Source organism: Primulina tabacum, chromosome 10, assembly GCF_025594145.1.
Source record: "Primulina tabacum isolate GXHZ01 chromosome 10, ASM2559414v2, whole genome shotgun sequence".
NCBI lineage: Eukaryota > Viridiplantae > Streptophyta > Magnoliopsida > Lamiales > Gesneriaceae > Primulina > Primulina tabacum.
Window position 1 is genome coordinate 34,130,118 of NC_134559.1, and position 72,089 is coordinate 34,202,206.

General features: G+C 36.9%; 1 protein-coding gene across 3 annotated transcripts; it reads left to right on the plus strand.

Annotated features, from left to right (window-relative positions):
* The first annotated feature begins 32,214 nt into the window (after nucleotides 1-32,214).
* Nucleotides 32,215-38,986, plus strand: LOC142505537 (phosphatidate phosphatase PAH1-like). 3 transcript variants are annotated; one of them, XM_075618564.1, is made up of 11 exons: nucleotides 32,215-32,399; nucleotides 32,608-34,219; nucleotides 34,625-35,217; nucleotides 35,318-35,391; nucleotides 35,752-35,836; nucleotides 36,593-36,679; nucleotides 37,681-37,753; nucleotides 38,192-38,235; nucleotides 38,311-38,439; nucleotides 38,538-38,636; nucleotides 38,713-38,986. In XM_075618564.1, exons 2-11 carry the CDS (start codon nucleotides 32,767-32,769, stop codon nucleotides 38,770-38,772), a joined length of 2,697 nt encoding a protein of 898 aa, XP_075474679.1. In that variant the 5' UTR covers nucleotides 32,215-32,399; nucleotides 32,608-32,766; the 3' UTR covers nucleotides 38,773-38,986. The 3 variants fall into 3 exon arrangements, with proteins under 3 accessions (XP_075474679.1, XP_075474680.1, XP_075474681.1); XM_075618565.1 differs by having other exon boundaries at nucleotides 32,649-34,219; XM_075618566.1 differs by having other exon boundaries at nucleotides 32,751-34,219.
* The last annotated feature ends 33,103 nt before the right edge of the window (nucleotides 38,987-72,089 follow it).

Genomic DNA, 72,089 nt, shown 5'->3' on the forward strand with positions numbered 1-72,089 from the left:
CATTGTTGTATTATTCGATCTTGTAGAGATCATTTGTGCTAAGAAGTTACACATCAATTGAGTACTGATAAATTGTATTGAAACTAAGAGTTTCAGTTTTGGCATTATTAAGTCCAAACTGAAGTGGGTTTGTACAAATCTTTGTATAGATCAAAGTCTTTTAGTAAATATGTTATCTTCGAGATAGAAGGGGTGACATAGGAGTGTTTGAAATATCCGAACATCCACAAATCTTGAGTCCCTTAATTTCAGTTTTATGATATATGTCATTCAGTTTATTTCCGCACTTTTATTAGTTAACTAACTGACATCGACAACAAGATTCCTGAATTCAGTTTATCACTAAACTGACTCATTATTCGAAAAGGTTGTGAAAACTGTCAAGTGTTTATTCAACCCCCCTTTTAAACATTTTTTTCACTCCAAACCGATACTAGCAAGTGGTATCAGAGCAGTTGAGTCTTGTTCCTGAATATTCCTATCTACAAAACTGATTACCATGTCTCCCTTTAACAAAATTCCAATGTTTTCCATAGAAGAATTTTACGATTGGAAGATTAGAATGCATGCTCATCTAGCTGCACAAGATGATGATATATGTTACGTTATCACTGATGGACCCATGAAAATACTGAAAGCAAACACTGCTGTTGCCATAACTGATGGTGCACCACACCGCATTGAAAAGCCTAGAGAAAAATGGACAGCAGAAGACAAAAGAAAAGCCAATTTGGACAACGTGGCTAAAGACATCTTGTACAAAACAGGGCTTTTGTTGACCTTGAGCTTTTGGGGGTCCCGTAAATTGCCTCTTGACTAGCTGAGAGCTCTGCTGGCGCTGCTGCCTCTTGAGCTGCATCTAAAAGTCAATGTCTTTCAAGGCTTGCTCAACTTGGACTGCACAAGCTGTAGCGTCCCGAAAATTCAAAGGTTCACGTGAACCTCATGCATGCAAGATATTAAATTCCTTATATATTTTAGTTAAATGTTTTAATTTCATAATTGACTATGGTAGACATGTTTACACATTTAAAATGTAATCTACTACATGAAAGCATAAAACTGTATTCTTAAAAGGTTATTCAAGATGCGATGGAGAAACGGGGACTGAGGGCTGAAAAATAGAAAATATTTTTATTAAATAAATGTTTTTAATTATTAAAATAAGGTTGATGCTTTTTATTTTTTTTGAAAATAAGGAGTTTTGGGTTGATATTATATGCCAAGATGTAGATTTTTATCGTTATTCGATTTTCAACAAAAATACGAACATTTTGACAATTAGGCTAATAATTTCACAAACTTTTCTAAATGAAATATTTTATTAAAGCACTAATGGGCTTATTGGGCCTAACTAACCTTGTTAATGGGCCTAAGCTATTACTAGTATTTTAATTAAATATAAATTACTAAACCCACCCCATAATGGAATCATTATTCACGCCCCCCTCACCCCTAAACAATTACAAAGACTTTTTTCTCTCAACACAATAACACGGCACACACACAAATTCGTCAAGAGGTAAGCTTCAAAAATTTCAAGGAAAATTCATCCAACGTTGCTCGTCGTCGTTCTTTGCTTCGTCAACGGATTTCGTGTGTTAAATACGCAAAGGCGCGCCATAATTCTTCTCTTTCTCATCTATCACACCCTAAATATGTATTTGATATGAATTAAATGAAAAACAAGTCACCCTTTTATTTATTTTCGTGGGTATGAAAAATATGGGTTTTAAAGCATGTTATTTGATCCAAAACTTGATGTATACATACATGAAGGGGCTGCCATTATTAAGGAATATTTAAGGGTTGTTTTTACACGAGTTAAGGAGTCCTAGAACACACTAGATAGGTCGCACACGAATTGGAATAAGATGGAACCTTGGAAACACGTTTTTGTGTCAAGCTACGTTTTAAGGGGGACCATGGTATATGGCTTGGCTTGGGTGCGACCAGGGCTGGATTGAGACATGGTTGGGTCAGGAGAGGGGTCCTAGCCATGCTTGCGCACAGCGGCTGAGGAGGAGTCCATGTGAGCTAGGACTCTCCCCGAAGCCTCACGAGTTCAGCTGCAGCGCATGGAGGGTTGGCTTGGCCAAGGGGCTTAGGGAAGGGCTGGGCTAGGCTAGGTCTCTAGGGTCCTGAGAGGGGGCACGAGGGTCTGGGTTAGGGTCTGGCTCGATGGTTAGAGTCCTAGCAAGTATTTGAAGTGTCCTAGTGCCATAAGGAGTCTCGGTCGCAGGTTTCTTCTTTAAGGGTTGTTTCGGCTTGGGCTATGCTCGATTAATAGGTTCTAGTGGGTTCATGAGTGTCCTGGGGAGATTCGGGCATGACTCGTGGAAAATGTGACATGGCTCGAGGGTTTAGTGCTTGGTGCAAAAATTTGAGTTTAATGGTTAAGGGTTGGGCCGTGGTTCAACGGGGGTCGAATAATGGTTCATGAGAGCTAACTAAATATAAAAAGTCTATGTTTTTAATTCGAAAACTTTATATTAAAGTTTGAATTTAATTCGAGATTAAAACGCATTAATAATTCATAATTAAATAATAAATGAAAAGTCATTGATTTAAGCTAAATAAAAATGTGAGAAATTTAATTTAAGCTTATATAGTTATTTGAGATGGTCTAGAGTCAATAGAAATAAGAAAAAATCAAAATTGTGAAATTATACTTCTAGGGCTAAAACGCTAATTTTACACCTAAGAAATAGTAAACGTCATGGCAGTGCTCTGAATGTTGTTTTATATGTTAAAATGGTTATTTTAAATGTTTATGGATTTTTATGATAAAATGTTGACGCTAAAAGATATGTTTCGAATCGTATTCAATATTACCGTTGGATGCAAAGCCTATAATAACAGAGAAAAGCAGCTGAGAAACTCTCTGAATCAATCCAATCGATATACTATTCTATCAACTTAGCTGTTATTCTGCTGAAATCTTTGCCAATTTCAAAGCTCGTGCTTATTGTATACATTCATAGCATTCAAGGCTGTACTTCGAGCTTACAAGCACAAACTGTTATTAGTATAATACTTGATCTTGAAGAGATCAGTTGTGCTAAATTATTTCTGTCCAATTGAGTACTGTAAACTGGTTCGTAACTAAGAATTTCAGTTTGACATTGTTAAGTCCAAAACTGAAGTGAGTTTGTACAACTCTTTGTATCGATCAAAGTTTTTAAGTGAATATCATATCTTTGTGATAGAAGGGGTGGCGTAGGAGTGTTTGAAATCTCCGAACATCCATAATATCTTGTGTCTTCTTATTTCAGTTTTATTCTATCTATCAGTCAGTTTATTTTCGCACTTTTATTTTTAACTGATTGATATCGACTTACAAGATTCTCGAGTATCAGTTTATCACTAAACTGACTCATAAAAAGAGAAAAGGTTGTGAAAGTTATAAGTGTTTATACAACCTCCCCCCCGTCACTCTTTCACCTTTACCCGATCCTATCAAGTGGTATCAGAGCCGTTGAATCTTGTTCCCGAATATTCCAATATACAAACTGATTCTCATGTCTTCATTTAACGAAATTTCAATGTTCTCCAGAGAGAATTTTTATGATTGGAAAATCAGAATGCAGTCTCATCTAGCTGCACAAGACGATGACATGTGGTACGTTATTACAGACAGACCAATGAAAATATTAAAGGCAAACAATACTGTTGTCATAACTGATGGAGCACCACATCGCATTGAAAAACCCTGAGATGAATGGACAGCTGAAAACAAGAGAAAAGCCAACTTGGACAACATGGATAAAGATATTTTGTACAAAACGCTGGATAAATTCACTTTCAGCAAAATAAAAATGTGCAAAACTGCTAAGAAAATATGGGAGAAACTGATTCAACTCTGCGAATGCAATGAGCAAACCAAGGAGAATAAAGTATCTGTTGTTGTTCAAAAATTCTACAATATCAAGATGAAGATTGAAGAATCCATGCACAAATATGATGAAAGAATCAGTAGCATAGTAAACGAATTGAATGCACTTGGAAAGGTGTATTCAAATAAAGAGGTAGCACTGAAAGTAGTCAAAGGTCTTCCCAAGGAATGGGATGTTAAGACCATGGCAATGGGAGAATCAAAGGACCTGAATAAGGTCGAACTTCATGATTTATTTGCTGATTTAAAAGCCTACGAGTTTGAGTTGCAAACAGAGAAGGGGAACCTTCTACACCAGCTGCTACAATTGCCCTAACTGCTGTCAAACTGGAACCAACTGGTTCAATTGACCAATCTGCTGATCAGTTAAGTAATGACGCTATGTCATTATTTTCCAAAAAGTTTGGAAGATTTATGAGAAGAAATCAAGGAAACTTTCAAAGACAATATCATAGAAATAACTCCAAGGAAGAACCTAATGCTTGCTACAACTGTGGCAAGAGCTGGTCACTTTATTGCTGATTTTCCTAAGCCAAAGAAGGATAGTCGAGGCTCAACTGAAAAGGGAAAGAAATCTTACGAGCACAAGAGAAGAACTAAGGATGATAAGAAATCATACATAAAGAAACATGAGGTGCTTCTAGCAGAGGAAAGCAAATCCAAATGGGCAGAATCTGAAAGTAATGATTCAGAACCTGAGAGCTTGAGCTGCTCCACTGATGATGATGAGGAGGTCAAGTTCCTGATGGCTGATGACACAGAAATGGAGTTAACCAGTCAACAGGTATCCTACTTTAGTTCAATTGACTTCACATGAGATGAACTTATTTATACACTTCATAACATGGTCAATGAGTATCACAAGCTTGCCCTATCTTTTGAGAAGGCCAGAGCAAAGAAAACAGATCCTAAAGACGATAAAAATGAAACTGATGAATCAGTTGATCTGTTGAGTCTTAAACGGGAGATTGCTAAGCTGAATGTTGAAAGAAGAAAGAATCAATCTATGATTCAGCAGTTAATGCTTGAGAATTCAAAGCAAACTGAGCTTATTAAGGCATGGAATAAATCATCTGTTGCACTAGTTGAAATACAAGATAAGAAAAAATCAGTTACTGATAAAACTGGTTTAGGGTTTAGCAACCAAGATAAAAATTTCACCAGTGATACTCAGCCAAAACTGAACATGGGCAAAGGGAAATATATTCATTTGTAAAATCAGTTGTGGTACAAGAACAACCTGAGCCAAGTAAACTAGTTGTACAGCCTATTGAAAATAAGAACGAGGCTAGAAGGTATGGTATTGGTTATAGCCCAAAAATTTCAACTGACACACAAAGTCAGTCACCAAAAAGGTTCACCAATAAATACCTGAACTATTCAAATGGCTACTCCAATTACTATAATATTAAGATAGTACAGAAAAGGTATCGGCTGAACAACCAGTTGAACAAGGCTAAAGCTCATATTGCTTCATCTGCACAGTACACATCAAGCACACACAAGCCGAGAAAAACTATTTGGAACGCAACAACTGGAAAGTCAGTTAGATTGGTCCAAGTCTGGGTTCCTAAAGGACTAATCAGTTTAAGATCCAAATAGATATGGGTACCAAGATTGTATATTGTGTGTGATTGCAGGTGACAGGTACAAACAAAGAATCAACCTAGTATCTGGACAGTATATGCTCACGTCATATAACAGGTGATGCAAATTTGCTATCCCAACTGATCAAATACACTGGTCCAAATATCAGTTTTGGAGACAACTCCAAAGGTAAAATTGTGGGTAGGGGTAAGCTTATCCGTGGAAATTTTACTATCAAAGATATTTTACTAGTTGAGAATTTGAAATATAATTTGATTAGCATCAGTCAATTATGCGAGAAAAAATTCTCAGTTCAGTTCGACAAACACAGTTGCTCAGTTAGAGACTCAACTTATGAGGTCATCCTAACTGGCAATCGTTGTGGGAACACCTACAAAGTCAGTTGGACTAATCAACCTTATGCACCAATTTGTTTTATAGCTTCCAAACTTTCTAAAAACTGGTTGTGGCATAAAAGGTTGAACTACCTAACCTTTAAATCTATTTCTTATCTGAGTAATCATGATCTTGTAACTGGTTTGCCCAAAATAGATTTTCAAAAGATAAAATATGTTCAGCATGTCAGTTTGGTAAGCAAGTAAGATCTTCATTTAAAAACAAGGGTTGTAAATCATCTTCCCGATGCTTAGAACTGCTACATATGGATCTTTTTGGTCCTATACCAGTCATGAGCTTAAGGGGAATGAAATACACCTTAGTAGTTGTGGATGCTTTTTCAAGATTTACTTGGGTTATCTTTCTTAAATCCAAAGATCAGACTGTTGAACAACTGATTAAGCTTTTCAAAAGACTATTAAATGAAAAATCAGTTGGGATTGATCGAATAAGGTCTAATCGAGGGACTGAATTCATCAATCAAAATTTTCACAATTTTTAGAAAATACTGGGATCAAGCATGAGCTCTCAGCAGCAAGAACTCCTCAGTAACGGTGTAGCTGACAGAAGAAATCGAACCCTTAAAGAAGCTGCTAGAACAATGCTTGCTGATTCCTGTATTTCTCAGAGGTTTTGGGCAGAAGCAGTAAACATTGCATGTTACATTCAGAACATATCAATGATTAATAAGAATCATTTGAAAACATCGTATGAGATCTGGAATGGATGCAAAAGCATGGTTTCTTATTTCAAAATATTCGACTGCAGATGTTTTATTCTTGATAATGGCAAAAATCATTTAAAAGCTTTTGTTGCTAAATCTGCAGAGGGGATATTTTTTGGGTATTCATCAGTTAGTAAAGCTTACAGAGTTTTTAACAAATGCACTTTGAATGTAGAAGAGTCTATTCATGTTGTATTTGATGATCTTTACTAACTGATAAGCCAACTGATCCAGTTGAGCTATTTGCTCGCTTTACAGATATTAGTTTGGAGGATGATAATGAAGAAGAGAATCACATTAATTGAAATATCCATCAAACACCAGAACCATAAGTGCTGCATCAATCAGTTGAACATGAAATTGTTACTAATAATCAGTTGGTGGAGCAAAATGATAATACTCAGTTACCAACTGATACAACAGCAACTGAAACTGAAGAAAATATTCAGTTGCAAACTGAAGCAGTTGCTGAGATGGATGCAACAAATGCTGAGTACAGATGGAAGAAATAACATCCACCAGAATTGGTAATATATAATCCATCTGATCCGGTGAGAACTCGGAGTCAAATGTTTAAGTTATTTATTCATTCAGATTTCGTATCCCAAGTGGAACCTAAGAAAACTGATGAAGCTCTTGCTGATCCTAACTGGATAAATGCCATGCAAGAAGAGCTAAATCAGTTTACCCATAACAGTGTCTGGAACTTAGTTCCAAGACAAGTTTCTAAAACAATTATAGGTACAAACTAGGTATACAGAAACAAACTGAACAAAGATGGTTCAGTTGTGCGCAACAAAGCGAGGCTTGTAGCACAAGGATATATGCAAGAAGAATGAATAGATTACGATGGAACTTATGCACCAGTTGCAAGACTGAAAGCAATCAGAATGTTCTTTGCTTATGCCTCATTAAAGAAATTTAAAGTCTATTAGATGGACGTGAAGAGTGCATTTCTGAACGGTCAGTTGCGGGAAGAAGTATATGTTGAACAACCACCAGGTTTTTTTAATCAATCTCTTCCTGATCATGTTTATCATTTGAACAAAGTCTTATATGGTCTTAAACAAGCTCCAAGAGCTTGGTATGAAACTCTTTCAAAATTCCTAACTGGTCATGATTTTACTGTTGGATCAGTTGATAAGACTCTGTTCAAATTTTCAATGATTCATCACAATTTACTTGTGCAAATATATGTTGATGATATTATTTTTGGGTCAACTAACCCCAAATTTATGTGAGAAATTCGCCAAGTTAATGCAGGAAAAATTCAAGATGAGTATGATGGGTGAACTAACATTTTTCCTCGATCTGCAAGTGAAGCAACTAGAAACTGGTACTTTTATCAGTCAGACAAAATATACGAAGGAATTTCTTAAGAAATTTGGCATGGAAACATGTTCAGCTGCAAGTACTCCCATGAGTTCATCAATCAAACTAGAAAATGATTAAGGGGGAATATCAGTTGAGACGACACTTTACAGAGGTTTAATAGGTTCATTATTGTACCTAACTGCTAGTCGTCCTGATATTGCATTTGATGTTTGTATGTGAGCTAGATTTCAGGCAGATCCTAGCAATCCCATTTTTCTGCTGCCAAACGCATCTAAAAATATCTTAAAGGCACACAAAATGTGGGCTTATGGTATGCTAAGGACTCTTCTTCCAATTTAGTTGGATATTCAGATGAAGATTATGCAGGATGTAAGCTAGATCGTAAAAGCACCAGTGGATCATGTCAGTTTCTAGGAGATAGGCTGATTTTATGGTTCAGCAAGAAGCAAACATCCATTGCAACTTCCACAACTGAAGCAGACTATCTTGCTGCTGGAAGCTGCTGTGCACAACTTATCTGAATTCAACAACAACTGAAAGACTATGGAGTCCTTGCAAAATAATCACCAATATTTTGTGATAATACAAGCAAGATTGCAATTACATACAATCCAGTTCTTCACTCTAGGACCAAGCATATCGATGACAGACATCACTTCATCAGAGATCATGCTCTGAAGAAAGCAATAAGGCTGGAATACATACCAACTGAACAACAAGAAGCTGACATCTTCACCAAACCGTTATCAGAGACTATGTTTTCTCACTTTCACAATATTCTTGGTTTAATTGATCTGTCTTAATTATATCAATGATAATGTTGTTATGTTAGTTGTTGTTAATTTTTTTTCAGTTAGTCAAATATCTGTTAATAACTTCAGTTAGCCATTATCAGTTAGTTAACTGTTTGTCAACTGATATCAGTTTATATGCAGATAAGGAAAGAGCAGTGAATCGAAGCAACAATTTTATTGCTATAATCTCATCCCGTTTACACGATTCAGTTCTCTTTCAGTGGGATCTTGCGAAAGGGACAACCAATTAGACAATTCATGACAAGTGATATTGAAGAAATAGAAGAAGACGAAGAGACCCTGGTCAACTGAAAGCCTTTGACTTATTCAGACTAAGCTTCTCTTACCCTTTCTTTTATTAATATGCATTTATTGATGGGGAATATTGAATATAAACCGTTAACTGAGAAGACAATAGTCAGTTGGTCTTCAACTAAAATGACTCAGCTTTCAACTGGTTACTCAGTTGCTGACCTAATTGATCTTCTCCAATAAGTTAACTAATTAATCGATAAATATTCCATAATAAGTGATGTGACTGATAATTACGCATTTAATTGATGTCTTTCAATGAATAGTATTTTAAAATGTGGCCCAACGTAGCCCATTTAAATTCTACACACGTTTTCATCACACGTACACACGATTTTATTCAATTTATCTTGAACTGATACATGTCCAAAAATTTGAACAGTCACATACATATGTACTTGTCCCCGCCTCATTTCAGTTTTTATTTACGCACATTTAAGTCTATAGAGCAAATCAATACACAGAACTTTCTCACTCGCAGATAATCAATCTTTCAGCAATGGCAAATCAAGTTCCGGCATACATGCTGAAAGCAATGGCAATTGATTTTGATTTAGTCATGTCTATCCAGGACAAGGATATCAAAAATGTGTTTCTCAAACTGGAGGCTGCTGGACTGAAGACATTTCTGGGACTATCTTCCAAAGAAATTTATCCAAAAGAGATTCAGGATCTCTATGCCAATGGATTTATCTCTGTTGACGGCAATATCACTATCACCGTCAACAATCAGTTGCTGATAATCGACGAAGAATCCTTCAACAACATTTTTCAGCTGCCTACTGATGTACTGGCAAATATCTCTGAGGTTAAAACATCTAATGTCAAGGAGATGCAGACTCTCCTATCTACTGATGGACGAAAAATCAAGGTTACCGGTCCCAAGAAAGAACTCAAGCCAGAAATCCAGTCACTGTCTGACATCGTGGCCTAAGGGCTACTCGCCAAAGCGGGATCTTTTGCTGCTCTCACACTGGAAAAATTTCAAGTCATGACTGCTATCATGGCTGGAAAAAGACTGCAATGGAAAGGTATCATATTCAACCTTCTCAAAAACATGTTTCAGTCATCGAAATAATCGAAGGGATTTGCAGTGCCGCTCAGTTATTTGCTGAAAAGCAAGGGTTTGGTGGGTGACTCCTCTTAGAGGTCATCCAAGTTCAAGATTTTCAATATCAAGAGTGTTCAGCTGCCGAAGCTCAAGCTAGACATCTCTCCTGAACAGTTCATTAAGGTGAAAAAGGAGATTGGGACATAGGAAGCTCCCAAATCAGTCAAGAAAGCCAAGAAGACAATTCAGAAGAAGACAATCAAACGCAAACTGATTGTCAGTGAACCTGATTCTGAAAAGACTCGCTCTCCTAAAATCTCCAAGAAGCCCAGAACTCTCAAGACGAAACCAGCAATTGTTCTGAGCAACATCTCAACTGACAGGCTGATACAATCTGGAGCTGAACAATCGATCAAGTCTACTCCTTTGAGAGCAATACCAGTTGAATCTTCAACAGAATATCAGTTATTTCCTCCTACTGCTCAACAAAAGAAGACTATCACCGAATATGGTGGTAAGAAGAAACTTGCTGGAGTTAAAGCTCCACTGATCACTATCTCTGACCCAACTACTTTGCCTTTTGTCATACCCAAAGGGGTAGTGATTAGAGAAATGATTGATGCGACTGAATCAGGATTGAGTATTCCTCATGTTCTGATTGACTCAAAGGGAAAGGACAAGATGACAGAAGAGCCTAGACCTACAAACACAATTCAAACTCATATTGACCTAATCTAGAAAGAGGTCAATCAGTTTTCTGAGACTAAGCTAAAGGATTATGATGAATGGGTCAGGTTTAGGACTGAAGTGTTTGCCAGACAACTACAGAAGAAATCAGTTTTGAAGAAATTTAATGCCTTGGAAACTATAGTTCTGCAAATGGTCAAAGCGGCCTCAGTTGTTCGAGCTTTGCAGAGGAAGAATTACTTTTTTGATCAAGTACGTGGAAAGAAGTTAAGACAAATGATTGCTCAGCTACGCCAAAATTATTATCCCACAAGTCCAACTTCCTTTAATGACAAAATAGTTCATGATCAACTGGACTCGGATCTTATATCATTGCAGATGGAGATTAAAAATTGGGAACTGGATCAAGAACTGAATATTCCAGCAGATTCCCACAATCTTTCATCAGAAGAGCAAGCTGAACAATCAATCAACCGCAAGAGCCATCCCGGGAACCAGTTGCTGAATCTTCTGAGCAAGTAACTGCTTCTTCTTCAAAGGATGGGCAACCGTCAACTTCTGCTCCTCAATCCTTAACTGCAGAACTTCAACTATATAATGATGCTGAATTAACATTGGTGAACATCGACGAAATTATTAAATCACTTGCCACTGATATTCAGCTGATTATTACAAAAGCAGTTAAAGAACAAATCACAACTGAAGAACAAGCCTCACATGCTATTTAACAACCAACTGAAGAGTCAGTTCAGTCGACTGCCACGACTGAACAGGTTTTTATCACAGAAATTGAAGAGTCATTTCAGTCATCTTCCATGACTGAAGAAGTCGTTCTAACAATATCTGAAGAGGCGCAGCTTCACTTGCTACAATCTCAAGAGGTGCCAGCTGAAAAGCCAACCAGTTGTTCGAATAATTGAAGAACAAATTTCTGAATCAGGTGAGCAACCAACTGAAGAACCAACTAATGTTTCAGCTGATCAACCAACTACAGAGCCTTCAAGTTCCAATGTTGTTCCGAATCTCTCTTCTCCTCCATAGCTTCAGCAGGAAGCTATACCAAACGATATTTCATAAATGGTTAGTCTTGAAACTGAAAAAACTGGCAGAGCCTTGCTGATCTTTAATCAAGAAAATAGAGAGCAAGAACCAGAAACCTCTGGAGCCATGTCTCTTGGTATATCAATAGCAACTAAATCAATGTTCGAAGAAATTCAGGCAATTCACACCAACGTTGTCAGTGTAATGACTTCCATTTCTGACATCAAGTCAACCCAATTTCTGCATACTATGAAGCTCGACTCTGCAAAGGAGTACACTATGGGAAGACTACAGCAAATCACAAAGGATGTAACTTCACTATTTTTCCAAATGGATGAACTTAGAAAAGACAGAGCGTCAGCTGAAGAACACTTCCAAACTCAAGCCTTGTTCTCAAGACGCCTTTATTTTTTTGGAAAACACTGTCTCAAAAAGAATGGATTTGCTACAAGAAATTCTGATGAATGCACTATCAAACCTCTCCTCTTCTTTTCCGACTCTCAGTAAAGTTTGATCTCCCCACGAAAAACGCTCCGGCTCTCCCCTGTTCCGGTCATGGAATAGATGAAATAAATAAAAAAATGGATACTGCTTCACACCCAAAAAAAAATAAGGGAGCTACGTCTGAGGTAAACTTGGAGATGGAAGTCTTCTTTCGTTTCTCGACGGTGAAGTATCAGCTGTAGAAAAGAAAGAAACTTCATAGAAGTCGAAATATGAAGAAATAGATATGCCCGTGGCTGGTCAACCACTAGGCTATTTGTCCTCATAGCCTCTCTGGATGTTCGTATGTTATCCAAAAAGGGTTGATGCGTTTGACAAAAAAAGGGAAGAAGAAAGAAAAGATCAGCATGAGCAATCTACAAAGAGACCCAGTCAACCAACTGATCAATAAGAAATAGAAGATATTTGGCAGATTTTGCAGATTATTTTAGTCAGTTAGAAGATTCCTTTATTCTTTCATTCTTTGTACGAATCTGTACATTGAAAGAGTTGTCAATAAAAGGTTATTTTATCTACAATGAGTTCAGTTGATCAGTTCATATTTTCTAAGTTTTGTCAAACACCAAAAAGTGGGAAATTGTTGGAAACTGAATTTCGAAAGTTTGACAAACTTAGCGTTTAATAGATTGAACTAACTAATCAAGAAGACTGGTAGAAACTGACCTAAAATACGCAAACTATCGATTGCCCATAACTGAAGATTAGTACGCAGATTTTCGAAGGCAACTGGACTAGAAAACTGAACTACGCAGACAAATGACTGATCAGTTGAAACTGATCAGTAACTACAATCAGTTGTGAGCTTATCAGCTACATTTTATCAGCTGATCTTTCAGCAGTACACGTCATCAGTTAAGGAAAAGGACGTCCAACCGAAAACTATACAAAAGATAACTGCAACAAGTAGTGGGATCGCTGCATTTCAGAAAAGATGCATTGTACGACTGTCAGATGAATGTTGACGTGGCAAACAACGGATAGAAAGTTTCAAATCCTATTCAATATTACCGTTGGAGGAAAAGCCTATAAATAGCGGAGAATAACAGTTGAGAAACTCTCTGAATCAACCCGATCGATATACTATTCTATCAACTGAGCTGTTACTATGCTGAAATCTTTTCCAATTTCAAAGCTCACGCTTATTGTATACATTCATAGCATTCAAGGCTATACTTCGAGCTTACAAGCAAAAACTATTATTATTATAATACTTGGTCTTGAAGGATCACTTGTGCTAAATTATTTCAGTCCAATTGAGTACTGTAAACTGGTTCGTAACTAAGAGTTTCAGTTTGGCATTGTTAAGTCAAAAACTGAAGTGCGTCTGTACAACTCTTTGTATCGATCAAAGTTTTTAGTGAATATCATATCTTTGTGATAGAAGGGGTGACGTATGAGTGTTTGAAATCTCCGAACATCCATAAAATCTTGTGACTTTTTATTTCAGTTTTATTCTATCATTCATTTAGTTTATTTCCGCACTTTTATTGTTAACTGATTGATATCGACTTACAAGATTCTCGAGTATCAGTTTATCACTAAACTGATTCATAAAAGAGAAAAGGTTGTGAAAATTGTTAATATTTATTCAACCCCCCCTCCTTCTAAACACTCTTTCACCTTTACCCGATCCTATCATAGTCTTATACATGGCATCCCCTTCATGTACACTTATATCATGATTTTGGATCAAAACAACATGCTTTAAAATTCATGTTTACATAAAAACGAAAATACATCAAAGTGCAACTTGTTTTTCATGCAATTCATATACAAATTCATATTATGGAGTGTTGGATGAGTAAAAGAAAAAATATGGGCGTGCCTTTGCGTGTATAATGCACGAATTATCGTTAATGAGTCGAAGAACAGCGACGAACGACCTTGGCTTGAATTTCCTAGCAATTTCGAAGCTTCCCTTGCTTGATATTCTTGTGTGTGTCGTGAGTTTTTAGTGCTTAGGAATCTTTCTGTAAATATTTTAGGGGTGGGGCGTGTATAATAATTTAATATTGGGGTGGGTTATGGGCTTATATATTTATTTAAAATATTAGTAATAGTTTAGACTCATTAACAAGGTTAGTTAGGCCCAATAAGCCCATTAGTGCTTAATAAAATTATTTTCTTAGTAAAGTTTGTGAAATTATTAGTCGGGTTGCCAAAAAGTTCGTATTTTTGTTGAAAGTCGTATATCGATAAAAATTATTTCCCGGCGTATAAAATCACCTCAAAACTCCGTGTTTTCAAAAATAATAAAAAGCATCATCCATATTTTAAATAATTAAAAATAATTATTTAATAAAAAAATTTTCCATTTTTCAATCATCGTTCTCCGTTCCTCGATCGCAACTCGAATTACTTTTAAAAATACATTTTAATGCATTCAAGTAGACAACTACTATAAAATCATTAAACATTTCAACATAATCAATTTAGTAATTAAAATCAATTAATTAGCTATTTTACATTTTTCCTAGATTTGCATGCATCTAGTTCACGTGGACCTTCGAATTTTCGGGACGTTACAATCTCCCCCCCCCCCCCCCCCCAAATTGAATTTTGTCCTCGAAATTCGCTTAACCTCGATAGTCAAAATTTTAGACTTTTAATTATAGTATCTCAATAATCCATGTTCTCGCTGCGCTACTCTGATAAAAATAAGTCTTAGGATGTCCTTATGTCTCCTCAGTCCCAATTAAATTTGCATTCTAAATCCTTGTTTGCGAATCTCAACTTACGACGACACATGGTGACCTAGTTCCATTTTCTTATAGCCTCGAATTTTGATTTGTCTTACAATTCCCAATATTCAAAATGGATGAACACACTTATCGTTTTTTATTATACCCAAAATGTTCAACAACCTATCATACTTCCACATTATAATCCCAACACACCTATTAATGCTTAGATTTCAATCCCAATATCGACTCATCCTACAACACATTTGATTAACATTTCTTGTAATGTTATAACCAACATATCTCAAGGTTCTAAATATTTTTTCAAGCCTAAATCCTTGAAAATGTCTACCATTTAAACCATTCAATTCCCACTTATTGTTAAACTAGTCCCCAAATTTCTTAACAATTGCAAAATAAATTCCTAATTTCCTCAAGAATTATTCAATTAATCCTTAATTTCGAAAATCCTACTATTAACCCATAAGTTTAAGGTTTCCCATGACATAATTTTCAATAATTTTAAGCTTATTAATCAAAAATCAATTCTCATAACCGATAAAACATTTCCATCGAAACCTAACATTCCAAATTATACGTTTTCTTACTTCTAATAATTATCGAAGTCTTTAAATCATTATTCCTTATATGAAATTCTCAAAAATTAATTCAACTAATAACCACGAATCATCAGTATTTTCTTAGAAAACATACATGTCCCAAAAAACATTCATAACATTCACGAATAACATATGACCCAAGAAGTAGAACATCAATATTTAAACCCAAACATCAATATAGTCAAATCATTTTCAACCTTTCCTATGGTCCATTAACCAAATTCTTAAACATGTCCAATTCCATCACAAAGCCAGCATGCATGGAAATCATATAATTTCTTATTTCATATCGTAATATTCGTAAAAATTCTAAAGCATCTAATCTTTTACCTTTAAAAATCATGCAATGATGCAGATTTAATCATAACAATCATTTATGATGCAAAAACATAAATGCCCTTTACCTCAAAAATGAGTTTTAAACATGTAGCTTGAACGTATGAACCATGCAAACATGCATGGGATAACATTAAAAACATTTTAAAACATTTACACTTACAGACTTGAGGCTTGGCGACTGAACTTCCCGGCACTGACGGTGGCACAACCCTTTGCAGGAACATTGCTCTGATAACAACTGAAACGTCCGCTACTCGTTTTCTTAAAAAGTACCAGAATTTTTTAAAAAAAAACACTCAATGATTCGGCCGAAATACTTAAATATATATGTAAAATATTTTGCACCCTTTTAGAATTAAAGCAACCACTAAACTTGAAAATCAAATGAAATAGTTTAAATCATAAAATCGTCAATCGTATTCAAATCTTAACTTAGCAAAATTATTAAAACTAACCACCTCTCAAAAACCATTCAAAATCATAAAGAAGTAAAAATATCTTTAACAAAATCTTAAAAATCATAAATCATAAACTAGTGCGGAAAACTAGGGCTGGTCCTCGGGTTATGTGCACATTCAGTCCAGTGAAGTCAACCATCAAGACCTCTATTATCATTATTATCATAATAACATGCATCAATTACACCTAGTAAGTGTAGAAACTCAGCAAACCATAATCTTGATAACAAGTAATACAACAGTGAAAATACTTTTACGAAAAATAACATTTTCATAATGATGCATAAATTTAAACATAAACATTTTCATATTATTGTAAACTTATTCATATTCATCATAAACATATTTGTATTCATCATATTCATTTACGTATTTATTTTCGTTGAATTCAGATCGTTAATTGTGACTTTCGTATTCGTATTGGGGCGATGGATCCATCTACATGTAAGCACAATACTGGGCGGCGGGGATATCAGCGACACTACCACCCGTCAACTGAGCCTTGGCCTTACGTATTAATATATCATGTCAATGTAAATACGATCGTCGGGTTCTCTCTGGGCCTTCTCCCGTAAACGGGCTCTCTCTGGGGCCTTCTCCCATAAACGGGCTCCCTCTGGGGCCTTTTTCCTCACGATATCTCCAATCATATCATCGTATTAGTCATGATTACTTCACTTCCTTCAATATTTCGTATTTTCATCACTTATAGACATTACACATGCATATAACGTTTTTATTTTAAACCAAGCATGCAACATGTCTTTTAACGTTATCGTTTTATCATAAAATTCCATAAAAATGTAAAATAATCATATTAGCCTATAAAACAGCATTGAGACCGAGGCTGAAAAATGAAATATGTTTTTATTAAATAATTGTTTTTAATTATTAAAATAAGGTTGATGCTTTTTATTATTTTTTTAAAATAAGGAGTTTGGGGTGATTTTATACGCCGAGAAGTAAATTTTTATCGGTATTCTATTTTCAACAAAAATACAAACGTTTTGACAACTCGACCAATAATTTCACAAACTTCACTAAATGAAATATTTTATAAAGCACTAATTGCAAAGGCCCTCGAACTACTTGCTTGAAAATTTGCGGAAAATTAAAAAAAATTTTTTTTTTTAAAGAACTTAATGGCCTCGCTCATAAAATCACTGGTGAAACAAGTTCAATATTTCAAAATAATTGCAGCGGAAGAAAATAAAGTTTTCCAAAAATCACAATTTAAAAATATCCATCAACTGATAAAATTGTTTGCGGAAAAACATAACAACTGCTGCACTGAGGTCCTCGGGTGCCACTACTGCCGACCCAAGCTGGCTCACTGGTCCCCCGCCCTCGGCCCTGGCCTCATCAGTACCTACAACAATCAAGTCTAGTGAGCCTAAAGACTCAGCATGCATAAATCGCAGGTAACGAGTAAAAATCTGAATTTAAAATATGCATGGGATAAAATATCCTGTCCTGAGGCATACTGAAAATAATCTGTACTGAGCAATTATAATACGTGCATAACTGAACTGGAAATCACTGTAAAAATATTTGCTCCTTGGAGCCTGTACTGAAATATCTAGTAAAATTTTCTGTTGAGATTATGTTTTACGCCTGTGGCCACTGCACTAAGCTGAACTGATCGGTAACTGGCTACCGGGGAGGCTGAAACTGAACTGAGCTGGCCGGTCACTGGCGACCGGGTGGTACCATACTGAACTGATCGGTCACTGGCGACCGTATAAAAATAACACTCCCACATAGTGAATGAACCACAAGCCATATCGCATAAATCTCAAAAATAATCATTTTCTATTTAATGCACGTAAAATAATTAACTGGCGTAATGAAAATTCCTGTAATTTTACCAACTGGATTGGATTGGATTGTTCCCAGGCTCGCTGCAACCTAACTGTGCCATGAAAAATATGCAATAGTTTAAACATGACCAACTATGCAATTTACGTTCAAAAGATGCGACTATGACGCCTAATGACTTCGCATTTAATCATGACTCCGAGCCAACCTGAACCGACACTGAACTGACGTATAATCATGATTAAAATACGCTGAAAAATCATAAAATAATGTTCCTAAAATGATAGGGTCGAAATCTAGGTGGAATGGAGGCCAAAACACGAAACGCTCTTTCGAGAGTCAATTTGGCACATTGCACCTTAAATTCTCGTACGACCTCAAAAATGATCCAAATGACAAACGGTCAAAAACATGACCTTCCTAACTCAATGAGGCACTGTCTAGTCCAAGGCCATGGGCTAAAAGCCAACCAAGTACTCGAACGAGCCTCTGAACCGACACAGCAACTTGCTGTAATTTCCAGCAGCTGCGACCTAGCTTGCATCGCGTCGTTTGCGAGACTTTTGGCCATTGGGGCTTGAACCACCGACCAAAGCCTCTCCACAACGTCCCAAGGAATGATTTGAACCATGGCTAAGGGCCATAGGCCAGCCACAATCCGCATCACACCAAATCTTAACCGAAGGGTCCAACCGAGAGCAACGTGCATGCGTGTGTAGTGTTTATGCTATGATCGATGTCTTGCGTCGTTCCAGTGGCCATTTGATTGACCATGGCACGATCTAGACATCTAGGAGCATGATATGAACCGTGGCTAAGGGCCATAGGCCAACCAAGATCCATACCAAGCAACAAAAGGGACGAACCAAAAGCTGAACAAATGAAGAAGCCGAATGGGGAAAGGGGCTGTTCTTGTTGATTATTTAAAAACCGATGAGCCATGCACCAAGCCACCAAAAGGGCGACTTAGTCACGTCTTAGACATGCTAGGGAAGTGATCCAACCATGGCTAAAGGCCCTTGGGGCAGCCAAGATCAGATCCACAACCCTTGACACAAAACCGAAATTTCGAATCACATTTCTGCACTTATGGGGAACTTGCTGTCATTCTGAATTTCCAGCAAGCATGGGGCTGGTTTGAATGGACCAACATGGTCCTAATGCATCCTACTACATGTATACAAGCCGCCTTGGGAGCCTGGAGTCGATCCAATACCTGAAACCACCAAAACTCAGAAAAACGTGAAGCTTGCCATGAAGAGCCGAAAATTCTGCATGTGTGTTCCAAAAATATTTTGACATGTATCTCGGTTTTTGCTTGCTAAAACATGATCATGTACTGAAAAATAAATGATAATATGACTTGATTGAGGTTTGAAAGAAATCTAGACATGCCTGGTTTCGTTTTGAAAGAAAACGAACGAAACAACGACGACTCGGCACGGAGGAGACGGAGTGGCTTGCTTCTCTACCTTTCTTGGCTCTCGATTTTTCTCCCTTTCTCCCTAGCTGCTATCCACGTTTTTTCTACTGAAAAGGGGTCTTATTTTCGGTGGAGGTGGAGGGGGGAGTGATGGTTATGAAGGTGAGGAGAAGGGTGCACAAAAATAGGATCATATCAAGACCAAGTCCACACCCCTTTTGAATTTGAATTTTGAATTGATATCAAATGAGTTGGTGGATGCTTCTAGGAGGTGGTGGCCGAAATTTAGCTTGATTCTAGACTAGGATATGTCCATTTATTTAATTAAATTGTGCTCCCAAAAATCCTAGAATTATCCTACTAATTACATGCAAAGAATTGGTCAAAGTTGGTGAGTTGGAAAATGAATCTTCTAGCACTAAGGGTGGCCGAAAAATGCATGATAAAATAAAGGGAAATGTTGATTATCTAGTCAACTAATAATCCTTGAAAGCCTTACTAATCCTTTAAATAATTTAGTGAGCTAACCCCTTAATTTAATAACTTAAATGAGTTCATTTCTTAATCACCTCAAATAATTAAATTAAATCTTCAAACCTTCCTTTCTAACTTAAATGAACTTAGTTACTAGCTAAATTAACTTCTGGAAATATTTCTCAAATCTTAAATTCTATCTCAAAACTCCAACTCCGGTCCGGCCTCACTGAAAATACTGAAATGCTAAAAATCAATCTACTGAACTGAAATAATGAAATAATTAACTTCAAACAAATGCATTTAAAATAATCATGCAATGAAGTCAATTAAATTTAAAAATCTAGAATTATGCATGGCTTATACGTCTACTGATTTACGGGTTCTACACTAATGGACTTATTGGGCATAAATAACCTTGTTAATTGGCCTAAGCTATTACTAGTATTTTAATTAAATATAAATTACTAAATCCGCCCCATAATGGAATCATTATTCACGCCCCCCTCACCCCTAAACAATTATAAGGACTCTTTTCTCTCAACACAATCACACGGCACACACACAAATTCATCAAGAGGTAAGCTTCAAAAATTTCAAGGAAAATTCACCCAAGGTTGCTCGTCGCCGTTCTTCACTTCGTCAAAGGATTTTTGTGCGTATTTAGGCATTCCATAATTCTTCCTTTTCTCACCTATTACACCCTAAATATGTATTTGATATGAACTGCATGAAAAACAAGTCACCCTTTTATTTATTTTCGTTGGTATGAAAAATATGGGTTTTAAAGCATGTTATTTGATCCAAAACTTGATTTATACATACATGAAGGGGCTGTCATTATTAGGGAATGTTTAAGGGTTGTTTTTACATGAGTTAAGGAGTCCTAGAACGCACTAGATAGGCTGGACACGAATTGGAATAAGCTGGAACCTTGGAAACACGTTTTTGTGTCAAGCTATGGTTTTAATGGGAACCATGGTGAATGGCTCGGCTTGGGTGAGACCAGGGATGGGCTGGGACATGGTTGGGTCAGGAGAGGGGTCCTAGCCACTCTAGGGTTCGCGCACAGCGGCTGGAGAGGAGTCCATGCGAGCTAGGACTCTCCCCGAAACCTCACGAGTTCAGCGGCTGTGCATGGAGGGTTGGCTCGGCCAAGGGGCTTAGGGCTGGGCTGGGCTAGGCTAGGTCTCTAGGGTTCTAAGAGGGTGCGCGAGGGTATGGGTCAAGGGCTGGCTCGATGGTTAGAGTCCTTGCAAATATTCGTAGTGTCCTAGTGCCAAAAGGAGTCTCGGCCGCAGCTTTCTTCTGTTAAGGGTGACTTTGGCTTGGGCTAGGCTCGAGTCCTAGGGGTCCAGTGGGTTCATGAGGGTCCAGGGGAGGTCTGGTTCGAAGATGGCTTAGGGTGGTTCGGGCATGGCTCGTGGAAAATGTGACATGGCTCGAGGGTTTAGTGCTTGGTGCGAAAATTTGGGTTTAATGGTTAAGGATTGGGTCGTGGTTCAACGGGGGTTGAATCATGATTCACGAGGGCTAATTAAATATAAAAATTCTATGTTTTAAATTTGAAAAATTTATATTAAAGTTTGAAATTAATCGAGATTAAAATGCATTAATAATTCATAATTAAAGAATAAATGAAAAGCCATCGAGTTAAGCTAAATAAAAATATGAAAATTTAATTTAAGCTTAAATAGTTATTTGGGATGGCCTAGAGTCAACAGAAATAAGAAAAGTCAAAATCGTGAAATTTTACGTCTAGGGGTAAAACGGTAATTTTACGCCTAGAAAAAAGTCAACGTCATGGCAGTGCTCTAAATGTTGTTTTATATGTTAAAATGGTTATTTTAAATAATTATGGATTTTTATGATAAAATGTTGATGTTAAAAGATATGTTGTATGCTTGGTTTAAAAGAAAAAAAATGATATTTATATGCATGGATTTTATAAGTGATGAAAATATGAAATGTTGAAGGATGTGAAGTAATTGTGACTAATACGATGATACGATAATAAGATGATATGTAAGGCCAAGGCTCAACTTACTGGTGAGACTGTCGTTTATGTCCCCGCCGCCCAGTACTTTGGTTACATGTTGATGGATACATCACCCCTAATATGAATACGAAAGTCACAATTAATGATCTGAATTCAACGAAAAAGAATATGTAAACGTTTATGTTTGATATGAATATGTATAAGATGGATATGATTATGTTGATGATGATATGAATATGAATATGTTTATGTTGATATGGAAAATGTTTAAGTTTATGCATGATTATGGAAAGGTTATTTTACGTAAAATTATTTTTACTGTTGCATGCGATCTGTATACGTATTATTTGTTATCAAGAATATGGTTTGCTGAGTCTTTAGACTCACTAGGTGTGATCGATATAGGTGAGCATGATGTTGATATTAGTGGAGGTCTTGATGGTTGATCTTACTGGACTGAAGGTGCACTTAACCCGATGACCAGTGCTAGTTTTTTCGCACTAGGCTTATTATGTTTATGATTTATGGTTTTAAGTTCATGTTAAAGATATTTTTAAGACTTTGATATTGCTTTTGAGTGGTTTTTGAGAGGTTGTTAGTTTTAGCAATATTGCTAAGTTAGGAGTTGAAAACGTTTGACGATTTTATGTTTTTAACCAATTTCCTTTAATTTTCAAGTTAGTTGGATGTTTTATTTTTTAAAATGGTGTAAAATATTTTATATGGATATATATGTATTTCCGCCAATTTCTTATGAGGGTAAAAAAAATCTAGCACTTTTTAAGAAAACGAGTAGTGAACGTTTCACAAGCAGTGGTAGCTACATAATCCGCCGGGCACATCATCATCACATCACGGCATATGGTAGGTCAAAGGCCATCCATAAAGTTCCTTAATTTCTCAGCAGCATCCCTAGCAATAAGTGGTACAAAGTGACAACCCCTATCAAATCTCCTAACAAACTCAGCCACAGTCGTGTCTCCCTGACGGAGAGTCATTAATTCCCTCTTCAGGCGCCCTTGGACGTCGGCAGTAAAATACCTCTCTTAGAAAATGTTCTTGAATTGCACCCAAGTGAGGGTGGCTAGATCAACTCCATGCTCAGCTCTTCTTTCCAAAGATAAGCGTCGTCTGACAGCATATATTTAACATACCTAACTCGGTCAGCATCTCCAATATTCAGATAACGGAAATGCACCTCAAGAGATTGAATCCAACCCTCATCAACAAATGGGTCGGTGGTGCCAGAAAATTCCTTCGGGCCTAGCCTCCGGAACTGATCATAAACGTCGAGTTGTGGCCTCGGAGCCTGCTGAAACTGTTGCTCAAAGAAGCGTTCCATGCCTTCTAGTGCACGAGTAGCAGCATCCCCATTAGGAGGTGGGTACATTCCCTTGACGATCCCCATTGGTCTCAACTTGCCTCTCGGTGCTAGGTGCGCGTCTAGAAGACATTATATCTTAACGTTTTCCAAATTCTAAACGTAACCAACATGCATTTAAATCTAAGTTCTAATCATGCAGCATATACTAATCCCTTTTTGAGCAACTTTAAGCATATATAACATTTAACCTCAAAAAGTTTTTAAACATGTAACGTAAACGTATAAATCATGTAAACATGCAGGTACCATCATAAAAATCATGTAAAGCAATTAAACTTACAGACTTGAGGCTTGACGACTGAGCTTTTCGGAACCGGCGGTGACACAACCCTTTGCAGGAAAATTGCTCTGATATCAACTGAAACGTCCACTAATAATTTTTTTCTTTAGAATGTACTAGAATTTTTTTTTTCTTTTCTATATTCGGCCGAAAATACTTTTGTACCATTTAAAATAAACCAATCAACTATTATTTGAAAATCCAAAAGAAAGTAATTCAAAGCATAAAATCGTAAACATCAACCAATCTAACTAACATTATTTCAAAAATAAGTTTAACTCTAACATCCTCTCAAAAACCTCTCTGAAGCTCATAAGCCATAAAAATCTTTAAGTAATAAAAATCATAAACATAGTTTTAATTTGCGGACAACTAGCGACAGTCCTCGGGTTATGTGCAACTTCAGTCCAGCAAGATCAACCATCAAGACCTCCATTAACATCAATCTCCTGCTCACCTGTATCAATCACACCTAGTGAGTCTATTGACTAAGCAAACCTTAATCATGATAACAAGTAATACATATACATTCACAAGCAACAGTGAAAATACTTTCACTTAAAATAGCTTTTCATGAACATAAACTTTAACATTTTCCTTTCAACATATCATATCATACTTCATTTCATCATATATGTATATGTTTCTCTTTTTATTGAATTCAAATCCTCAATTGTAACTTTCGTTTTAGCTGAAGATCGATGTATCCATCTACGTATTACCACGGTACCGGGCGGCGGGGACATCAGCGACACTCTCACTCGTCAACTGAGCATTGGCCTTACATATCATTGTATCATCGTATTAGTTACAATCAATTCACCTCCTTCAACTTTTCATATTTCTATCACTTATAAAAATCCATGCACGTATAAATTATTTTTCTTTTAAACCAAGCATGCAACATGTCTTTTAGCATTCACGTTTCATAGTAAAATTCCGAAGAAATTTAAAATAAATTTTTTAACATGTATTACAGTATTTAAGGAACTGTCTGGACGTCTAACAATTTTCTTGGTGTAGAATGATCGTTTTACCCCTAGACGCATAATTTTCCACAATTATCCTTGGACCTCGAAACGACGTCCCAAATCGTTCCAAATTTAGTCTATTACCTTAAAAACACTCCCTTAAATACTCCTTAGGCTTAAAATTTAGCTTTTTGATAATTTCCTCGATTCGTTTTTAAACTTAGATGTACATCTCGGTTTTGACTCGTATTGATTCGAAACTTAATCAAAACTACCAAACTTGAACCAAAGCTTAGTAACACCTAACTAAACCATATTCAACCCAAATCAAGCCAATCAAGTCCCATGATCAAGCCTAAATCAGCTACTGAAGTTTCTACCTAAATGGACCTAACCATACCCCCGTCATCCTCAAACTTTCGAACCTAGGCCCTAATCGAATGGACAAGCCCCTGACCAACCCTCCTAAGACCTAGACTGAACACTTTAAGATCATTTTTTGACCAGCCCCCATAGTCCATGCATGTAAACGCGCATGGTTCCCTCCTACACACTCGTCCGTGGCTAGGAAGAGTCCTAGCCGTGGACCTCCTTTCTTCCTGCCCCTCCAGCCCTTCATGGACCACCATGGCTCGATGCTATGACCCTCATGATCCCAGCCCCTTGCCTAGAAAGAACCACGCACGGCCCTTTCCTAAACCTCAAAAAAACTGAGCCCTAGTTACCCTAAACTCCAAAATTCGTGCAGCCCTTGGCCTCCCACTTTACAGCCTTGTGTCGTGCTTATAGAGACTTTTAAACATGTGGAAAAACATCCCTTCAAGTACCCTTAACATGGCAGTTCCTTTGTGCATCATTAGGAATTGTTTTAAAACAAGAAAACACTAGTTTTGTGCATGTATAGTCATGAAAACGAAAATACAACTTGTGAATCTTATTCCTCATGCAAACATAATCAAATATACATGAAATGATGTGAAATATGTTTGAAAAAAATTAAGGCGTGCCTTTGCGATTATTACGCAAAAAACGGCTTGGCGATTCGAGACACATCGACAGAGAGGAACTTGATGAATTTTTCCTCAAGCTTTTCGTGAGGTTCCTTCTCCAAATGTCGTGTATGCGTGTGCCAAGGAGGAGGGGAGAGTCCTAGTATGCTTTGGGGGTGAGGGGACGTGAGTTTTATAATTTTTAGGTTAGTGTTTAGGGCTTAAAGTTTAATATAAAACATATGTGCAAGCTTAGGCCCATTAATCATATTATAATAGGCTCATTAAGCCTATTAGTTAATATTTAAAATATTTTGTTTAAAAAAATTTGTGAAATTAGTAGCCGAGTTCTCAAAAAGTTCATATTTTCGTTGAAAATCAAATATCGTTTAAGAATACGACTCAACGTATAAAAACCCCTCAAAACACCTCATTTTCGAAACTGCCATGTAACATATACTATATATTAAATAATTAAAAATAATCATTTAATAAAATATTTTTTCTTATATGGTCCCCGGTCTCCGTTTCACGATCACGTCTCGAATACCCTTTAAAACCACAGTTTTATGCATTCTAAAATAAAACTACATTTTAAACATGTTAACATGCATACCATAATTAATTCATGCCATTAAAATCATTTAATTAGTCATTTTTCATTTTCATTATATTTGAATGCAGTTGGATTATGTTATCATATTTTGAACTTTACTGTCATTCTCGTACTCATCCATTCTAACTATGAAATCCCCAAACCTATATTGTCTCTTCCACGAAAATGCCTCCACCTAAAATCATCTTCCTCAGGTATCACAGGATAAAATTTTGTACAATTTAGCCCCATTAGCAAACAATACTCTGACAATGAAAACTGTAACGACCCATTACAGGCCCATTGGACCGCCCATACGGCCCACTGCCCCGATCGACCCAAGGCTATCCCGATCTTGGGCTCCCTCAAAGGGGCTTTTTCCCTCACGGGCTTTCCATAGGCGTCGTACGGGTTACTCATAGGGGGGATCTCCCCCTCCCTACCAAAGGGTTTCTTTCGCCTCCCCAGGACTCGATCCCATGACCTATAGGATAAGTACATTGATATCAAGAGTCCTGGTACCAATTGTACCAATTGAGCTAGTAGCTCAATTGGTACCAGGACTCTTGATATCAATGTACTTAACCTATAGGTCATGGAATCGAGTCCTGGCGAGGCGAAACTAGCTCAATTGGTACCAAGACTCTTGATATCAATGTATTTATCCTATAGGTCATGTGATCGAGTCCTGGGGAGGCGAAAGAAACCCCTTGGTAGGGAGGGGGAGATCCTATGAGTAACTCGTACGACGCCTATGGAAAGCCCGTGAGGGTAAAGGCCCCTTTGCGCCTTTTATTATAACGACCCATTACAGGCCCAGTGGACCGCCCATACGGCCCACTGCCCCGATCGACCCAAAGCTATCCCGATCTTGGGCTCCCTCAAAGGGGCCTTTTCCCTCACGGGCTTTCCATAGGCGTCTTACGGGTTACTCATAGGATCTCCCCCTCCCTACCAAGGGGTTTCTTTTGCCTCCCCAGGACTCGATCCCATGACCTATAGGATAAGTACATTGATATATCATTGATGATATATTGATTTATTCCAAGACCAGAGAGCTTCACACAGAGCACCTCGGAGTTGTTCTTCAATTGTTGAGAGAAAAGAGGTTGTATGCTAAGTTGAAGAAATGTGAGTTCTTAGAGCAGATTTCTTTCTTAGGCCATGTTGTTTCGAAGGATGGTATAGTTGTTGATCCAGTAAAAATAGAGGCGATACAGAAGTGGTCTATCCCTACCACTGTATCAGAGGTACGCAGTTTTCTTGGTTTGGCGGGTTATTATCGTCGTTTTATTTCAGATTTTTCCAAGATTACCCTGCCGTTAACCAATCTGACGAGGAAGACTGTGAAGTTTAAGTGGTCCAATGAATGCCAAAGTGGATTCCAAGAGTTGAAAGATAGATTGACGACAGCTCCGGTACTTGCATTTCCCAGTGGTTCAGAGGACTTTGTTGTTTTTACCGATGCGTCGAAGAAGGGCCTCGGTGTAGTGCTGATGCAACGTGGAAAGGTTATAGCCTATGCTTCTCGTCAGTTGAAGGACTACGAGAAAAATTATCCTACGCATGATCTGGAACTGGCAGCTGTGGTTTTCGCCCTTAAAATCTGGAGACACTATTTATATGGCGAGAAGTGTGAAACTTTCACGGACCACAAGAGTTTAAAGTATTTGTTTTCTCAGAAAGAACTCAATATGCGACAGAGACGGTGGTTAGAGCTTGTCAAAGATTATGATGTGACGATTAGTTACCACCCTGGGAAGGCGAATGTTGTAGCGGATGTATTGAGCCGTAAGTCTAGTTCATCTTTGAGTTCTATGATCCAGAAACTGTTGTTGTTAGACTTGCAACGAGAAGAGATAGCTTTGGGGGTTCCGGGAATCATTGCTCGTTCTTCAGCGTTGATCATTCAGGCTACATTAACGGATAGAATCCGTAGAGAGCAGGCCAATGATACTCAGTTGATAGAGATGAGAGCCAGAGCAGAAGAGAGAGGTAATTCAAAGTTTGGAATGAATAAGGATGGTTTGATGACAGTTAGAGGCCGTATATGTATTCCTTCTGGTGATGATATTCGGCGAGACGTCTTGACAGAGGCACATACCGCACCATATTTGATACATCCAGGTAGTACCAAGATGTATCAGGATCTTCGTAGACTCTATTGGTGGCCGGGTATGAAGATGGATATTGCCATGTTTATTTCTCAGTGCCTAACTTGTCAGCAGGTGAAAATCGAACACCAGAAACCTGCTGAGACATTGCAGTCATTGCAGATTCCTCAATGGAAATGGGAGCACATTACGATGGACTTCATGGTTGGTCTTCCCAAAACGCAGAAAGGTTATAACTCTATTTGGGTTATTGTTGATCGGTTGACCAAGTCAGTGCATTTTCTTCCTGTCAAGACAACGTATTCCATGAACCAGTATGCCGAAGAGTACATAGCAGAGATTGTTAGACTTCATGGTGTTCCTGTGTCGATCGTGTCATATCGTGACCCTAGATTTACTTCAGAGTTTTGGAAGAGTTTGCATAGAGCCTTGGGTACACGGTTAGCATTCAGTACAACATATCACCCTCAGAGCGACGGTCAATCAGAGAGAGTTATTCAGATTTTAGAGGATATGCTCAGAGCTTGTACTAAGACTATCCTGGTACCTGGGACTCCAAATTGCCTCTTGTTGAGTTCACGTACAATAACAGTTACCAATCGACGATTGACATGGCACCGTATGAAGCATTTTATGGCAGAAAATGTAGATCTCCCTTATATTGGGACGAGATTGGTGAGAGGAAGATGTTGGGTCCAGAGTTGGTCCAACAGACAGCTGATGTTGTTGCTATTATTCGAGAGAGGATGAAGACAGCACAGTCGAGACAGAAGAGTTATGCTGATGTGAGACGTAGGTCGTTGCAGTTTGAGGTTGGTGATCACGTGTTCTTGAAGATTGCACCTCTTAAGGGGGTGTGATGCGGTTTGGCAAAAAGGAAAAGTTGAGTCCGAGATTTATAGGCCCATTTGAGATATTGGACAGAGTCAGTGATCGAGCTTACAGATTAGCCTTACCACCAGATCTTGATAGAGTTCACAATGTTTTTCATGTCTCCATGCTCAGGAAGTATATTGCGAATCCTTCCCATGTTCTTCGTCACGAGCCATTGGATTTGACGCCGAATTTAACGTACCAAGAGATTCCAGTCCAGATTCTGGATCGCAAAGTTAAAGTATTGAGAAACAAAGAGATCGGCATTGTTAAAGTCCTTTGGAGGAATCAATTAATTGAAGAAGCCACGTGGGAACCAGAGGATGAGATGAAAGGAAAGTATCCTGAGTTGTTTGCGTAATGACGTCAATTTCGGGGACGAAATTTCTTTAAGGAGGGGAGATTGTAATATCCAAGCTTGGTGAACGGTATGGTTTAAGATTTCGTATGTTTATGGACTACTTGGTTAAGTTTAAGTATAATTTTGATGTTAAGAGTTGTGATCTATGATTTATGGTGTTGTGACTATAGATGATGTGTGGTTATAGTGTAGCGTCGTTGCGATTAAATTCATGATAATTTGTATGTTGAGCCAATTGGTATGAGGCCAATTGGAGTAGTTAGATAAGACATAGAGGTGCAACTTTCATGTTGAGAGTGTTGCCGAATTATGAAGAGAAGTGACGTTGCTATTCGATTTTTAGATGCAAAGTTTATTGTTGGCTACTGAGGAGAGTGCTCCCGCGCCAGGAAAGGCACCGCACCCACGGCTTTTGGGCAGAGGCGACACCGCACCCGCGGTCCAAGAGGCAGCGCACCCGCGATCGCTTGGCTCAGATTTTTGGCTGTACTCCAGTAGGCTTAGCGCAGCCGCGGTGTATATTAGAGCGCACCCGCGGTGCGTGAACATTATAAGCGTGTTTTGAGATTTTAAGTGATATAATAGAAGTGTTGGCTCTTATTTCTCTCATTTCTCTCCTCTACTTCTCGATTTCTTCAGCAAGGGAGACTAGGGTTCCTACTTTTCCATCTTTGATCCTTTGATTCAAGCTTATTGTTGGATTATTGAGGTGAGAACAAGGTTCTTTTGGGGTTCAAGGAGCTAAGGTAAGCTTATGGTTTAGTTATTCTTTGGATTTTGGTGTTGGGGAGAAATCTTGGGTTTGTTGATTATGTTGGTTTTATGGGTTTTATGGTATGGGTTAGTTATTATTAAGTTATTGATGGTTCAATACATGGTTTATTGTTGTAGGTTTTGTACCAAGAGATTAGATTCATGCTTTCTATTGGTTGTAAGTGGAATTCATTCCTTGTGCTCACATGAAGTAGTATTTCAATGGTTTTAACATGCTATTCCCTTCCACTTGATTCATATTATGTATTGATATACTTTGTTGTATATTAGAGGCAATTGTATGTCTCAATTATGTCAAAGGGAATACAAAAGAGAAGAGTCTTCAAAGTGTTTGTTTTAATGTCAAAGAGAGAGTTCAAATTGATTTATTGGATTGATAAAGAGATAGTAAGAGATTGCATGCAATTAGTTGATCAACGACCATAGGCTTATATCCCAACAGAGTATCGATTTATATCGATGGGATATAGGTACAGAGACAGAGATACTATTTAAATGTCAATCCACCAGAGAAAAGAGAAATACCATCGTTACTGTTATGCTACACCATGTTATTCATGTTTCAAGAGTTGGATGGTATTTAATGATTTCAAAGTCATGTTTTTACAGAGTATGATATGTATTCATTGTTATGTAAGAGTTTCACTTGCTGAGTTTTATACTCCTTTCAGTTATTCATGTGATGCAGATAAGAGCGACGAGCCAGGACGTTGATTGGAGTCGGGGTCATATGCATACAAGAGATGGAAGGAAGAAGATATTTTGCTAACATTTTGACATGATCAAAAATGATATTTTGTATTTTGATGCAACACTTGATTGATCATTTATCTACTTTTGATTGTAAATATTTTATGTCAAGAAAATTTTAAATCCTTCTTCCCTCTAAGTAAATTTTTAATTTTCCGCTGTGTTATTTTATAAAATCGGGTAGATGTGTTACAAAAAACATAAAGGTCTTTTACGATATATCATCCAAAATTCATTACATCCATTGTCATAAGTTTGTCTACTCATCAAAAACCATAACAATTGATTCGAATTGTTATAATCCTTAGCACATATAATTAAATTACCGAATTGTGTATGTTGGACCAAATATTCTATTTCTTTCTCATTTAAAAATGATACAATCTTCTTACAAATCTCAACGTATTTTGATCCTAAAGTTAACTTACATTCAAATAATTGATTACTTCTAAGTTTAGTGGGGAAGTAAATCTGCAAAAAAAGAAAAATGTTATTAGTTGTCAAAAGTTAAAATTAAATAGTGTTTGTTCATTTAAAAAATTGGGTCGAGACTGTGGGTCGAGGTGGGTCGAGCTCTTTGTTTGGGTCGAGCTCTTCATACCTTGGTCGAGTTCGACCGAGTAAAATTCAAAATAAAAAGTCGATTTCTTACATTTACATGATTTTCTCGTTCGATTTCTTGCATACGAATACCTTATAGACTCGTTGTTAGCCAGAAACCAAACAAAATTATAATGGATTGTAAGGAGGGTTGAGAAAATAAGATATTTTGTGAAGATTGGAAAGAAATTACGCGAGATGTGAATTGAGTTTAGTTGGATGAGATTGGGTTGTGTAAGTTTTTTATTTAGTTAAAAATATAAATTTTATTATATATAAAATTAAAATAAAAATTTAATAAAAAAAATAGTTTTTAAACAAATTTTTTTTAAAAGAAATTATTATTTTTTTAATATACACTTCCAACGTTCCCATTTTCCTCGTTTTCCCCGTGACGAACCTCAAGAGAGAGAAAATGAACACCCCACCAGAAAATTAATATTCTGCGAATCTTCCTTGGGTTGAAGGCCGACGACTGAGCGCAGTTTCTTGAGCTCTCAATCGTGTTTTGATTGATTTCTCAATCTTCCGAGCACGAATATATTTCTTGGACCTTTGCCAAATTATCGGGTATGTAAAAATTTTGATGTTTCTTGCATTTTTAATTGTGTATTTAAGTGGATTCTTGAATTTTGTCTGGATTTGGTTTATTTCCTGAATTCTTGAGGTAAAGTGGCGATCTTTATTGGTTTTAGTGGATATAATTTGATATTGGGATTATATTCGAAGCATTAGGGAGAGATCATTTGATTTATTGTTGTGAAAATCTTACCTGCAGATGCCTTGAAGTGAAAATAAATCAGAATTCTGTTTTTTCAGTACTGTCCGATGATGGAATGGATTTGGGTTGATTTTTTAAGGTTCTTCAATTGATACGAGATATACAAAGTGAGTTTGGAAAATTTGGGTCTTTTTTTATAGTTTCAGAGAAGGAAAAATGAATGTGGTGGTTAAAGTTGGTAGTATTATCACCCAAGGAATGTACTCTGTTGCCACCCCATTTCATCCATTTGGTGGGGCGGTGGACATAATTGTTGTCAAGCAGCATGACGGAACCTTTAGGAGTACGCCTTGGTATGTGCGATTCGGTAAGTTTCAGGGTGTTCTTAAGGGGGCTGAGAAGCTAGTTCGAATAGAAGTTAATGGTGTTGAAGCTAATTTCCATATGTATCTTGATAACTCTGGTGAAGCTTATTTTGTTCGAGAAGTTGATCCAGAGAAGGATGATAATGAGGGTTGTAAGGACTCTGCCAAACTTGAAGCCGGCATTAATGTTAATGATGAAGTAAAAGGAAGTGAATTACAGAGATCGGAGGCTAATGAGCATAATGATGGTGGGGTAGAGGTGCGAGATGAATGTGTTACCCTTGGCATGGACCGGTTAGAGAGGGCTGATTCTGATGTGGAGAGAATATTTTACGAGTTTCAAGATGATAAATCTTCTCTGGTGGATTCGGTCGAGTTCTCTGAATATGGTTCTGGTAGATTTGACAATTTAGGGAACATGGAACATGTGTTAGAATCACAGGATTCAAATTCAGAGGTCATTTTGGTGAGTGTTGATGGACACATATTGACAGCGCCTATATCTTTATCGGAGAGGAATGCCGAAAATGTGCAACTAAATACGCCTCAATTTCACCTTGGCCCAGGTGAGGGTACTGAAGATTACAACAGAGGTGAAGCTTCTTGGCCTTCTGATTTATTGGATGAAATTGATGCCTCTCATAAAGTTACCACCATAAATATACACGAAGCAGATAATGGGACTTTGTCTTTGTCTTCTGTACCACATTTAGAAACTTGTAACTTAGATCAAGAGAAACCATATAGTGAACAAGGAACTCCATATAGTGAACAAGGAACTCCAGACTCCGGTCATCTGGACAGAGAACATAATATTGACAGCAGTTCCGATATTGCTTCTAAACCATTTAATAGGAATGAAGTTTTTAAAAGCTGCATGGAGCTTCAGGAATTGGCATCTCAGTCTACTGATGAGGATGAAGAACATAAGAATTCTTTGTTAGAAGTTCTTGACAAGTCTCCTCGAAGTCCTCTGGTAAATGGGGAATCTGAAGAGGGAAAAGAAGAAATATCAAGAAACAACGATGGACTATTCCCCCAAGATTCTGAATTTCCTAGCAGTACCCTTTTAACAGAGTTGAAGTTCAACCCTAAATCCCACGAAAGAGAAACTTCTGATACAGAATATGACGGTTCAGTTAGACTTGCGGTCCAGTGTGATAACAATGATCCAGAATTGCTGATACAAGCGGATGTAGATCTAGCATCCATGAGAATGCATAGTGGTGAGGGAGCTCCTGCTTCTGAAGAAGAACGTAGTAAAATTGAGCACCTTGAACTTCTCACTGGAGCTTCTATCAAAGGTATTAAAACAGACGTATATGCAATGCATGTTATTTTGTTATAAAAATAAAGCTTGATTCTATTTGCTATTTGTTGAATTTTGATATAATAGAAATGTAGTTATGAGAAAAAACCACATGACTCATGATTTACGTGCCTCGGCCATGAAGGTCAACATTATGACCCAATGTCCAGAAGGCTAGAACTCTCTATTAATCTTTCATAGTTTGCACCGCATAGTCTCTCTATGTAAGTGAAAATATATTGGGATAAATATGTTTTCAAATTTTTCTTATAACATATCTAGGATAACATCATATAAGAAATTTATCCAAATCTTTAACAATATTCAATTTGATTAAAATATATTATTTGATTTCTGGAAAATATTAATACTGTTTCTCATGTTTATTAATTGTCAACAGGGCTGGAGATATCTCTTTGTGGAAACTTGCTTCATACGGGAATGGGTTCAAGTGCAGCAGAAGATGCCTTTCATGCGAACCGCATATCACTGGAGGAATTTAAGTTTTCTGCCTCTTCGATTTTGGAGAATGAAAACTTAATCTTAAGAATACAAGGGAAGTACTTAAAATGGGAAAAAGCAGCACATATCATTCTTGGTATAGCCGCTTTTGGTTTGAGTCTTCCTATTGAGCCACAAGATGTTATCCCTGTGAAAAAAGAAACACCAGAATCAAAGGAAGATGATTCCGATATGACTTCAACTCCATCACGAAGATGGAGGCTCTGGCCAATCCCATTTAGGAGAGTCAAAACACTTGAGCATACGGGTAGTAACTCATCAAACGAAGAAGTATTTGTTAATTCTGGATCAGTCTCACAAAGCCAACCTGAAGAACCAAGTTCGACAATCCATACAGTCACAGAGCCTACACGAAAGCAAATCATTAGGACCAATGTCCCCACAATTGATCAAATAGCATCATTGAATCTCAAAGAGGGGCAGAATAAGGTTAATTTCATTTTCTCGACTCGAGTTCTTGGATCCCAAAAGGTTCGTAATATGTTACCTGGTCGGTATTTGTGCTTAGATTGGTTAATTATTTAGAGTTGGGAAAGGCTATACTCATCTTTACTCATACTTTCTGGAACAGGTTGAAGCTCATATATACCTGTGGAAGTGGAATACAAGAATTGTAATTTCTGATGTTGATGGGACAATTACCAGGTAAATCGTAATTCATTCTTACAATGAATTAACTTGTGATGTGCCGTATAATTTTTTTTCTTTCAACGTAACCGAAATGCTATTTGAAAATAGTTTACCAATTCAATTATATGTAGTTTATAGTTCTGTTATGGCCTGATATTCTTTCTTTAGATTATGCTGATTATCACTTTATAGCGATGAAAATAAGTTGTGGTTGATATGAATTATGATCGAAAATATTTTCTATGATTATATCACAATAAAATCATATCAAGTATTCAAGTCTATATCAGCAATCATAATACTAACAAATTTGATTTTAGATTATGCTATTTGATTTCTAATAGAACCTATTATGTCTTGTATCCTTGTGTCTAGGTCTGATGTTCTCGGTCAGTTTATGCCTTTGGTGGGAAGGGACTGGACTCATTCTGGAATAGCTCGTCTTTTTTCAGCTATAAAGGTAATGTTTTCTAATTTATCTTTTCAAGCTGATTGGAAATCATATATTCATATATTATTTTTCATGGCCTTAATCCATGCCAAAACATCTTTATGAACCTCATAGTTGATCTCTGAAAATACTTAAAAATATTGAACTGGAGTGCAATAAACTTTTCATCGGAAAAAAATGCAATAAAGATATGCAAATGCTGATGTGTGAATGCTTGATGTAAAGACTTTCATTTATGGATTTCGAGCCAAAGAATCAAAATCTGAGTCCCGACAAGTTGCAACTTTTTTTTATCTGATGCAACCTGCATATTTTTCATATTTCAAGATCTCTTTGGTTTTTTTGTTCATCTGAATTTCTCGTTTATTGTAAAGCTAATGGCAGGACCGTAACACAATGCATGTGTATAAACTAGGGTGATTTTAAGTAAATATAATTTATTATGGTGTTTTTTTTACTAGATACGTCTGTGGATACCAAGGTTTCAAAAATTGAATCACATTTATACGTATGTCATCCATAACCGATGTACAACCGAATGTCTTTTTCAAATTATAACATAATCCTTTGTATTTTTTTTGTTTATTTAATTAAAGTTTTTTTTTGGATATCTATATTTGGTGTACCAGAATTAGTTTTTATATGGCTTCTAATCAACCGATAAGGCCTGATAAAACATCTATCACTGTCTAATCAAAGCAACCAAATTCAGCCATTAATAAATAGTGATAGATAAACGATTAATGTTTAATTCATTCGGTGCAGGAGAATGGATACCAGTTGTTATTTTTGAGTGCTCGTGCAATCGTTCAAGCATACTTGACAAAAAGCTTTTTATTCAATCTCAAGCAGGTAAGTGGTTTAATTACATAAAGTCCTGAAACTTAGTTTTGACGACTGCGAAAGATACACTTATGACTGTATTCGGTTTGACAAATTTGAACTTTATGGATCTAAACTCCTTCATCAAAATCCATCAAATATGTTTTTGGCTACAAGGAAAAAAAAATTGAAATTAATCTTTCATGGCCAATAGTGTTTCATTTTATCTTCGAGGCTATTTGAAATTCCTTTAGGTTGCATTTTGATTGAAGAATTCGAGCGAATTTGATTTCAAATCCATTTTATTAATTTGGTTCAAACTTCAAAATTAGAAAGAATGATTGAAATTCCTTGTATTACCGAGAGCCTCGAATATATTTTTTGCTTCAATTATGCATTTCAAATCTCGTCATCCCAACAAATTCAAATCCTCTCGTCCAAACACAACTTAAGAGTGTGTTTGGATTCATATATTTCAAATTCCTTGATTTGGAAGAAAGGATTTGATTTGAGAAATTGATTTCATACGACATCATCTTGGATGTATCTAAAATTCACCACAATTTCTATTGAAATTGTTTAACTTGATACAAAGTATGTTTGAAATTTACTTGAATTACAAACCAAGAAATTAGAAATGCATCGGTCCAAACATAATCTTAAATCATTGTCATTGGAAATCAATTGTTTTCATATCATTTCACTCTAAAGCCCTTGCTAAATCTAAACAACATTAAATCAACGTCATTGGAAATCTAACACCAAGTCCTTCGCTAAATAAGAACCATATTAAATCATTGTCATTGGAATTTTTTTTCCGTATCATTTCACTCTTTATCCCTTGCTATATCCGAACTCTGCCCTGGGTAAATTATAGTTTGTCTGCTAAGTCCAAGTTCATCATCGACCCGTTGTTGTCATTGATACCATTTATCATTAATTTCTCATTTTCTATTATCTTTGCACTTCAATAGATGTAATTGCCATCATAACGAGATTTAACCTAGTGAATTTATTTCAAATGCTTGCAGGATGGCAAAAGCTTACCAAATGGACCGGTTGTTATTTCCCCAGATGGCTTATTTCCCTCATTGTTTCGAGAAGGTAAGATCCTTTTTCGTTAGAATCACTTATTATTTCTGTTGCACCTATATTTTTTTACTGCATACAATAACAAAAATGTTCTCGTGTGAATTTCTTTAATGCATGCCTTGAAAGTGAGACGATAGTAAAATCAAATCTCTTGGTTGGTGGCCTGTTTTGATTCAATTAGCTTCGTATGTCTGGGAACCATGCTATCATCGACTGTTGCTGCCTGGACTAAAGGATGTATTATATTTTCTGTATTTTGCTATTGACGTGAAATTAAGGCTATGAACTAAGATTCCATGGTTTGTTCTCTTGCTAGCATAATAGAGTTGGTGAGAATTTGTTAAAAACAACAAACTAAACAATAGAGAACTCGAATATGAGAATTTATGTGGAAATGCTTCTTATCCGAATGGGGAATTTATGTGTGACAAACTTTTTACTTGGTGGCAGTAATTAGAAGAGCTCCTCATGAATTCAAGATTGCCTGTTTAGAGGTAAACATAAGTCATCATGATGTATCTTCACAGGCATATGTTTTTCCTCTTAATCATATGATTACCAATTTTCAGGATATTAAGGCTCTATTCCCTTCTGATTATAACCCGTTTTACGCGGGTTTTGGAAACAGAGACACTGATGAGCTTAGTTACCGGAAAATAGGTATTCCAAAGGGCAAGATTTTCATCATCAACCCCAAGGTAGTAACCTTCCCCACTCATTTCTTTGCAAAATAATAGGCAAACTCAACGTACATCTTCTCTCCCTCAACCGCGATTTATTATTCACATCCTTGCAGGGCGAAGTGGCCATTAATCATCGTATCGATGTCAAATCATACACTTCATTGCATACATTAGTGAATGACATGTTTCCTCCTGCTTCGATAGTAGAGCAGGTATTTTCTTAATCCTTGGGAGGGTAATATGTCCTTGTTAATTTTCATGAGACAACCCTTTATCCTTATTTTGCAGGAAGATTTTAACTCATGGAATTACTGGAAAACACCCTTGCCCGAAATCGAGGGACTGTAGAAGATTTGTTAGAGACGGTGGACATAGTTTTTGGTCGTGATCATTCGTTTCAAACAGCGTTGAATCTCGTGGATCATATATATAAATGAATGAGACGCATCATTCTTCTAAATATATGGTACATGAAATGATATACGGTTGTAAAAACACGATAAAAAATGTTTCGATTTCTACGGTAACCGTAGACTTCTATTCATGACCAGTTATTTTCTTCTTCTCCACCGGAAGAATATACTGAAACTCACTTATTCTGTATAAACAGCACATTTTTATGTAACCATGCAAGCCATTGATCGGGATAATAAAACATCTATGAGTAATAAAGCTCTATAATAATAATACTTCCACTTCATTTTGTATCATTATTATTTTATATATAAAATAGAGTATGAGCAATAATAACGGGAGCGCGGAATAAAATTGGTCCAGTTTGATTTTTATTTTTTATTATAGGATCTAAGTTGATTTATTCGGTCTTACGTTTAAAAAATTGTTCCAAATGTTTATCTTGTTAGGACCGAGAATAAGTTTAGATGACGGTGAATAAATTTATAACAATTATAGCAATTTTTATAAATCAAGTTGTGTTAGCGGGATAAGAGAAGTTAAAAAAAGTTAAGAATGTAGAAACAACTCGAAACACAAAATGAACAAAGTATACAAAAAATATCAGATAAGTTACTGAAAATGACTGAAAAGAAATAGACCCTAGTTTGTTTATGGAAGTTCAAAGATAAATCTTTTACCTCTCTTCTTCTTTTGTTTTCAGAAAAATTTCACTAGAAGATTTGATTATTACAACACTTGTATAAAAATCACTTTAGCTTAGTTCAACTATTTGAGGTGAAGCTCCTCCTAACAACTACACAACAATATCAATATGTTCAAAAATTAAGTTTTATGACAGTTAAAACTTTCTCACTACACAATTTAGCTCAAGTAAACATAATAGGACTGAGAATAAAAAAGTGCACAAAGTTATTATAAATCGATCTAGTAGGCTTTAAACGTGTGCATATCAACTTGTGATAGAACTTTGAAAGATGTTGATAATGATTCAGGCAATTCTCATAAGTATGCAGAAATTCAAAGTGTCAGCTATCGTCAAAATTTCCGATTCATTCCACTTTTAGAGATAATGCCTCTAATGCTAATAAATATGAACGATACTCACAAATGCACTGGATGTCCGACAAGACAACAAATAATTTTATGTGTCTTTATCGTCTTTCCAGATATAGTACTGGATAAATAACTTTTCTTGATTACTACCTAGATATGGTAACCAACAAATATTTGATTATGTTGCGGAGAGATAATGTTTGTGCTTGCTAATCGGATTAAAATTAAACTATGAGATATATGTTTGATGTATGTAGAGGATATTTTCAGATCAGTTCAAAGATCATCTCGATTGTTCTAACTGATTCAACTCAATATATCCTTAACTTCTATAGAAGATCGGATCAATATCATTTTGTTCTTAAGCTTATGAGTCCATTACTTATTCAGATCAGTTCACTTAAACGGTTGCTTAATTGATTAGTCTTCTTTATCCGATCAGTTCAATTCAGTGTTTATCAGTTCAAATTCTTTATGTCCATCAGTTTCGTCTTATCGGATAGATAAATTTGTAATCACCAAACCAAGTCAAAATTTTATCTTTAACAATTTTCTCTTTTTTAATGATGACAAAACTAACTAAAGAGACATATTAAAAGAAGATTTTTTTATAGATAATCAAATGCAAAACATATAAAAAAAATTCTTTGGAAAGTTTGATAAGAAGAACGACTTGACCTATAACTACCCTATCCTGAATTGTTATGACCACCACTTGAGTTGTCCTGACTACTAGAACCACCACCAGGCGGCTTCTTGTGCTGAAAAGGATGAGGATGAGGAGGTGCTGATTTCGGCTTTTCTTTTGGCTTTCCTCCTTTTTTGGCCTGAGGAAAATCAACAACTTCAAAGAGCTGTTTGGCAATGGTTTCAATATGTTTGGATAAGGTGGCCTCAATTTTATCAATTTTGCCGATCAGATTTCTTGTGGAACTCAAATTTGTTGCCCTTTATCTGCTTGAAGTGAAGGTTAACAACTCTCAGTACTTCATTAATCTGAAAGTTGACCGTTGTTTTGAAGAGCTCCAGATCAAATGAAGAAGGCAATTGATCATCTCAGAGTCCGGTGATCTTAGTTGTCAGATTAGTGAGAGTATGATTCATTGTTTTCCAAACCACAGACATTCATATCTCCAAGATTTATGTTGATCTGTTCTGGCTCGAGCTGATGGGGAGGAGAGGCGGCAGTGATTTTTGAGGCAGTTCAAGACCCATTAAATGTTTTTATGCACTGATTTTCGTATCAGTTTGTTCCTTAGCATGAAATTCCTGGGAGTGGGGCGGGTGATCTGATTGATGCAGACTATCAAAAAATGCATCAAGAGAAGTCTCTTGGGGAGGAGGAGAGCTGATATGGTGTTCTGATTCTTGGTTAGGCGTAGGAGTTGGAGTCGATAGATCTTCAGCAATCTCTGCTTTTTCAGTCAGATGAGGAGGAGAGGAAGAATTAACCATAGACTCAGTTGGCTCAAGGGAAGAGATCTGAGCCATTTCAGGTACTTCAATGTTATCCATGGAGATTAGGATCTTAGCAGCAGTAGTGAGTGGCACTTCAGGAAGCTTCTCTGGTGAAGTCGGATCAAAAAACGATTGAAACACCTGCAAATTTTCAGTCTAAATACCATTTTGAATTTCTTCTGTGGAATTTGTTTGAAGACCCTATTCTTATCTGATAGGGTGCTGAATCATACTTAGATTGTTGATTAGGAAGATCTGATTTGTCCACTTGATTAGACTGATCTGTCAATTCGATTTGTTCTTTCATGTCAAACTGATTTGATACTATAGTTGTAGTTTCTGGCAGGGCAAGTGCAGTTGCAAATATTTCCACATCACTTTCACATTCATGGACAAACTGGACACCATTGATCAACATCATTCCAATAATTTCATGACCATAGACTTACAATATAAGTGATTTCATAGCTAAATACTTGACATTTCAACTTATAAGTTATAACACAAACATCCCATGTCTTAGAAATAATGTGTCCCAACCGTTCTATTACAACTGCAGGGCATATGTTCTCGCACCTTCTTTGACAAACCGACAACAAACTAACTTTTATGAACTGCATCACGTGAAACTTGAGTTTGGAAAACTCAGCAAGTGAAACTCGTAAAGTAAAAAAATAAATATATCATATTAATGAAAACGAAAGGTAACATCTTTTAAAACATTCAAACCATCAATCCTTGAAGAAGATAGTAGCGACGTGTTATTGATGTTTTGCATACATGCTTCATAGCTTAATATGGCTTTCATATTTCAATGTCATTCATGTCATATATGATGATTGTTGACCAACCTCTCTTGATTTGTGGTTTTTCCCTCCTTTCGTGTATTTAACACCATGTTCCTGTGGTGTGTCTTTCCCATCTTTCATGTATGTACCATAATGTTTGTGCATATGGTTTTCTCATGCCATAAACGCAGGAGAAGTTTAAAATTTTAATTTTATTTTGACAATCAAAATATGATTTTGATTGAGCACTCGTATGGTTTTATAATAAACATACATAGGATGTTAGAATTTATACCTTCGGTGAAAATTTCACAAGGCTCCAACTATTTCGGGATTAGCGGAGATAGCTCTTAATAAATTCCCTATGAACTTTCTTCGAGTCTCCTTCTATCAAGTCCATGACCAGAAGATTTATTCCTCTTTCAAATAGCACTAGAATATTTGAAAGAAGTTTTTACGTTGAGATAAAAAATTTGAGAGAGGACTCAAAATCTCTTTCTCTTGAAAAGTGGCCAAAATAATTTGGAGGATTTTTTGAGATGTGTTTTCGTGAATCACACATTAGGAATAGTGGTGGAGGCTAGCTCATCATTTTCTTTTCTCTTATTTCCTTAAAAACAATAGCCATAACTTAAATTCCATAATTAACATTAATGAGCTTGATTAATTAATTGGGCTAGTGCAATTAGTTTAATTAATTAATCAAAGTCCATTGATAACTTTAATTATTTAATATGTTGGATTTGTACTCCTACAAGCCCATTAACCATACTCCCAATATATTTAATTTAATATTTAATAAACTCAACTTTTGAGCTTAAAATATTAAATCCATTGTAAATTCAACATTTGAATTTAATATTTAAATTATAAATTCAACTTCTTGAATTTATCACCTACAAAATTTAATAAACTCAACTTTTGAGTTTAATAAATTAAATTTTCAAATTTTATAAATTCAAATCCTTGAATTCAAATCCTTGAATTATTCTCTCAAAAATTTAATTTAATCTTATTTGCCTCAATCTATGTATCAACGATTGATCATAAGAATGTCAGAAATCATATTTTTTATTAAACCCAGCGAACCATGATAAGAGCGTCTAGTAGCATCGCCCCATGATTCCCTATGTATCACTGATAGTGTCTGCAAGAACCAGTCGATTATGATTAGCGTACAATACAGTTCCCTTCATCTCATATATCCCGATCAAATCTGCAACCATTGGTTCATCGAGGGTTGCATAATAATTCGACAACTATGTGATAAATATAAATAGTGGCATCGCATGTACCATTGGAGAATTCCTTCTCCAATGTGCATCTCATACTCTGGCCAGAGATTCCATGCACTATTATTTCATCAGAACATATAGGATATCCATACCCGTAGGTGAGCGGTGAATTCCCGACTACAATGCACTGGCTCCTACATGTGTCGCAACTGTACCCAACCTCGCCACCTGATGACTCTCTTGGAGCCGGTAAACCAGTCAAAGCACAGCCCTAGCATATAGAGCCTCAGTGTTGTCCCGGGTCGTAAGGACTAATGGTGTACAATCATAATCACGGACTTATCCTCTCGATGAATGATAACCACTTGGAAAGTCCGAGGGAGGGTAGTTCGGTATAATCATCATATGACTACCCATCTGCATGTTTGGACATCTCTATGCCCTCAACAAGAAACGCGGTACACAACATCACAGATGTTAGTCTCGAGTTCAAGCGACCTTTATCCATATTTTAGGCGGCTGAATCGACTAAGAACGAATTTAGATTATACAGTGTTTACAAATGGGTTTCAACATCGAATTACGATTCATTTGTATTAAAGTATAATCAAGGACTTTATCTATGCTGATTGCATGGGTATACAGATAAAGAAATAACAAACCATCGCATGTACTATTGGAGAAGGAGTTCTCCAATAGTACATGCGATGCCACTATTTATATGTGTCACATAGTTATCGAATTCTTATGCAACCCTCGATGAGCCAATGGTTGCAGATTCGATCGGGATATATGAGATGAAGGGACCGTACTATCGATAATCATAACCGACTGGTTTTTGCAGGCACTATCAGTGATACCTAAGGAATCATGGGGCGATGCTACTAGACGCTTTTACCATGATTCGATGGATTTAATCAGAAATATTATTTCTGACATTCTCATGATCAATTGTTGATACATAGAATGGGGCAAATAGCACTGGATTTTTTGTTTCCGTGGAGAGAATAAATTCAAGAAGTTGAATTTATATTATGATATAGTAAATTCAAGGAGTTGAATTTATGAGATAATAAATTCAAGAAGTTGAATTTATGAAATTTGGAGAGAATAAATTCAAGGAGTTGAATTTATAAAATTTGAGGATTTAATTTATTAAACTCAAAAGTTGAATTTATTAAATATTAAATTAAATATAGTGGGAAGTATGTTTTATGGGCTTGTAGGAGTACAAGTCCAACATACTAAATAATTAAAGTTCTTAATGGACTTTGATTAATTAATTAAACTAGTTGGACTAGCCCAATTGATTAATCAAGCCCATTAATGTTAATTAAGATTATTAGGTCATGGCTTGATTATAAAATAGTGAAAAAAACCATTACCCTAGCCACCAAGCAAGCCTCCACTCCCCTCCATATTTTCAAAAAATCCCCTCTCCCAAAGCATCAAAATTTCGGCCATTCACTTTGCAAAAGGAGATTCATCAAGAGCTATTTGGAAGAGGAACAAACGATCTAGCCATGAACTTGATAGGAAGATTAAAGAAAGGAGATTTGAAGAAGGTTCATAGGAAATTCATCAAGAGCTATCTCCGCTAACCCCGGAATAGTTTGATCCATGTGAATCTTTCACCAAAGGTATAAAAGTTAAACTCAATGAATGTTTAATCTTAAAAACTATACGAGTGCTCAAAAATATCTTGAATGTCAAGATCTAAAATTTTTTCAAACTTCCGCTGCTTTTGGGCACGAGAAAACCGAGATCCAACAGTGGTATCAGAGCCAGTTTCTGTATATCGTATGGTTTTAAATCATATTGAATAATTTATTTCTAATCACACAAGAAAATTTCAGAAAATTGATGCACTATAAAAAATATATTTTTCCAGAAATAAAAAAAATTCGGATCTGCCCGAAACTATTTCGGGTAGACCGCACACGCAGCATGCGCGCAGGAGGTGCGCGGAAACGTTCGAACAGTGCGCGGTCAGCACGGGCGGCTTCTCGAGAAAGTCTCGGGAACTGTGCTGATTATTGGGCTTGAACTGTTTGGGCCTAAGGTGCAATTTTCTGATTTTTCAAAACTTTTGATTAAATTGATATTTTATGAAAATTAGTTCAATTTATCTTTTTAATAATTAATTTTCAGAAAATTAATAATTTTCTTGTAAAATAAATAATTAGAATATGATTTTAATTATTTATAGTAAAAATGAGTTTACAAAAAATCAATTATTATTGAATTAATTGGAAATTAAATAAAGATGTATATTTAATTTATTAAATTCTTTAATAATTGTGGTGGTTAGTAAAAAAGTTATTAGATACATGATTTATCAATTAATTAAATTTGTTTAATTAAATTGATGTTAATATTTGATATTAAATGCATGAAGGATGATTGAGAGTTTTGACCAATGTGTTAGGTGTATGTTAGGATATTTTACTTTTATATTCATTTTGTTAATATTTGATATTATTAAAGTGAATCTGGTTTATGGCCAGTTCCCACCCCATGAGATGTATCACATGACTTCGTCTTACCAATATTATGATATGATGTGAATTGACTGAAACTCCCATGACTTCGGCTCATATTATTGGGGGAACTCATTGCGACCGTCCACTACAATTCAATATTGATGGGTCGGTTTGACACGTGAAAATAAACGACGTCATATTATTGGGTCCTTATTAAACGTGAGGCGAAACACGGAGAGGTTGCATAGGGATGCAATTGGATTCTACCTTTTAGAAATTATAATTGGCTGATATTATTAGGGATTATAATTGGCTAATTGGACTCTACGTGTCCACTAAGGAAATACGATTTTCCTTTTTCATCAGAGGGTGGTGGAAAAGTCAAAATAGTGGGAGGAAAACATATAAAATAAAATCCATATTTTATAACTTAGAATTATTTTAAAATAATCAGTAACCATTATTCTGTTTTCATATCAGGATATTTTTGATTTCGTCACTTAATCAATTTTTGTTATTAACAAGCTAACCGAATCTAATTTTCAAGACTGGTTGGAAAATTGTTCTGAATTCGGAGAAAGTTGCATACACACTAATGTCAGTCCTACTGACTGACAAAGCATGCAAGACGGTAGGACTATAGTATGCAAGCTAAAGTGTAACATGCTCGCTTTTATGTCAAATGAACTGTAGCGACAGTTTGAGGAAATGTTGAATGCTGCTGACATTCGAATGCACGTGCAAGAGTTGCATGATGCATGAAACTCTACAATGATGCACACCACTTTCAAGGGGCTCATGACTACACGTATCCAAGACGGGGCTTTGGCCCATGAGCGTGGTATACGTATGACTGGATTTTTTGAGAATGTGGTGGGCCTGGAATATGTGATTCCTAACAAGTTACTTGATGACATCAATTTGTTGTCTTTCTCTTCCTCATTTGACGGGGTTATGGTGAACTTCAATTTGAATAAGATAGATGATAGCCTTGAAGAGCTAGTCAATACGCTTATAACTTATGAGATCACCATAAAAGAGAAAATTTTTGTTTTTCTAATGCGCCTCTCGTCAGACGAAAAATGGCCCACAAAGTAAGGAAAATAAATATTCTACCCCTCACAAGAAAAACAAACCCAATAAGAGGAAAACTCTGAAGGACACTTAAAAGGCCTACAAAGTCCGATAAGTCAGAATATATTTATTTCACTGCAAGAAGTCCGGATATAAAAAATTATACGTGCCAAAAAGGTTCTGGAAATGATAATTGAATGTCCAAGTAAACAGGAATTCGACAACAAAACAAAAGAAAGTTACATGATCCAAATCCCGCACAAATATGGCACACTAGAATATGTCACATTTCCCAAAGAAGGATGCACAAACTAGTGGGAGAAGGCATGTTTGACTTGTCAGACATAAATTCTCTACCTACTTGTAAGTCCTATCTAAAATGAAAAATGACAAAGACTCCATTCAATGCAAACGTGGAACGTGCGCATGGTCTACTGGATTTGATCCACACAAACGTTTGTGGCCCGCTAAGTGTTAGCACAACTATGGGCCATCCGACTTCATTACCCTTACTGATGACCATTCGAGGTATTAGTATGTTTATTTGATGAAACAAAAATCTGAAGCATTTGAAAGGTTCAAAGAATTCAGATCTGAAGTAGAAAACAACTAGAAATGAGTATTAAGACACTTTGATCTGATAGAGGTGGAGAATACTTGAGTGCTGAATTTTTGGGTTATCTAAAAGAGAATGAGATTTTCTCACAGTGGACTCCACCAGAAACACCACAATTGAATGGTATTTCTGAACTTCGTAATCGAACCTTGATGGACATGGTTTGATCCATGATGGGATTCACTGAATTGCCTACATCATTTTGTGACTTTGCGCTTGAAACTGCGACAATGTTGTTGAATAATGTCCATACAATAGCAGTGGAAAAAACACCATATGAGATATGGATGGGAAAAACTCTCAAATATTCTTACTTGAGAATATGGGGATGTCCTGCTTACGTGAAGCAGATAGTGGGAGACAAATTGGACAGTAGATCCACTTTGTGCTACTTTGAAGGATATCCAAAAAATTCTGTTGGATATTATTTCTGACATCTCAATGAAGCAAAAGTGTTTGTTTCAAGAAATGCCACCTTTCTAGAGAAGGAGTTTCTATTAGATAGAAAATGTGTGATGATAGAACTTGAAGAAATTCAAGATACTCCTTCAACTGTAGAAGTTGAACCTAATCCCCAAAAACCAGTAGTTGAAGTGCACGCACCTAGAAGGTCTGATAGGGTTATTAGACCACCTGCAAGATATACACTTCTTCATGAACAAGGTCATGATGAGCCTTGTGTTGGATGTGATCCAATGAATTTCAAAGAAGCAATATTTGATATTGATTCAACCAAATGGCTTGAAGCCATGCAGTCGACTATATATTCAAACCAAGTCTGGACATTAGTGGATCCACATGAGGGAATCATTCCCATAGGATGCAAATGGATCTACAAAAGAAATCTTAGGGCGGATGGGAAGGTATTTACCTTCAAAGCAAGACTGGTTGCAAAAGGTTATACTCAAAGGCAATGAATTGACTATAAAGAATCTTTTTCACCAGTTGATATGTTTAAGTCCATTAGAATACCACTAACCATAGCAGCATGGTATGACTATGAGATATGAAAAATGGATGTAAAGACTGCATCCCTCAATGGAGACATCAAATAAGAAATTTATATGTCTCAACCTGAGGGATACACATCAGTGGAAAGTGAGCATAAGGTATGCAAACTTCATAGTTCAATAAATGGTCTTGTTGGAACTTTTCAAGTTCGCAATCTTGATTTTGATGATAACGAAACTTGATAATTATGTTACTAATAATCTACCTTAGTGTGCAGCATCTAGGATCACTCACGAGCTGTTTACATCGCAAACTGAAGACCCAACTGATCGCACAAACTGAATCAGTCTAACTGTTACGTCAATTGAGCAGTCCAGCTGATTGTCCAGTTGATAGGTGGTTCACCTGGAGAACCTCAGAATCCTGGCCAACCAAATGAGTGTTCAACTTATGAAAAAATCCAGCTGATCAGTTCAACTGAAAAAGAGTGAAATCAGTTCAACTGACGAGTCAACTGATTTCACCAGCCCAACTGAAGATCAGTTCAGCTAACCAGTTCGAAGCATCAGTCCGAATCTTTCAGTTATGGATGAAGACAAACTCTTTCAGTGGAATCCAGCTGTATGTGAAGGTACAAGCCATTGTCCAATCCAAGGACAATAATGGACGTTGCATCAGAACATTAAAGACAAAACATTTCAGAAGGACAGTCGAAAAGTCGAGACATAAAGTCCAAGAAACTAATTCAAGATGCAACGGATACAATAAATGAGTCTCACTGTACGTTCAGTTTTCCCGCCTATATGAAGAGAAGATATGTGAAAATTCAAATACAAGAAATATATACCACAAGAAGAAGCTGAAGAAATACACCGAGATTCAATACAAAAAGCTTCTTCAAGAGAGAAAAGAATAGGTACGCACATTGGACATCTGCTTTCAGAAGCATTTAGCCCAGAGGGACACTTTAACGTGTTATCTGCTTAGTTGAGAAGCCATTTTCCCTCAGTGTTTGAGAACATCCTTGTTCAGTTCTTACAAACAAATTCTCTCCAGCACTCAGATACAGTCTTGCACAAAGACGTTAAACTTGTGTATGTAGTTTTTGACATATAGACGTTAAAGAAGTGTTGGCTGGAAGGTTCTGCCTTCAGTCGTAGCTAGGAGTTCAGTTTAGGCAGTAGTGTAAGTCCTAGCTGAGTGGGTTTGTACAAAGAGTTGTATAAATCAAAGTCTTCTAGTGAATCTTACCCGAGGCGGTAGAAGGGGTGACGTAGGAGCAGTTGAAGTCTCCGAACATCCATAAACATATCCTGTGTATTTAACTGATTAACTATTGTTTTCAAACTGTTTGGATCAGTTAGAGTATCCGTCAGTTCAGTTGTCACCATAACTGAACTGATGAACACAAAAAATAATCAACCCTTTTTCGGTTATTCAGTTACATAAGTTAAAACGTTTACTAATATAGCAGTTTTCTTCACGAAGGATTACTTCGATTTTTTTTCCGCTTGGTTTTTAACCAAACTCGATTTAATTCATTGGTGTTGATATTCTTAGAACACGAGCTATTGCAGCTCATTGGAGAATATTTTGTTTGATGCATCCGAAAGATACTCAGCAAATGATCCTTCAGGTCTCAAGCAGGCGTCAATGAGTTGGAACCTAAGATTTGATAGCACTATCAAGGAATTTGGTTTTGCTAAAAATCCTGAGGAACCATGCGTGTCCAAGAAAGTTAGTGGGAGTGCAGTGAAATTCCTAGTACTTTATGTTGATGACATCCTACTCATTGAGAATGATGTATGATTACTGTAATCAACTTAAGTATGGTTAGCAAGTAAATTCTCCATGAATGAAATGGGTGAAGCATCCTATGTATTGGGAATACAAATCTATAGAGATAGATCAAAGAGGATGCTGAGGCTCACCCAAGACACTTATATCGATACCATTCTGAAGCGATTCTCTATGGAAGAGTCCAAGAGATGATACTTACCAATGTGTCATGATGCTACTCTATTTAAAGCAATGTGCCCCAAAACTGATGAAGAGATATAGATGAAGACACATATTCCATATGCGTCAACCATTGGTAGTATCAAGTATGGTATGATATCAACGCGCCCTGATGTTGCTTACGCTTTGAGTGTTGCAAGCAGATATCAGGTGAACCCTGGTCCAATGCATTTGAAAGCCGTGAAAGATATTCTTAAGTACTTAAGAAGTACTAAGAACTTGTTGATAGTCTGTGGAGTTGGAGAATTGAAATTAGAAGGCTACACTGATTCTAGATTCCAATGTAACGTAGATGATTCGAAATCGACCTCTGGTTTTGTATTCATGCTAAATGGTGCGGCTGTCTCTTGGAAAAGTTCCAAGAAAGACACCGTTGCGGATTCCACCACTGATGCTGAATGCATTGCTGCATCTGCTGCAGCCAAAGAGGCAGTTTGGATGGGGAATTTTGTCAAAGAGTTGGGCGTTATTCCTAATGGAGTTGATCCCGTCTCGGTCTACTGCAACAACACTGGTGCCGTTGCGCAAGCAAAGGAACCAAGGTCTTATCAACGATCCAAACATATACTGAGGAAGTTCCACATCATCCGAGAGATTGTAGAAAGAGGAAATATATCAGTCGAAAGAGTCCTCTTTGCAGATAATGTTGCTGATCCACTTACAAAGCCTTTGCCAGGACCATTGTTTGAAAAGCATCGCGAATCAATGTGATTAAAGTTTATGAGTAGTTGGCTCTAGGGCAAGTGAGAGATTGTTAGAGTATATTCTCTGTAAGCCAACTGTTGGCTAGGAAATTTATTGACTTAGTTGTAATGAACAATCTTTATTTTAATATAATTCATTATTTCATGGTTTGTTATTTCTTTATCTATATATCCATGTGAACAACATAGATAAAGACCTTGATTATACTTTAATACAAATGAATCGTAATTCGATGTTGAAACTCATTTGTAAGCACTGTATAATCTAAATTTGTATTTAGTCGATTCAGCCGCCTAAAACATGGATAAATGTCGCTTGAACTCGAGACTAGCATCTGTGATGTTGTGTACTGCTTTTCTTGGTAAGGGCATAAATATGTCCAAACACAGATGGGTAGTCATATGATGATTATACTGAATCATGATGATTATACTGAATCACCCTCCCTCGGACTTTACAAGTGGTTATGATTCATCGAGAGGATAAGTCTGTGGTTTTGATTGTACACCATTAGTCCTTACGACCCTGGACAACACCGAGGCTCTATATGCTAAGGTTGTGCTTTGACTCGTTTACCGACTCCAGGAGAGTCATCAGGTGGTGAGATTGGGTACAGTTGTGACATATGTAGGAGCTAGTGCATTGTAGTCGGGAATTAACCGCTCACCTACGGGTGTGGATATCCTATATGATCTGATGAAATAATAGTGCGTGGAATTTCTGGCCGGAGTATGAGATGTACGTTGAGAAAGAGTTCTCCAATAGTACATGCGATGCCATTATTTATATGAGTGACATGGTTATCGAATTCTTATGCAACCCTTGAGGAACCAATGGTTGCAGATTCGATGGGGATATATAAGATGAAGAGACTGTACTGTACGCTAATTATAATCGACTGGTTCTTGCAGGCACTATCAGTGATACCTAGGGAATCATGGGACGATGCTACTAGACGCTCTTACCATGATTCGATGGATTTAATCAGAAATATGATTTCTAACATTCTCATGATCAATTGTTGATACATAGAATGGGGCAAATTAGGGTAAGCCTGAATAAATTATTATGTCCTGAATCACAAAGAGTTGTGAACCCACGACTAGCTGTATCCCTGAACCATTGAGGCTCACACAAGCACTGGATTATTTGTTCCCGTGGAGAGAATAATTCAAGAAGTTAAATTTATATTATGATATAGTAAATTCAAGGAGTTGAATTTATGATAATTAAATTATGAGAAAATAAATCAAGGAGTTGAATTTATGAGATAATAAATTCAAGAAGTTGAATTTCTAAAATATGGATAGAATAAATTCAAGGAGTTGAATTTATAAAATTTGAGGATTTAATTTATTAAACTCAAAATTTGAGTTTATTAAATATTAAATTAAATATAGTGGGAAGTATGTTTAATGGGCTTGTAGGAGTACAAGTTCAACATACTAAATAATTAAAGTTCTTAATGGACTTTGATTAATTAATTAAACTAGTTGAACTCGTCCAATTAATTAATCAAGCTCATTAATGTTAATTATGATTATTAGGTCATGACTTGAATATAAAATAGTGAAAAAAGCCATAACCCTAGCCACCAAGTAAGCCTCCACTCCCCTCCACATTTTCGAAAAATCCCCTCTCCCAAAGCCTCAAAATTTCGGCCATTCACTTTGCAAAATGAGATTGTGCCGCCTCTCGAATTTTGATCTTCTACGTTGAAACGTCTTACAAATATTCTAGTGCTATTTGGAAGAGAAACAAACGATCTAGTCATGGACTTGATAGGAGGATTAAAGAAAGGAGATTTGAAGAAGGTTCATATGGAATTCATCAAGAGCTATCTCCACTAACCCCAGAATAGTGGAGCCGTGTGAATTTTTCACCAAAGGTATAAAAGTTAAACTCCATATGAATATTATATCATAAAAATCATACGAGTGCTCAAAAATATCTTGAATGTCAAGATCTAAATTTTTTTTAAAACTTCCGCTCTTTTGGGCACGAGAAAATCGAAATCCAACATGAAGAGCATTGTTATCTCCGGAATAAAGGTCAGTGATTGAAATACAAAGATCCTAAATCAAAATATGATTTATTCGATAATCATATGCGATATTCGAGTGTATGATTTTCGTCATTGGTATCAGAGCATGTGTTAGTTGATATTCTAACTTGTGTTTGATATTTTTTTTTCGGTAAACTCATTTGATCCGAATTTTTTTCTGTTCATTAAATGTGAAAACCGCATGTGAATTTTTTTTTGAAATAAAAGAAAATTATATGCAGTAATGGAGAACATACATGAATAAAACAAAATTGATATTCATGAGTATATGCATTCACATATAACTTTTGTTAAGCGGTGCATTTTTTAAAAAGGTGAAAGACGTGGCAGGGTTATGTATATATACATATATATATTTTTTTACATGCAAAGTTAAGAATTCGATGCTTCATGATTATGAACATGAAGAGATCTACAAATTTTATTTGAGAAAATTGATATTCTTTGTTCATATCTATTCTATTTTATTAGGATTGAGGACATGATAGTAACCACTTAGAAAAGAAACCAACTTTTTCTTCCAACTTTATCCTTATACGATACTAATAATACACTTTTGTTTTTTGTTTTTTTTTAAATTTCAACACACACTTTTATTTTTATTTTTGTTTATTTCAACAATTCAAATATCAATTTAATCCCTCCATAATATGTCAAATTTCGCTTTAGTCCATCGATAATGATAAAAATTCTGTACAAACACGCATCGGGTGTGCAGAGTAACTAATATAGATGAATGGACTGTTACCGTTTTAAAATGGTATCCGTCGGTAACGATTTGAAAATGGTGCTTGTTTTTTAAATTATTTTTTTGAAGTTTACGAATAGCATAAATAAAAAAAAATTGGCTACATGTGATCCATAAATAAAAGTTCCATATGTTTTATATCAAAGGATAGTTTGCCAACAATATTGAGAATGAGAGATTGTTGTTATGTATGCAAATTTTTTCAGCTTGAATATTAATATTGAGGTTGGTTTTTGTGTCCAATCTAAATTTTTTCTCATTTTAAAGATATGACAATAATTAAACATACTCTAATTATCTTCTAGGGAGCAGCTAAAGTCCAAAGAGCTCCGAAATGAATTGCAAAGTTTCACATGTTTAAGCATTATAAAATGGATCTCACACACACCTTGCCTCAACATATTAAAGTTTGGGATAGCAAGCATTTATATCTTATGCATTTTGGTCATAATTTTGAACATGATGTAATAGTTGAACTATTAAGAGATTCTCTAACTGGACGTTAGAAGAGCATAATCGATGATATACTTAACCAAAGGGGATCAATGATCTATGTTGATAAGTTGAAATTATCATTGATTAAGATATGAGAGAAAGAGGTTGAACATGAGATGATGAAGACATTATCTTTACTGATAAATTCTGGAGTTCGTCTTTTGAAGTTCGCTCTATCAGATAGGCTCTCGAAGGGAATGGCCAAAATGATATCTCGCATGTGTAAAAATAAAAAGAAATTAGATTTTCTTTAGGAAGATGACTTGATATTATGTATGTTTATTTCGATGTTTTTTGACATATGTAATGTAGAAGCATGTATTGTAAACTTTGATGTTAGTTTATTTTAACACATGTTTATCTACGTATGTTTATTTGGAATTTATTGAGATATTCAAAATTAAGTTGGAGTTTTTAGGTTGGAAGATTTTGAGTTATTCTCACCTAAAATCAATTGATATATTTTTTGTTACTTAGAAATTAAATTTATGATAATGCAACATTAGGATTGTAGATGATGATTGGGAACTTAGTGAACTTTCGAGTCTATGCCTTATGTTAAATCATTATAGATGCTAATTTTAAGTACAAAACTAAATTCTACATTAAATAAGCATTAACATGTGTTATCACCTCTAAAATAGACAGACAATGACATCAAAATCTATCATTGCTGATCTCAACAAGGGTGACAAATTGTGTAAGATCTAGGAAATTCGAACTACGTAACCCGACTGCATCCAATCTAGGGTTTTATTTAAAAATATGTGTTTAATGATTTTTTATGCATTTCATACATGATTATTTCATGGGTAGGGTTTATTTCTGGATTATTATTAAGATTCATGCATTAGGGTTTTAAGTTGCATTTCGCGCTCGAACGAAGAACGGAGACTGGGGATAGTCAGGAAAAATATTTGTATTGAATAATTAATTTTAATTATTTAATATGAGATGTTTTAAAGGGAATTTTTGAAAAATGGGCCTTGGCAGGTATTTTTACATGTCGGGTCATATGGTTAACCAGTACGCAAATTTTATCTATTCAGATGACTTTTTGATAGTTCGGGCATCATTTCCAAAAACGTACCTAAACGAATTTTTTTGGGAGTGTTATTGGGCTTGATGGGTTTGTTTTAATGCTTAATGAGCTCAAAACCATTTTAAATTTTAATTAGGGCACATTAGTGTGATAATAATCTACTTAAACCTTACCAAACCAAACCCTAATCCTAACCCTAATACACGGCCGCCCCCTCCCTCATTCAGTAGCATTCATCAGCCTCTTTTCAAAGAAAAACCAGCAGCCTCCATCGAGTTCTTCAAGGATTTTCAAAGAAAACTTTTCCCCTCCTCTCCGGTTCACGTCTCACGTGTAGTTCTTCGAGTTTTCAAGCTTATAATCATCAAAGCACGCCATGTATCTTGTTTCTCACATCATTTACGTCATATATGTGTTGTGATGTGTGCCATGTATATAGAATGCTCGATCCTTTCATGCTAAAACGTTTTTGACTACGGTTTGTCATGAAATAAGTATGTTTATGCATATATCTCACGTTTTTCATGTGCTTGTGCAAGGGGGCTGTCGAAAGGGATGTTAGGGACTGCTTAGGATGAGAATGAAGAGGACACGATGCTGGAGTCTAGTCTCGGTCAGGTTAAGGTGAAGGCCGATGGGTTTTTGGCTAGGGAAGGTTTGTTATGCTTAGATCGAGAGAGAGGGATGAGAGCAGCAAGCATGGGCTCAGTCCAGGCCATGGCTCAGACCCTGGTGGGTCCATGTCAAGGCTGGGAAGGGTTCATAGGCTGTTGGTCCTGAGGCTAGGGGCAATGCAAAGGATATGTCGGTGATTAGGGTTTGAAGTTGGTGATCTCGGGGGAAAGATTACGTAACAGTGTGTATAGGTGCTAGGGTCCTTGGCTAGATTGGTCCAGGAGGGGTCCAAGGTGTGCTAGGAAGTGTTGGTTTGAGGCTGGTTCGTTTTAGTTGAGAGTAGGGTAGAAGTTGGCTTTGAGGTGTTTGGGACGCCTTTCAGTTGCAAGGTTAGCACCGCGGCGCTTGTGCTTCAAATTAGGAGCGCCACAGCGCTGATGTCGGGCGCCTAGGCGCTAATCAAGCGCCACAGTGTCAGCACCTAGGCATTGGACCTGGGTTTGAGGTGCTTTAAATTTAAGTGCTATTGTCTCATTTGGGTATTAATAAGTCGTTATGACCAAGCTTAGTGAGGGTTAGATTAGCTGACACGAAGCTTGTTAGGTACCTTTGAGTTATGATTTAAGTTTGGTCATCTTAGGGTAGAGTTAGCAGTCTTGGCAGCGCCCTAAACACGATTGTGCATGTTTTAAACGTTTATGATATTATGGATACAAATTTTTTATGTAAATATGAAAAATACGTTGCATGTTTGGTTTTAAGAAAAATTAGGTATATGTACGATTTTATTAAGTGATGAATATGATGACATGTTTTTGAAAGAATTGGTTGCGACTAATACGATGTTATGTAAGGCCAAGGCTCAGTGGATGGGTAATACTGTCGTTGATCTCCCCACCGTCGGGTACCGCGGTTATACGTAGATGGATCCATCGTCTAATACGATGATATGAAAGTCACAGCTGATTGACATAATTCAAATTAAGAAACGAACATGTATATGTTGATATGTTGATATGCTATGAAATGTTTATGCTTTAATAGACCATTATTATGCACACGATATTGTTAGTTCATGAAATGTATTTTTATTACAGTACTCACTACAACAATAAATGGCTATTGTGACACTTTTTTGTAGACACTTTTAATTAAATGTTGTTACAAATACTTAATAATGACACTTGTAAAAAATTAATAATGTGTAAAATAAAAAAACATATTACTTTAGTTATCATGACATTTTTAATTGATGTCATCTTTTATACGGAGGGGAACAATTACTTTTCCCACATCGTAAAAAATCAATAAAAAACTTAAAAATTTCACTATAAATAAGTGTGAGAATATTTGGGTTAGATAAATATTGGAGGAGGGAAAATAATTGTCTCCCTTCATATAAAAAATGACATCAATTAAAAATGTCAGGATAACTAATCTAATATGTTTTTTTATTTTCACATTTATTTTATCTAATTTTCCCTCCTCCTATATTTATCCAACCCAAATATTCTCACATTTGTTATTGTCACTATAAATAACATACACGACACTTTTAGTTGTCATTATAAATGATTTTAACTGACATGTAAATTTGTCATTATTACTATAATAACAAGGCATCTATAAATGTATTTAAACATGAGTTTTCCTGATATTTAAAATTGTCATTATATGAATAATTAGTAACACGTATGAAGCTGTCATTAACATCTTATAATGACATTAAAAAATGTCAGTAAGTTTAAGACGACATTGGAATAGATGACATTTGTTGGAGGTGTCACTAAAACTTAAATGTCACTAAATATTGAATATGATGAAATTTATGAATGTCACCATAAGCATTTATTCCAGTAGTGACTTTTCATTGTTGCATGTTATGTATATGTACTTGCTATTAACGTTACAGGTGTGTTGAGTCTTTAGACTCACTAGGTGTGAATGATGCAGGTGAGTTTGTTGATCAGGAGATAGGAGGTGACGAAGACTGAGCAGGCAAGGCTGGATGTGCGCACACTAACCCGAGTACCTTATGTAAGGCCCAAGAATTTGATTATTGTAATCTGAAATGAATTGTGGATAAATTGAGGTGATTATAGACGAAACGGATCAGACCGGGAGAGACGAAAAGAAGACCGAATTATGTGCGAGGATAGAACACCTTGCGCATATGCGCGACCCTCCGGGCGCATATGCGCGACATGGATCCGCGCATGTGCGCGAGGATACCCGAGAGTTTTGAAGAATTTGAAGGACCTCGCGCATATGCGCCGAATGATGGCGCGCATATGCGCGAGCTGCCGAGACTTACACGCGCCGAGACATAGTGTCTCGCCCATATGCGCCGAGGATGGTCGCGCATATGCACGAGACGTGTTGTGTTAAGGTGAAGCCATTTTCCCCTCACCATGCATGATATAAATAACTTTGTCATTCATCAATTTTTAGTCAAAGGAAAAGAGAAGGAGAGAGCTCCGGGGAAAAATTGTACTTCTTGATATTAGAATTGTGATTTTGTACAATCCGCCAATTAGAATTTTAATCCGAGTACATTATCGTGTTTCTGGCGACGAGAACTTCAACTGGACGTAAGTTTCTTATGTTTCTGATATGTTGTGAAATTGTGATATTATCAGAATCGGATATAATTCATATATGATATTCTTGATATGTTAGACGTCGTAGAATCGAAACCGGATCGAAGAAATGTTATCGTATACGATTGTTATCGATTTTCCAGCTTATATGGTATGAGTTGTACAGAATTTTAGGGTTATGATATGCATATCATTGTTGTTATGAATTGGTGATATCGCTCTTATGATGTATAAGTGGCCGGTATATCAAGACTACACCGTTATGCCGTAGAAATACATCGAGATTCATATCGATATTTATACGTTGAGTTGAAGATTGATATAGTGCTTCTTATACATGTATTTCAGGTTGGTATTGAAGGTTTTGAAGATTGGGATTGATTTAATCCAACCAAATACCAAACAAAGAATGGTATAAATCAATGTTGAACCGGGAAATACGACTCGAGTCAGATTGGACTGGAGTTTCCCTAAACCACATACTAGATTGTTTATGCTTTGATATGTTTATATTTTGTCTATTGAATTATATAAATGCAATTGAGATAGATGAGTCCTTGGCAGAGCAGCCAAGTTACTAGATGTTTGGTGGTATCGAATTGCATAGGAGAAGATCGATTCCTATTGTAGTTGTTCGATATAGAAAGGACCGAAGTCTAGGAATAAGACATACCGCCACTCCGATTGGGAGAGTAGGTGGGAGACTTGTTACGTCTTATTCACACCGGGATCCCTAGACTTAGATGTGAGTCGAGTCAAGAGTTTTATCAATATTCACTAATGTGTCATAAAATCATGATTCATGTTCTTGATACATGGTTTATATTTTGTATACGATCTTATGCACTTCATGTATACATGTTTTATTCTGGGATTTATTCTCACTGGAGTTTCCGGCTGTTTTCGTGTTTGTATGTGTGTATGGCAACAGGTGAGACATGATCAGTGCCGAGAAGAGGTTGAACGAGTGATGATTAGCGTGGTGATCCGGACTTAGATGTGAAACTGGTGGTTTATTCCTAGACTTGTAGTAGGGAACAACAACACTAGTTATGTAACTTGGAAATGGGAATAAATTTATAAGTTGATCATGTGGTGTAGATTCTACATTTGATATTGTATAATAAAAAAACTTAACTTGTTGTATGCTTGTATATATTTTGGCTAGAAATGCTTTTATGTATGTATACAAGAAAATTTTTTTTTAAGTAGCATACATAATTGATCCAATGAGTCCCAATGATTAAAGAAGATGAATTACCACCCGGGTCCCCACAACAGGTGGTATCAGAGCCATAGATCTTTAGATTGAGCTAGAAGTGAGTGAGCGGGGTAGATTGAGTCTTTTCCTTGCTTACTTATTGATACTAGCATGAGAATATTGTATTGTTATTATACGTATGTTCTATGCTAGCATGAAGGCATGTTTTATTGCTTTGAAAGTACATGGTTGCTTGATTTATTTTGTTGATTGCAATTTGTACTTGTAAAGAATGAATCAGAACCAATTCTGAATCAGAGGTAAGATGATCAGAGGAGGACTGAGACAGACTGCATATAGTTGAGAACTAATCCTTTTGATAATCAGATATGCCTCCTCGAAGAGCAGCAGTCAGGGTGCCAGAACAGGGCAGTACATCCAATGACCCTATGGACGTGACAGCTACACCAATGGAAACATTGCTGAAACGGTTTCAGTCATTCATACCACAGACACTGAAAGGCACCAAGAATTCTGTTGATTGTGAAAGCTGGTTAGATGATATCGAGATGTTTGATTCCCTTGACTACTCAGATGAACGGAGAGTGAAACTTATTGGGCATCAATTACAAGAAGTTGCAAAGAATTGGTGGATTACAACTAGGAGAGCATTGGAACAACGAGGTTCAGAAATTACTTGGAAGGTCTTCAAAACTGAGTTCTATCAGCATTTCTTCCCAGTGTCATACCGGAAGGACAAGGGGGCAGAATTTGCAAACTTGAGGCAAGGGCAATTGAACATTGAAGAGTATGTTGCCAAATTTTCTACATTGCTACGTTTTGCTCCACACGTGGCAGAGAATGATGAAGCTTTTGCCGATAAGTTTATCAACGGCTTGAATCCGGACATTTTTACATTGGTGAATACGGGACGACCCAACAACTTTGTTGATGCTTTGAACAGGGCAAAAGGTGCTGAAGCTGGCTTGATGAAGCAGCGAGGAGCATCATATATTGTTCAGACTCCGAGACCTCCACAGCCTACCGTATAGTTTTCACAACCTCCTCCTAGATTCGAGAGTGGTGGTAGCGGAAGTGGTAAGAAAGATTGGTTGAAAGCCAGAGGGAAGCAATTTAAGAAATCGGGCAGCAGTTCATCCAGTTCAAGTGGCTCGAGACCGAGTGGTCCTAGCCAGAGTTACACAGGTGTGTATTGCACTACTTGCGGTGGAAGGCATCCCACAGAACAGTGCCAAGGAGTGGCTGGTAGATGTAACGTCTGCAAACAACCAGGACATTCGCTAAAGTCTGCCCATAGGGAGGTGCACAGCGATCTCAGAGTGTGGGATCATCCGGTTCAGTAGCTCAGACAGAGAAACAGGCATCTTCTGTACTCTCTTTTCAGCCTGCACCTGTACATTCCCAATCAAGGCCAGGAGGAAGCCAGACGGCGAGCCAACCTCCGAGACAGCAGGCCCGTGTGTTTGCACTGACCGAAGAACAGGCTCAGGACGCACCAGATGATGTTATTGCAGGTAACTGTTTCCTTTGTGGTTACCCTGCTCATGTATTAATAGACACTGGTGCATCCCATACATTTATAGCTGAACGATTTGCATTGATACATGCATTGCCTGTCAAGTCATTATCTACTGTAGTATCTGTTTCTTCTTCTTTGGGGAGTGGTTTGATATCAGTGACTTCTGTTAGAAATTGTATGCTACAGTTCGAGGGTAATGAGATTGAGTTAGATTGTATTGTACTTGGGTTGTCTGATTTTGACTGTATTATCGGTATTGATATGTTAACCAAGTACAGAGCTACTGTAGACTGTTTTCACAAGGTTGTCAGATTCAGACCAGAGATGACTGAAGAGTGGAAATTCTACGGTAAAGGTTCCAGATCTCGGATTCTTGTGATATTGGGGCTGGCTATGATTAGATTACTACAGAAAGGAGCGGAGGGATTCCTAATATATTCAGTAGATGTACTGAAATCGAGCCCCTCATTGGCAGATTTGCCAGTGGTGTGTGAGTTCGCTGATGTTTTTCCGATGAGATTCCAGGATTACCTCCAGCTCGAGAGATAGATTTCAGTATTGATCTCATACCAGGTACTGTTCCTATATCCAGAGCTCCGTACAGAATGGCGTAAATAGAACTAAAAGAATTAAAGACTCAGTTAGAAGATCTGTTGGCCAAGGGATATATCAGACCAAGTGTTTCTCCTTGGGGCGCTCCGGTACTATTTGTACAAAAGAAAGACGGTTCTATGAGGCTCTGTATAGATTAGCGGCAACTGAACAAGGCCACGTTAAAGAATAAATGCCTTCTGCCTCGTATAAATGATTTATTTGAATCAGTTGCAGGGTTCTTCTGTCTACTCCAAGATCGACCTGAGATCTTGATATCATCAGCTGCGAGTCAGAGATTCGGACATATCGAAGACAACATTCCGAAATAGGTATGGACATTATGAGTTTATTGTCATGCCGTTCGGTTTGACGAATGCTCCAGCGGTGTTTATGGGTCTGATGAACCGTGTGTTTCAGAGGTATCTCGATGATTTCGTGATTATTTTTATCGATGATATTTTGATATATTCAAAGAATATGATTGAGCATGCTGAGCATTTGAGAACTGTGTTGCGAATTTTAAGAGCTGAGAAATTATATGCAAAACTGTCGAAATGTGAATTCTGGTTGAGACAGGTTGTATTTTTGGGTCATATCATATCTGGAGATGGTATATCGGTGGATCCTAGCAAGGTTGAAGCCGTGATTTCTTGGCCGAGACCGACATCCGTGCTGGAGATCCGTAGTTTTATGGGTTTGGCAGGATACTATCGACGATTCATCAAAGATTTTTCTAGTATTGCGAAGCCGATTACTCAACTGACTCAGATGAATGCTCCGTTTGTTTGGTCCAAATATTGTGAGTCTAGTTTTCTTGAATTGAACAAGAGACTGACCAGTGCACCGATACTGACTATCCCCTCAGGTACTGGTGATTTCGTTGTTTACTGTGATGCTTCTCACAGAGGATTGGGTTGCGTGTTGATGCAACGAGGTCATGTTATCGCATATGCCTCACGACAACTGAAGACACACGAGACGCGATACCCAATTCATGATCTTGAATTGGAAGCCAACGTCTTTGCAATGAAGATATTCCGACACTATTTATACGCTGAGAGGTTTGAGATTTATTCGGACCATAAAACCTGAAATATCTGTTTTCACAGTCTGAGTTGAATATGAGACAGCGTAGATGGCTTGATTTATTGAAGGATTTCGATTGTGAAATCAAATACTATCCAGGAAAGTCCAACGCAGCAGTTGATGCATTAAGTCGTAAGGTATGTTTCTTATCCTTATCGACTATTGGCGTTTCGAATTCGATAAAAGATTGCTGTTTGTCTGGGATGGTATTTGAGACAGATTGTAGACCAATACAATTATATGCTGTTCAAGTTGAACCTGAGTTAATATTGAGAATTAAAGAAGCACAGAAAAGTGATCAAAATATTCAGAAGTCGATTGAGATGGTCAGATCAGGGCATCAATCTGAATATCAGGTTCATGATCTGGTGTTATATGTGAATAACCGTCTTGTGGTGCCAGATGTTTCAGACTTGAAGGAACAGATTTTGACAGAAGCACACTGTAGTCGGTTTAGCATTCATCCTAGTGGCAGAAAGATGTACAATGATCTGAAGAAACAGTTTTGGTGGAAACATATGAAATCAGACATTGCAGAATTTGTGTCCAGATGTTTGAATTGCCAACAGGTAAAAGCAGAACGGAAGAAACCCGGGGGTTTACTACAGAGTTTATCCATTCCAGAATGGAAATGGGATCACATTTCCATGGATTTTGTTACGAAACTACCACGTTCTTCCCGAGGCTATGATGCGATTTGGGTTGTGATTGACAGATTGACCAAATCAGCATGCTTTATTTCGTACAAAATGACGTACAGATATGATCAGATGGAAGAAATCTATGTCCGAGAGGTAGTCCGATTGCACGGTGTGCCGAAGTCTATCGTATCAGATCGTGATCCACGATTTACTTCGCATTTTTGGCACAGTTTGCAGGAAGCTCTAGGTACGAGATTACATTTGAGTACCGCATATCATCCACATACAGACGGACAGTCAGAGCGGACTATCCAGACACTGGAGGATATGCTTAGAGCTGTAGTGCTAGATTTTGGCACTAGTTGGCAAGATTCATTACCTCTTTGTGAATTCTCGTACAACAATAGCTATCAGAAGAGTATAGAGATGGCACCATTTGAAGCATTGTACGGTAAGAAGTGCCGATCTCCGTTGTATTGGGATGATATCTCTGAGGTACCTGATATTGGGCCTGATATGATTCGAGATATGACGGAAAAAGTGATGCTGATTCAGTAGAAAATGAAGACGGCTCAAGATCGACAAGCCAAATATACGAATATTCGACGTAGACCATTAGTGTTTGAGCAAGGGGATAGAGTATTCTTGAAGATTTCTCCGTTCAAAGGCATCGTCAGATTTGTCAAGCGAGGAAAGTTGTCTCCTCAGTTATATCGGTCCGTATGAGATTCTGGAGAAGATAGGTGATCGTGCCTATCGACTTGCTCTTCCGCCTTCTCTATCTGGAATACATGATGTTTTTCATGTATCAATGTTGCGGAAGTATATCCCTGATGATTCCCACATTATTCATTCCGATGAAGCAGAACTCGACAACACTCTGAGTTATATAGTAAAACCGATTCAGACTCTTGATGGGAAGGAAAAACAGCTCAGAATGTAGACTATTCCGTTGGTGAAGATTCAGTGGAGTCGTCATGGCCTCCAAGAAGCTACCTGGGAGACGGAGTCAGATATGAGACAAAGATTCCCAGAGTTATTCCACTGATGTAAGTCTTTTGTATAGCCTTTTCTGTTATACCTTCTTATTGATATGATTTGATTACCTATGATTTCGAGGAAAAAATCAGATCTTAGGGGGTGAGAAATGTAAGGCCCAAGAATTTGAATATTGTAATATGAAATGAATTGTGGATAAATTGAGGTGATTATAGACGAAACGGATCAGACCGGGAGAGACGAAAAGAAGACCAAATTATGTGCGAGGACAGAACACCTCGCGCATATGCGCGACCCGCCGGGCGCATATGCGCGAGGCAGGCAGAGAACCTCGCGCATATGCGCGACATGGATCCGCGCATGTGAGCGAGGGTACCCGAGAGTTGTGAATAATTTGAAGAACCTCGCGCATATGCGCCGAATGATGGCGCGCATATGCGCGAGCTGCCGAGACTTGCACGCGTCGAGACATAGTGTCTCGCGCATATGCGCCGAGGATGGTCGCGCATATGCCCGAGACGTGTTGTGTTAAGGTGAAGCCATTTGCCCCTCACCATGTATGATATATATAACTTTGTTATTCATCAATTTTTAGACAAAGGAAAAGAGAAGGAGAGAGCTCCGGGGAAAAGTTGTACTTCTTGATACTAGAATTGTGATTTTGTACAATCCGCCCGTTAGAATTTTAATCCTAGTACAGTATCGTGTTTCTGGCGACGAGAACTTCAACTGGACGTAAGTTTCTTATGTTTCTGATATGTTGTGAAATTGTGATATTATCAGAATCGGATATGATTCATATATGATATTCTTGATATGTTAGATGTCGTAGAATCGAAACCGGATCGAAGAAATGTTATCGTATACGATTGTTATCGATTTTTCAGCTTATATGGTATGAGTTGTATAGAATTTTGGGGTTATGATATGCATATCATTGTTGTTATGAATTGGTGATATTGCTCTTATGATGTATAAGTGGCCGGTATATCAAGACTACACCGTAATGCCGTAGAAATGCATCGAGATTCATATCGGAATTTATACGTTGAGTTGAAGATTGATATAGTGCGTCTTATACATGTATTTCAGATTGGTATTGAAGGTTTTGAAGATTGGGATTGATTTAATCCAACCAAATACCAAACAAAGAAAGGTATAAATCAATGTTGAACCGGGAAATACGACTCGAGTCAAATTGGACTGGAGTTTCCCTAAACCACATACTAGATTGTTTATGCTTTGATATGATTATATTTTGTCTATTGAATTATAGAAATGCAATTGAGATAGATGAGTCCTTGGCAGAGCAGCCAAGTTACTAGATGTTCGGTGGTATCGAATTGCATAGGAGAAGATCGATTCCTATTGTAGATGTTCGATATAGAAAGGACCGAAGTCTAGGAATAAGACATACCGCCACCCCGATTGGGAGAGTAGGTGGGAGACTTGTTACGTCTTATTCACACCGGGATCCCTAGACTTAGATGTGAGTCGAGTCTAAGAGTTTTATCTGTATTCACTAATGTGTCATAAAATCATGATTCATGTTCTTGATACATGGTTTATGTTTTGTATATGATCTTATGCACTTCATGTATACATGTTTTATTCTGGGATTTATTCTCACTGGAGTTTCCGGCTGTTTTCATGTTTGTATGTGTGTATGGCAACAGGTGGGACATGATCAGTGCCGAGAAGAGGTTGAACGAGTGATGATTAGCGTGGTGATCCGGGCTTAGATGTGAAATTGGTGGTTTATTCCTAGACTAGTATTAGGGAACAACAACACTAGTTATGTAACTTGTAAATGGGAATAAATTTATAAGTTGATCATGTGGTGTAGATTTTACATTTGATATTGTATAATAAAGAAACTTAACTTGTATGCTTGTATATATTTTGGCTAGAAATGCTTTTATGTATGTATACAAGAAAAATTTTTTTAAGTAGCATACACAATTGATCTAATGAGTGCTAATGATTAAAGAAGATGAATTAGCACCCGGGTCCCCACACCTTATTTCTTCCGCACATCATGTTTTTATGTGTTTTGAGTAAACATGATCATTTTATACATTTGTTACGATATGTTGGTGTTTTTCAAGGATTTTTACTTGGTTTTATTCTACGCACATTATTGATGGCCGAGTTGACAATGTTTTTTGAACTACAGTATTTTATTTGTCAATAAATTGCGATTATTTTTAAAGGTTGCATTTTTCAGCAGTGTTGCATGCATTAAAAAAAAATAGTAGCTTTTAAATTAGTAGAAGTTTCAAACTGAATGATGACAACTATGATACTTGACGCCATAAGATTGGGTATATGCTTGATGAGCAAGATTACATAGAGGGTATCAACCAAGTCATGCAGGATCCCGGTGTGGGTAACACTGCTCAGCACAGAAGAGATCAAGAAGCTTACCAGGCATGGAAAAAGAAAGATTCCACTTCTCGTGCTATACTGGTTGCTTCTGTGATTGATGATCTCATTCATGAATGTGAACAGAAAGATTCCACTTCTCGTGCTATACTGGTTAGTTCTGTGATTGATGATCTCATTCACGAATGTGAACAACATCTCACTGCTCATGACATTTAGGTGTACCTAAGAGAGAATTATGGAGATACTACTGTCACTCGTCTGAGGCAATTGACTACCTAGTTTGACACTTACAAGAAACACGCTGATCACAGCATCAAACAACATTTGAGAACTATGTCAAACATGATATGTGAATTGACTTCAGCTTGTCATATCCTCTCTGATGAGCAACAGGTTCAAGCTATGATCCAATCTCTTCCTGAAAATTGGGAGCATCTGAAAGTCAATCTCACTCAAAATGATAGCATTAAGACTTTCTCTTATGCTTCTCGCCATGTTGAACTTGAGGATGAGCGGCTTGGTGCTGCTAAGTCCATAAAAAGTGTTTTTATGGCTGAATCTAGTTCCAAGAAAGCTTCGGCTTTAAACGCTTCAAGAATTGGAAGAAAAACAGGAAATGGAAGAGTGTTGTGGAAGGGTTCAAGAAGAACAACTTCAAGCCAAACGAAAAGAATAATCGTAAGAGGTTTGGGAAAAAGAAAGGTAAAATCAAAATGAAGTGCTACAATTGCCAAGCATTTGGTCATTTCCCTCGTGAGTGCCTTGAGCCTAAAAATGTAGCATTTACTAACGCTTTTGTGAGTACTATATGTGTCTCTAGTATTGTTTTATTAACTGAATCCTATCCTGTGTGGATTGTAGACTCAGAGCAACAAACCATGTAAGTAGAGATCGTGAAGCGTTTGTAGATTTTTCGTCGGGTTCCTTGCGGCACAAGATGGATATTTGTAGGAAATAATGCTAAAGTTGAAGTTAAAGGCATTGGTACTTGCAAACTAGAGTTGCATGATGGCCGAACTCTTATTTTACATGATGTTCAATATGCACCAGAGATTCGATGAAATCTAGTGTCTATTATTGTTCTTCTAGGACTAGGATTCTGTTTGAACTTTAGTAGTAATCTTGTTCGTATCTACTATGGTAATATGTATTATGTTTGTGGATATCTTGGGAATGGTTTTATCGTTTTTGATTATGACAAACAAATGTTTAACTATTTTGTTGATCGTTGTGTTTCGTTAAATGTTTGTTCATCTATTAATGCAAATGTGGATGCTTACACTTGTATGCTAGAATAGGTCACATTGGGAAAGACAGGATGAATCGACTAATCAAAGCAGAACTTTTAGGTTCTCTTTCTAAACTTGATTTGTTGGATTGTGAACATTTTCTTGCTGGTATAATTGCACGAAAACCATTTGGAAAAGAAATTAGGGCGAAATTTCTATTGCAATTGATTCATTCAGACATATGTGGTCCAATGAATGTGAAGGCTAGACATGGAGCTTCTTACTTCATTACATTTATGATGATTTCATTCGTTATAGTCATGTATATTTTATTTCACATAAATCCGAAGCATTGGAATGTTTTAGACGTTATGCAAATGAAGTAGAAAATCAAATGGATAAGACAATAAAGGCCTTGAGAACTGACAGAGGCCGTGAATATCTGTTTGATCAATTCAAGGATCTACGTAATGAAAAGGACATAATTAGACAATTGACCATTCCTTACACACCTCAGCAAAATGTTGTTGCTGAAAGAAGGAATAGAACATTGTTAGACATGATAGGGTCCATGATGGCGCAAGCTAATTTGCCTATTTCCTTTTGGGGAGATGCTTTATTAACTGCGGATTATTTACTAAACAAGGTGCCTTCTAAGTCAATTCCTTCCACGTCATATGAACTGTGAACTGGTAGAAAACCAGACCTAAGTAACCTTATACATTGGGGATCAGCTGCATATATTTATGACCCTACAAGTAAATATGGAAAGTCGGGTCCTCGTGGAAAGAAATGTATTTTTGTTAGATACTCTGAACATTTTAAGGGTTACGTAGGGTATGAACTTTTATTTGAGTCATCCAATTCATAAAATAATTTGTTGCCAAATGAAGCATAAAAAGCTCAAGTAGATGAGTCTTTAGACTCACTAGATGCGAATGATTTAGCTGAGTATGTTGATCAGGAGATAGGAGGTGACGAAGACTGAGTAGGCAGGGCTGGATGTGCGCACGCTAACCCAAGGACCTTATTTCTTCCACACATCACGTTTTTATGGGTTTTGAGTAAACAAGATCAGTTTATACGTTTGTTAGGATATGTCGGTGTTTTTCCAGTATTTTTACTTGGTTTTATTCTACGCACATTATTGATGGCCGATTGACAACGTTTTTGAACTACAATATCTTATTTGTCATTAAATTGCTATTATTTTTGAAAGTTGTATTTTTCAGCAGTCCTGCATGCATGCATTTAAATGGGATTTTCGTGTATTAGCTTTAAAAAAAAAATTAGTAGCTTTTAAATTAGTAGACTTTTAAAACTGAATGGTGAAAACTATGATACTTGGCACCATAAGTTTGGGTATGTGCTTGATGAGCAAGATTCCATAGAGGGTATCAACCAAGTCATGCAGGATCCCAGTGTGGGTAACACTGCTCAACCGAGGAGAGATCAAGAAGCTTACCAGGCATGGAAAAATAAAGATTCCACTGCTCGTGCTATAGTGGTTAGTTCTGTGATTGATGATCTCATTCATGAATGTGAACAACATCTCACTGCTCATGACATTTGGGTGTATCTGAGAGGGAAATATGGAGGTACTACTGTCACTCATCTGAGTCAATTGACTATCGAGTTTGCCACTTACAAGAAACATGTTGATCACAACATCAAACAACATTTGAGAGCAATGTCAAACATGATATGTGAATTGACTTCAGCTGGTCATATCCTCTCTGATGAGCAACTGGTTCAAGCTTTGATCCGATCTCTTCCTTAAAATGGGAGCATCTGAAAGTTAATCTGACTCAAAATGATAGCATTAAGACTTTCTCTTATGCTGCTCCCCATGTTGAACTTGAGGATGAGCGGTATGGTGCCGCTAAGTCCATAAAAAGTACTTTTATGGCTGAATCTAGTTCCAAGAAAGCTTAGGGCTTTAAACGCTTCAAGAATTGGAAGAAAAACAGGAAATGGAAGAATGTTGTGGAAGGGTTCAAGAAGAACAACTTCAAGCCAAATGAAAATAATAAGCATAAGAGGTTTGGGAAAAAGAAAGGTAAAATCAAAATGATGTGCTACAATTGCCAAGCATTTGGTCATTTCCCTCGTGAGTGCCTTGAGCCTAAAAATGTAGCACTTACTAACGCTTTTGTGAGTACTATATGTGTCTCTAGTATTGATTTATTAACTGAATCCTATCCTGTGTGGATTGTAGACTTAGAGCAACAAACCATGTAAGTAGAGATCGTGAAGCGTTTGTAGATTTTTCGTCGAGTTCCTTGCGGCACAAGATTGATATTTATAGAAAATAATGCTAAAGTTGAAGTCAAAGGCATTGGCACTTGCAAACTAGAGTTGCATGATGGCCGAACTCTTATTTTGCATGATGTCCTCTATGAACTTGAGATTCGACGAAATCTAGTGTCTATTGTTGTTCTTCTAGAAATAGGATTCAGTTTTAAATTTAGTAGTAATCTTGTTCGTATCTACTATGGTAATATGTATTATGGTTGTGGATATCTTAAGAATGGTTTTATCGTGTTGGATTGTGACAGACAAATGTTTAAATATTATGTTGATCGTTGTGTTTCGTTAAATGTTTGGTAATGCAAATGTGGATGCTTACACTTGGTATGCTAGACTATGTCACATTGGGAAAGACTGGATGAATTGACTAATCAAAGCAGAACTTTTAGGTTCTCTTTCTAAACTTGATTTGTTGGATTGTGAACATTGTCTTGCTGGTAAAATGACACAAAAACCATTTGGAAAAGCAATTAGGGCAGAATTTCTATTGCAATTTGATACTCACGGGAAATTTAGGGTTCGATTCCAGCGAGTGTCACTAGTACAGACACAGGGTTTTGAAATTATCCCGAGCCTGAAATCACAAAGAAGACCGTTAGAAGGGGGCCAGGAGGGTGTCCTGGCGTAGACCCTCCGACGCTCAAGTCAGTGACTGAGGATATAATGGGGGAGAAGCTAAGGGTGCTGCTGAAAACAATATAGTAAATCCAAAATCATACGCTCAAACCTGGTATTTATAGGAGAATACCTGGGCCCTGATGGGCTTCCCTCCCAAATGTGGTCTGGGCCTCCAAGATGTAATCCGGGCCTAGGGGGCCCATGGGGTATCACAAGTCTCCTCCTCCCGAGTCGAACTGAATCGCAGGTTCGAAGTTCGATTAGTTGCGTTATTCTCGGTTTACAACATGAGAGTTGTGCATTTTCTCCCTGCCATTCGTTAGTCTCCAAGGATTTGGAAACAAATTAAATAAAATTCCTTCTCTGAAGATCTAGACCTGATATGAGCCTCCCCTGTAAATAAGAGTAATGTTCTAGCTTCATTCTCATTTCTCCCATTCATCCTCAGCTCCACACCATCTCGCCCACGCCTACACATCACTAGCCAGCACCTCCCTGCCAAGCCCTTGCCTCTCACCCTCGCCCATACACCATCTTACCAACAGCCGCAAGCCCTCGCCACCTCGCCCTTGCCTCCCATGCCTCTCGCCTGCATGACCTCCTTGTGCAGCACCTCGCCTGCCACTGCCTGCCAACCCCGTCCCTCGCCCCCTAGACAGCCCTTGCCGTGACTGCCCATTGTCGTGCACGCCCCT

Bases quoted from the DNA above. Each gene is read 5' to 3' on its own strand.
- LOC142505537 (XM_075618564.1), top strand. From the start codon at position 32,767: ATGAATGTGGTGGTTAAAGTTGGTAGTATTATCACCCAAGGAATGTAC. The intron at 37,754-38,191 runs GTAAGATCCTTT...ACTTGGTGGCAG, and splicing joins TCCCTCATTGTTTCGAGAAG to TAATTAGAAGAGCTCCTCAT. The intron at 38,236-38,310 runs GTAAACATAAGT...ACCAATTTTCAG, and splicing joins TCAAGATTGCCTGTTTAGAG to GATATTAAGGCTCTATTCCC.